At 34.3% G+C, this 57,795-nt stretch overlaps 9 protein-coding genes and 2 non-coding genes across 12 annotated transcripts; 4 read left to right on the top strand and 7 right to left on the bottom strand.

Moving 5' to 3' along the window:
- The first annotated feature begins 4,379 nt into the window (after positions 1–4,379).
- Positions 4,380–6,605, top strand: LOC105954412 (cytochrome b5). The gene is made up of 3 exons (XM_012978080.2): positions 4,380–4,653; positions 5,934–6,000; positions 6,114–6,605. The coding sequence occupies exons 1-3, from the start codon at positions 4,576–4,578 to the stop codon at positions 6,371–6,373; spliced, it is 405 nt and encodes a 134-aa protein (XP_012833534.1). The 5' UTR covers positions 4,380–4,575; the 3' UTR covers positions 6,374–6,605.
- A 543-nt stretch (positions 6,606–7,148) lies between these two features.
- Positions 7,149–11,525, bottom strand: LOC105954411 (BTB/POZ domain-containing protein At5g48800). 2 transcript variants are annotated; one of them, XM_088813819.1, is made up of 5 exons: positions 10,890–11,441; positions 10,533–10,599; positions 9,145–10,323; positions 8,493–9,029; positions 7,149–7,752 (listed from the first exon to the last, which is right to left on the bottom strand). In XM_088813819.1, the coding sequence occupies exons 1-4, from the start codon at positions 10,961–10,963 to the stop codon at positions 8,514–8,516; spliced, it is 1,836 nt and encodes a 611-aa protein (XP_088669945.1). In that variant the 5' UTR covers positions 10,964–11,441; the 3' UTR covers positions 7,149–7,752; positions 8,493–8,513. The 2 variants fall into 2 exon arrangements, with proteins under 2 accessions (XP_088669945.1, XP_012833533.2); XM_012978079.2 differs by lacking the exon at positions 7,149–7,752 and having other exon boundaries at positions 8,344–9,029; positions 10,890–11,525.
- A 3,228-nt stretch (positions 11,526–14,753) lies between these two features.
- LOC148764933 (small nucleolar RNA SNORD36) lies at positions 14,754–14,836 on the bottom strand. Its single transcript, XR_016029991.1, has one exon. It is a non-coding gene; the product is annotated as a small nucleolar RNA SNORD36 (small nucleolar RNA).
- Positions 14,837–15,392: 556 nt separating this feature from the next.
- LOC148764932 (small nucleolar RNA SNORD36) lies at positions 15,393–15,473 on the bottom strand. The gene has a single exon (XR_016029963.1). It is a non-coding gene; the product is annotated as a small nucleolar RNA SNORD36 (small nucleolar RNA).
- A 12,111-nt stretch (positions 15,474–27,584) lies between these two features.
- Positions 27,585–31,465, top strand: LOC105954410 (E3 ubiquitin-protein ligase SINAT2). Its single transcript, XM_012978078.2, has 4 exons — positions 27,585–27,824; positions 29,394–29,617; positions 29,786–30,169; positions 30,917–31,465. The coding sequence occupies exons 2-4, from the start codon at positions 29,420–29,422 to the stop codon at positions 31,238–31,240; spliced, it is 906 nt and encodes a 301-aa protein (XP_012833532.2). The 5' UTR covers positions 27,585–27,824; positions 29,394–29,419; the 3' UTR covers positions 31,241–31,465.
- A 1,983-nt stretch (positions 31,466–33,448) lies between these two features.
- Positions 33,449–37,922, bottom strand: LOC105954397 (metal tolerance protein 4). The gene is given in 7 exon segments (XM_012978066.2): positions 33,449–33,889; positions 34,010–34,140; positions 34,626–34,776; positions 34,898–35,076; positions 35,155–35,353; positions 35,483–35,652; positions 36,046–37,922. Coding segments are annotated over 7 exon segments (1,245 nt in total). The 5' UTR covers positions 36,281–37,922; the 3' UTR covers positions 33,449–33,709.
- A 474-nt stretch (positions 37,923–38,396) lies between these two features.
- LOC105954409 (P-loop containing nucleoside triphosphate hydrolases superfamily protein) lies at positions 38,397–41,382 on the bottom strand. Its single transcript, XM_012978077.2, has 3 exons — positions 40,023–41,382; positions 39,462–39,629; positions 38,397–38,961 (listed from the first exon to the last, which is right to left on the bottom strand). Exons 1-3 carry the CDS (start codon positions 41,310–41,312, stop codon positions 38,557–38,559), a joined length of 1,863 nt encoding a protein of 620 aa, XP_012833531.2. The 5' UTR covers positions 41,313–41,382; the 3' UTR covers positions 38,397–38,556.
- A 3,051-nt stretch (positions 41,383–44,433) lies between these two features.
- LOC148764931 (uncharacterized) lies at positions 44,434–45,519 on the top strand. The gene is made up of 2 exons (XM_088813980.1): positions 44,434–44,663; positions 44,881–45,519. The coding sequence occupies exons 1-2, from the start codon at positions 44,497–44,499 to the stop codon at positions 45,269–45,271; spliced, it is 558 nt and encodes a 185-aa protein (XP_088670106.1). The 5' UTR covers positions 44,434–44,496; the 3' UTR covers positions 45,272–45,519.
- A 2,107-nt stretch (positions 45,520–47,626) lies between these two features.
- Positions 47,627–48,706, top strand: LOC105954382 (F-box/kelch-repeat protein At3g23880). Its single transcript, XM_012978051.2, has one exon. The coding sequence runs from the start codon at positions 47,627–47,629 to the stop codon at positions 48,704–48,706; it is 1,080 nt and encodes a 359-aa protein (XP_012833505.2).
- A 1,207-nt stretch (positions 48,707–49,913) lies between these two features.
- LOC105954357 (F-box/kelch-repeat protein At3g06240-like) lies at positions 49,914–51,023 on the bottom strand. Its single transcript, XM_012978026.2, has one exon. The coding sequence runs from the start codon at positions 51,021–51,023 to the stop codon at positions 49,914–49,916; it is 1,110 nt and encodes a 369-aa protein (XP_012833480.2).
- A 1,858-nt stretch (positions 51,024–52,881) lies between these two features.
- LOC105954380 (F-box protein CPR1) lies at positions 52,882–54,006 on the bottom strand. Its single transcript, XM_012978049.1, has one exon. The coding sequence runs from the start codon at positions 54,004–54,006 to the stop codon at positions 52,882–52,884; it is 1,125 nt and encodes a 374-aa protein (XP_012833503.1).
- Between the last annotated feature and the right edge of the window lie 3,789 nt (positions 54,007–57,795).

Raw genomic sequence — 57,795 nt, 5'->3', positions numbered from 1 at the left:
TTGGTTATAATCTTTTTCTAGGGTAAATATTATAAACTTTTGCAGATGATCTTCATGTGCTCGTAATATTGGCACATAATTCCCTTGTGGTTGATAGATGTAGCGTTCGTTAGTTTTTCGGTCAAATTTAATCGCGCATGTCACATTTCAAGTGCATAAATTAAATAAAATATGTAAGCACAAGGGAGTCATTTGCAAAATTTAGTATTTTGACGTTTGTCACGCGCAGTTAATTTTGATGCAAACACTAATAGAAGCTGCCCCTAACCACAAGTGTGTTATGTGTCGATATTACGAGCACAAGGAGGTCATTTGCAAAAGCTAACCATAAAGAGTCAGATGCTACATCTAGGCCTTCAAAACGGCGTTATTTTTTCACGCTTCCGTTCTGGAATATACACGAGACTTATTTTAGTCGTGTAAGGCTTTTGATGGTACTTTTGTCAATTCCGTTAAGAAAAAAAAATGTTTAATACACAAAAACTTTAAGACTTGGAAGAACTTATAAGTTCTTAAATATCTTAAAAGCTCTTTTTAATATCTTATAGGTTTAGGCAAACACTCTCTTAATTTTTATTTAAGTTCATAAAAATGTTTAATACACATTCAGATTTAATACAAAATAAATCAAATTTTAGAATACGGTGAAGAGTACAAATATAAAATTCTTAAGAGTACAAATTTAATTTTTAAAAGAAGTTTTTTATTTCAATTACTTGAATTAATTTTTAAATGTAAATAATTTCTTCGATTCTTTCTTGAATCTCTTAATTTCCTTTGTGTTTGAAAATACATGAAAGATTGAATTCTCTCTCCCCAAGGCACTTCATGAAGTATAATTAAGATATAATTTAATTAAGCAAATATAAATAACTCTTGTTTAATAGAATAGAATTCTAACAAATACCGACTGCAATTCACTCAATTTGAAACCCTAAACTTAACAAAGACAACCTAAACCCCAGTTTGCCGACATGTACATTAATTTTATAAAATACATATTACACATTACAAGGCTCGAGCTTCGATGTCGCAACGGCAAATCGGGCAAAATGGAGTAATCGGCCGCCAAGATCGAGTACGCGCCCTAGACTTCAGCCACTCGTTGATGCAATGTCGATGGAACTTATGCCCGCACGGCGTGTAAACAGATTTAAACCCTCCTCGGCCGTCGTCGTTGGAGAAATCAATCAAACAAATAGTGCACGTCTCCGCAACTACGGCAACAACTGCATGCTTCGCGAATTTCCCGCAAAGCACATCGTCGAAAATAGGCATCATCGTCTCGTCGAAATCGAACACCAGACCGACGCGCATGCACAGATCAACCGACACGTAGTTGTGGTCGGGGGGCCTCGACTTAACGAGCCAGGTGGCTTCTTCCATTGCCCTCTCGATCATCTCGTGGCGCAAACGAGGAGGCACAATCAATCTCTCGAGTTTCCCGGCGATGAGTCTTCGTACGTATTCGTTGCTGGTGGAGAGCGCGTTGACGATCACCGCAGAAGCCTCTTGCTTCGGCAGAGGAGCTTTTGACACAATGTGCCGTTTTCCGAGATCGTCTCGTTCGACGAAGTGGAAGGAGATATCTGATAAGTAAGATAGAAGGAATTCGACGGTCAATCCAGGGCGGGACGAGGTGGAGAAGGTCGTCTTCGTCGTCGATTTTCTGTCGATTGTATGGACGTGGCAAATCACAAGTTTGTCGTGATATTGTTCTACAGCTGTACGATAAAACTTGTCCATGTGGAGAAGAAGAGACCAGAGTTTGGGAGGAGAACCAGAAACAGGGCTTGGGGGTGTTCACGACAAATTAAATACCCCCTTGGATTTATATTGGTTGATTTTGAAGATTGAATTGCTTAGTTTTAAAGCAAGGGTTTGTTTATTTATTATTATTATTATTATTATTATTATTATTATTATTATTATTATTATTATTATTATTATTATTATTATTATTATTATTATTATTATTATTATTATTATTATTATTATTATTATTATTATTATTATTATTATTATTATTATTATTATTATTATTATTATTATTATTATTATTATTATTATTATTATTATTATTATTATTATTATTATTATTATTATTATTATTATTATTATTATTATTATTATTATTATTATTATTATTATTATTATTATTAAACTATTCAACTATTCACACATGGGAAAGTTAAAGTAATAAATATTCAACACATAATAAAATATAATAGAATGGTATATTATACATGATATGATTGGAGTGAATGGTAGAAAATGAGTTGTTAAAACACTATTTGTTAGTTAAAATAGATATAGCATCCCATTTTTTTACCACTCAAGCTTGGAGATGCCCTAAGTATGTTGAAGTCATACCACGAGGACAATGAAAACCCAAGCCGAGGGCAATCTCACTGAGCACTCCCCGTGATGACCAAGTTCTTTAACAAAGTTATCGAGGAACTGCAAGGCAACAACAAGAAAAGTGATCAAGTTCTTTAACAAAGTTATCGAGGAACTGCAAGGCAACAACAAGAAAAGTGATGATGGTGATGACCAAGTTCTTTAACAAAGTTATCGAGAAACTGCAAGGCAACAACAAGAAAAGTGATGATGGGGTGTTTCACCAAGCACCCAATATCTCATCAAATATAGAAGGAATTAATCGAGTTTGAGGCGACGTGGAAAATTAAGAAAGACTTGTGCCAAATTTCAAAATTGTTTCCACTTATTCGAGACAATTTCGAACGTCGTCGAATTTGGTGGCAGGATGTTACAGTCCACCGATTTAGGAACGGAATTAATAATTTTCAAGAGGCTAAGAATGATTCAACAAAGCAAAATCAAGTACTAAGCCCAAGAAATGGCACAATATGCCCCATTGTACATAAAACTTGTATATATTCTTAAGAGAATTCTAAATAATTACTAGAACCCTCTACATTGTAATTATGTTTTAGGAATTGAAAAGTTCTAGAGAACATCTCTCAACCATACGATCAAGTTGACCACCATCATTCGAGGATGTGGAATTGTATAAATAGGCGTACGGGCCTCATTTATAAACCATCCAAATATTGGAAAGTATTCTAGTAATACAAGCACTTTCCTACAAGCCGACTTGTGCTCTTAACATTCCTTGTAGTTTCCATCAGTTAGCACACAATACTCTTAGGAGTGAAGTTGACTTAGCTATCACGAGAAGCGAAAATGAGCTAAGATCCCACGGTTCGTATTAAGGAAACTAGTTCGTTACATGCTACTCTTATATACAATGAAAGCCTAAAATCCCTCGTATTAAGTAAACAAGTTCGTTACATACTACTCTTATATACAATGAAAGCCCAAAGCGAGTTAGTTGATTTTAAAAAATAAAAAAATAAACAGTAAATAAAAAATAACAAATAACATTGACCATAACAACGAGTTAGTTGATTTTAAAAAATAAAAAAATAAACAGTAAATAAAAAATAACAAATATCATTGACCATAACAAATAACATTGACTCATTGATGAAATTGTCAAATAGTTCACGGATCATCATCAATACATTCATAAAAAAATTTATGATTTTATTTTCTTTTTATTTTCCTTTAAATCAAGGGACAATTCAGATAATTCACAATGTTACCCTTCACCTTAAAAGCTATGCTTGCTATGACTTATACATAACAAGTCAACTTAACTAGACGGCTGAGCTGTCGAATCTCTTAGAAGGTTATGTTCTCTCTTGTCTTTTGAGGAACTATAGCGACTCTTGGATCCAATGCTGCATAGGTTGACGCGGCTGGCGAATGAAAACGTGGATCAAACGCCTTGAATTATGTTGTTACTAACGACAATAGTGAATCGTTCTCTGTTCCTTTGTAAGATCGAATACTTGTGATGTCTTCTGAGTCAGAAGCCGAACATAGTGACCTTTCAAAGTCTCTTCAACAACTTCTACCACTTTATCAATTTTCTGAACTCCAACTATACTTACTCGTTCGAGCTCTTTCAGATTATCAAAATCCTCTGTCTTTCATTTGCTATGAGTCCGTAGAGAGAGGCAGAGAAAAGTTACTAGTGAAGAATTTTCCAGACATACAGTGAAGAACATATGGGTATTCGATGCTGAGAATAATTAGTTTGGTGAAAATTTTCTCAATCATATCTAATTATGATTCTTATTCTAAATCTAAAAATTCTAATCCAAAAAACACATTTAAAAAAGAGTTTTAAGTTTATAAGCCAAAAAAAAAAAAATCAAAATTTGTAGGGGAATGTTTTTATATTTAGAAAGATTAGAGGGGCACAATCACAAAGTAGTGAAAAGTTGTTTGGCACTTTTGATACTTAGACAGCCAAACTTTTTCCATAAAATCTCACCTACCCCTACCCCCTACCCCAGCTCCCAAATTAAATCTTCCCCCACCAATCAGGATCCACCGCACACCATCACCACACTCCTTCATCACTACGCACTTGGATCCCTTTTCCTTCCTTTTGCAGAAATTCTGAATCTTGATTCCCAATTCAATTTGGGATTAATTTTTTTTTTTGGTCGATTTACCTTTTTCCGATTAAACCTCAAAAAAATGTCTAAAGTTTTTACTTTGGCCGAGGTTTCTCAGCACAACACCAACAAGGACTGCTGGCTCATCATTGATGGCAAGGTAAATTCAATTAATCACTGTTCATGTTCATATTTTTTCATCTTTTTTTTTTCTTCTTATTTAATTTGCTGATATGTTTGTACGTAGTAGATCTTTGGAAGATCCAGTTACGATCAGTTCTTAATTGTCAATTTTGGTATCTGATGTGTGTAATTAGAGTCTTATTTTCCTTTTTCTCGATTTTTTTTTTGTTTTTGAATTATCGTGTCTGGTTGTGATTCGATCTTTGCGAGGAAGTGTGTGTGTGTGTGTGATTTTTGTGAGAATCAATATTTAGTTTGGTTGGATTAGAACAGATCTTATTATTAATTAAATATTAAAATATACGTTGAGATGTTTATGTGTTTGAATGTTATTCGAATTGGGACAATGGATTTGATTCTTGTAGGAATAAGTGTTAATGTGATTTGGTCATAATTCAAACACATATCATCAGATCTCGGCGGTACGCATCTTAGTGCGTTAAGTTACGTTCCGGAAAAAAAATAAAAATGAAGTGTTGAATGTGATGTTAGTGTGTATGATTATTTGCTTGTATTTTCGTTATTCAGTTTTCGGATGTTTGAATGTGTGCAATTTTTAATTTTTTTCGAGAAAATAAATGTTATTCTTGTGTGCATTTTTTTCGTACAAATCACGATTCTTGATGTGTTTTGTATCTCAAGAGTCTCGAGTTTTTAGTCCATTATTTGGATTACAGTGAATTTCTGACTTAATGATTTTCGTGCTATACTTTTTTCTTTCGCAAAGATACTGAAAAGTTTCCGGATTGTGATTTAATTTTTTTCCATGACTCAAATCATTGAGCATTTAACTTATAACATAATTTTGTTGTTGTCTCCGACTCTCCGGTTTCTCTTTAGTCCCACCTCTATATGTGACTATGGAACCTCGTTGAATTTTTACTTGAGTTTTTTTTATGGTAAAATGATCAAAACCAACTTTATGAAAGCTTTATAGACTTGCTTTTACATGGGCTTTGCTACTCCTACGGTTTCTTTATTAGAGAATCGGTACGGGTTTACATGCCGGCTCAAAAATTATGGGAAGAAGTGGTGAAAGAGCACTTTTAGGGTCTACGATAAACATATGTATATATGGTTAATGAATTTAATTATCGAAAGAGAAAAAAATATTTTTATGTATCGTTTCTACTTGTTGGTTCAAAAATCGAGAGATGAACTAATGGGCTTGTGAAATGTAGACTAACCTAGCTAACATTAAATCGGTAAAACGAGATTATTAAGGAATAGACATTGATGCTTCCATTTTCGCTGTAGGTCTATGATGTGACGAAGTTCTTGGACGACCATCCAGGTGGCGATGAAGTATTGGTTACTGCAACAGGTACTCGCTATTTTCGAAAAATTGTCTGAATAATATAATTCAATTTACATCAATCTTTTGTTCGTTTTATATCGTTTTTTTATTTTTATTTTTTTATTTCGTTTCATTTGCAGGGAAAGATGCAACTGATGATTTCGAGGATGTTGGCCACAGTACGACTGCAAAGGCAATGCTCGACGAATACTATGTTGGAGACATAGATTCGTCGACCATTACCACGAAGACGAGTTACGTTCCTCCGAAGCAGGTCCAGCAAAACCAGGATGCACCTTCGGGATTCATCATTAAGCTCCTCCAGTTCTTAGTTCCCCTCATTATCTTGGGTTTGGCCGTTGGCTCGCGTTTCTATACCAAATCATCCGATGAAAAGTAAAACATATAATAATTTTTAAAAAATATGAAAAAAGAAAGAGCAGTTTCTTAGTGTCGAAAAACTGCCTTCGTTACCATATAATCGACAGATGTGAGGTGTTTGAGGATGGAGTTTTTTCTTCTTTCTTGTTTTATTTATTGTACTCTTGAAGAAACCTTGTGTTGTTTTCTATTTCTTTATTTTGCATGACTAATTATTAATTATTAATTATTTAATGGATTTGGTTTTACTAGGTCTTGAAATGATCTTACTCTTCTTGTCTTCTAGTCTATAGTTTATGATTATCCTTATATGTGATGTTAATTAATGTAATTATGTCATGGTCACATGTTATAATCTCAGCCAGCCATGGATGTTTTCAAAAGCTTGAGCTTAGGACTAGATTGAACCTTAAATAAAATCATCTAATGGAGTTGTAATATTTTCGAAATAATATTTTTGACATTTATATACAAAATTCAATATTGTTTGAATCAATGGCAAATTTCGGCCGACCCTGAGGTAATGTAAAATTACGAAAACATTCAGTTAAATTACAACCACCCCTCAACTATGTATTTTCTTACGAAAAAACCCCCTTTTTAGTATGTAAATTTGACACCGTAAAGATGAACATGTAAAACAATACATAGTTTCGCGATGACGGTAATTATCCAAATAGAAAGGGTCTTTTCTGTAATTTGATCTTACCTTAGGGGCTGACCGTAATTTTCCACTTGAATCAACTAAAAGTTGGAGAGATGGAACAAATAAAGTACAAATCACCCCTTCCCCCTTCAAGTGATCCAAAGATCAAATCTCCACATTAAACAATTATTTCAAAGAGTAGCAAACGAAGATACAAACATTAGTTAACCTATAAACACTTGACACGTGTCCACATGCAAACGCCATGAGACAAAACAAAACCTAACATATTTCCCTCTCTTTCAACTTCAATTAAACGAACTTCCCAAAGAAAATGCCCTCAATTATCACGCAAATATTTTGTCACATTTTGATCAAAACTAACCTATAAAAAGAACTCTTAAAAGAGTCTCATTCTCCCTCCCTTTCGCTTCTCCTTCTTCTCTCTCTTACTATCAATATTCCGAAAAACGAGAAGGAAAAAAAATGGCGATTCTGTTAAGAACTCGAAAACAAGAAAAGGGGGTTCCTACAAAGCAGAGTAGTGTAGATGTACTAAAAGTTGTGCATCCACGAGGATACATTGAAGTATTCCGCGAGCCAATCACAGCGAGCCACATCATCGAGAGGTACCCGAGGTACTGCATAACCAGGCCCGATTTCTTTGAGTTTCCGTGGATAGTTGTACATCCCGAGTCGATTCTTTTCCCGGGAAAGTCTTCTATCTCGTACCCCACCGTACGATCCACAATCTTCTCAAATCCAAACAACAGCAGATCGTACAAAACCAATTAGATAATAATAATAAATATAATAACCATTATCAGAAATACGACAAACGAATTTCTTCTTCACCTATAAAATCATTGGCTGGAATCACTCCTAAACATAATCAACACCGAGAAAAAAACGACCGCGAATATTCTTATTGTAATAATGACTCACAGTCACAGGGACAAGATTCGGACAGTGGGAGTTTATACAAACCGTCTTTTTACAAGTTGTGGAATAAGATGCAAAGAAATCTCAACTACGAGACGAGTTACGATCAGCTGTACGATGATTCACCGCCTTATGGTGGGCGGCCCCACGTGACAAGTGGCGAACTCGTGGAGTTTCAAAGGCGTCGTAGTTCTTGTCTGAAGAGTGCTGACAGTGATCGGAATAACCTCGACTTGAAGGTGGCTTTTGCATCTCCGGTTATTACCACTTTTTGGTTGTGAGTGTCCTTCGCTCGAGAGGCCATTTTCACTTCGTTTTTTTTTCCAGGGGGTTGGAGTGACATATTTTTAGCAGGGGTTTGTTGTCGAATGCATAGTATGGTTACGGTTTTCGATACTCAGTTTTGTTTTTTGGGAATTTATTGTTAAATATATATATTATATGTACATAGTAATCGAGACCGAAAAACAAGGAGAATAAATAATAATTAAAAAAAGAACACTCATCGCTAGCAACAAAATGTACGAAAAAAACACATCGAAAAAAGTACCTATATAGATATCCTCCTCGATCATATTCTTTGCGACAGCTTCGATGGAGAAACCGACCCCCTCGAATAGCTCCGCGCAAAAACATTCAATCGAACAATCTTCTTCGAAAAAGAACTCATAAACTTCCTCGAACCAGATCTCTCCAAATTCCTCTTCATGCAAACGTGATCCTTCTCCAAATCGTTCAATCTCATCCTCATTCTCGCCAGCTCAAGCTTTAGATCTCTATTCTCTCGTCTTAGAGAAGCGTAGTTGTCTCGCGGTGACATGGCGGCACTTCTCACTCCGCCGCTGTTGATCCGCCACGACTGGTGGTGGTGCATAGGCGGCTTTTTAGGGTCTTCGTCGTCTTCTGGGTATGAAGAGAAAAGGGAGTTTTTGAGACGTAGTTGCTCGTTGTACAGGACTTGTACTATTGATTGGAGTGGGAGGCGTTCGTTTTGCGCTGCGTGCGCGCCGGCTTCTTGCGATAGTTTCTGGAAATCGATTAGTTTGCAGAGCTTTCTCTTTTCGGGTTCGGATAGTGCTTGATGTGCCTGTCAATATATGATATAATTGTCCAAATTAGTTGGTGTGTGTATATATATATATAGATGTATATAGGGGTGAAAGTCGGATGGATCGATTTTTGCCCGGGTGTTGGGTACTTACTTTGAGGTAAACATCGATAGCTCGATAAAGTCCATCGTGCACAGTGCGCGCATGCGCAGGCAAACTCTCCGCAATAGCGACAAACAAGTCGAGCTCCAAATTCGCATCGGGTGCAATTTCCGCCATGTAACTGTCCACAAGCTTACACACCTTAAACAGCGCGCTCTGCGAAGGCAAAGAAGAATCAGAATAATCACGACTACCACACTCGAAACCCCCCGAGTCTCCATCCACGTCGTCACCATCCACATCATCGCCGTCACTATCACCACCGCCATCCCTCCTGCAAAAATTCAGCAAAATCCTACAAACAGTCTCCACATCGAACAATGTGTCGCCAGCCTGGCAAAACGAGGGTATTAAAAGATCGTCTAGCGTGGCTATATCCAATACCGACCCTATCCTCATCTCGAGATCGTGCCTACAAGAAACAGAGCAGTCGAGCGCAACTGCACTTCTTAACATACCGAAGAGAAAAGTTATCGGAACGGCGTTTTTTTCGATAGGGAGTAGACTAACAATCGCCTCGATAATAATAACCGCGCTCTGATCGCCCGATAATAAATTACGGGCGATCAATTTTTTCTCCGCGTAATTCACGAGCGAAGCACCGATGCTCTCGGGGCGAACACCTCTGCATTTAATTGCGGTTATGACCCTTTCGTATAAATCGATTCTAAGTATCGAAAGATCTTCGATCCACCAATCGCCTTCGGTTTTGATTTGTTTGCTCATGTGAAGTCTACCCGAGCTGCTGTACTCCAATCTTGAAAAACTCGAAGCGATTTGCTCCACGCAGGCTTTTGAGGCGATTCCATCTATGCATCGAGTGACGATTTTAAGGTTGTCCGAAAGTGGGAGTAGGGTTTGGCAGTGGTGGAGGACTTGGACGCACATTTCGAGGTTTTTGCAGACGATTGTGTTTAGGTATTCTTCGGCCCTCGAAGAGAGATTATTGTTCGAGTACTCTTCGGTCATTTCTAGATAGTCGGACACACAGCAGAGGTGTGCGACGTTTGAAGTGCTGATTTCGAAGTTGATTCCGTAGCAGAACTGGGCGGCGAGCTCGAACGATGCGGCGCCACCTGGCAGACTGAGGAGCTCGATTCTTGATATGTCGGATTCGCGGTGTTCTGCTACCAGCTTTCTCATTCGTCCACTTCGAGAGACGAGTGGGAACTGCAAAAATTAAGTGCTGATATACTAAGGATTCTTGTATTAAACACCCTCTTAACGAGAAGTATAAATAATGTTAATTTTGTCGAAAAAAGTTCGAGAATTGCATTTACGATTCGAATTATCTTTGCCGTTTTTTCATGATTTTGTACAAAATTCGAAATGGGGAAAAAATCGAACTTAAGTAGAAGCATAGAGATGCAGAAACTGACCTTATGCAGTGAGAAAGTTGCTCCGTCTACTTCGATAATTATATCACTCGGAACATCTCGGAATACCCTATCAAAGATATCAAAACAGCAGTTAGAGAAGTCTATCATTGCGAGTTTGCAACACGAAATTCCGCTTTATTTCCGAGATTATGTGCGCGTGTGTGTGTGTGTGTGTGTGTGTGTGTGTGTGTGTGTGCATCAATAAAACTACTAGATAAGTATATTAGATTGGCCACGAAACCGGATAATAATCAACAACATTAAAAAAAAAATCTCCTTCACCACTTTTTCAACACCCAATTACTAACAACTAAAACTCATAACAAGAAACGCGTATAGAATCGGCAAACGACAAACCATTCACTGCACTTCTGACGACCGCTCTTGGCCAGAGGAGGCTGCTGCTGCTGCTGATGCTGGTGTTTGTCCATCGAAAAGAAACCGAAGAATTTCCAGAGAGAAGAATCGGAAGTGTCTTTGTAAGAGAAAACACGAACGTTGAGGTAATGAAACAAATTGAAGAGAGATGTTTCTGTTGGCAGAGTTCTTTGCGCATTTTTGTCGAACAGTAGGTGCGCGCAAAATCATATACTGCAAAATTGTGTAAAAGCACTGGGTCCTCAATTTGTGGGGTCATATGTTAGAAAAACAAGATCAAATTTATTACAGTACATAATAATTCTTAATCGCGGAGTATAATTTGCCAAGATTTGTGCCCATAAAGCGGCCTCAAGAAAAAAAGAAAGGGGACTCTGTTTGTATGTGGGTTTTGATTCTTCTTTCGTGAAATTTAATTTAAAAAAATAATAAAAATAAAAAAAAGTAGTGGGAAATAGGAAAAAATGAAGATCCCGTAATGGAAAAGGATAAGAGCAGAAAAAGCGCGCGAGGGAAAGGTGGTTTGTTTCTGTTGACATTTAATATTTTATTACTCTTATGTCCCCCTAAGCTAGTAAAACAAATTCCCTTTTGACCCTTCAGCTTTTCTTTTATTGTAATCCAACCCATGAAATCTTACATATGGTTTCTTTTGTCATCTAAAAAAAAAAACTTTATGATTTATTAAGTTTGAAATAAAAGAAAAGGGAGACTTATTTTTTATTTTGTTTTTTTGGACTAAAACTTAAGCAATTGTTCAAGTAATAAAAATTTAATAAATTTCCCAAAAACATAATCTCCCTGAAAAATAGAACTTAATCGGAAATTCTAATTTTTTTTTAATATGTTAGTCATAGAAAATCATCGTCACAGATTAGTGTCATTTTGGAAATAAGAACAAAATGCTCACATTACGTATAAGTCAAAGTGTTGACTCTGATACCAATTAAAATATATATTTTTTTAATACATAATAGATTGCTTCATTTGCTTGTAATCAGGCACAAAACATGAAAAGAGTCAAAACAAAAATGTCAAAAACAAGCAAACTCAATTGGGAAAATCTTGAAAATGTGGGCCAATTTTGAATTGTAATAATTATTGACCAATTAGACCTTAAGAGCAATTAAGCCATGTCTCCAACACCCAATCATTATAAAAGTAAGGGTAAATAACACTTAAAATCATCTTTGATTTGTCGTTTTTGCGCATGACTCCCTTGTACTTTTAATATCAGCATATAAACTCCCTTATAGTATTACACTTGGCAAATAATCATGCTCATTCGGAAGAGGGAAATTGTAAGGAGGTTACGTGTTTATATTAAAGTACAAGAAGGTTACACAATTGTATTGAAATTACAAGGGGGTAAATGCAAAAATGTCAATCCACAGGGAGTGGAGTGCTATTTACCCTAAAAGTAATTAATGGAAATGATGTTATCCTCCACTACCACCCCCTTTCCCACCCCCTTTGTCTCCTTTCATCTAAGTGAAAACAAAAAATTATCATGCTTTTGGACAATTTGGAAGACAATATTCTAGACATACATGAATGTAGGACCATATTTGATCATACTATAACAAGAATTATAATAATGTAATAAAAATTGAAAAATATTGCTATTTTTTATATCTATTTTATGGGGTGTTTTATGGATTACTAACTAGATGTTGCACTCACTAAATCATGTTTTATGTATTTTACTCAGATTTTAATATTACAAATGAGTTTGTGCTAGTTTTTTTGTTTAAATATTAAAATCTATCACAAACTTGTTCTTATTAATTTCTTATATATTTTATTTCAACAAATTTCAGAATTTATTGCATAGGTATTGAAAAAAAAATTGAAAATTTTATATGTAATTCCTCTTCAAATTTTTGTTTTTTTGGACAAAATCGGAAATCATAATAAAAAATATGGTTCTAAAATAAAAAAAAAATGTTCGGATATAATCGGCGGAATTAAAAAAAATTATTTTGATTTTCATTTGTTAACTTATGATATCAATTTTATAAGAAAAGTCAAATAACAACAAAATAGTATTACTATTTTTTTTTTAATTATAAAAGAAGTCAAATAGATGTAATAAGTTCAACCACTTGAAAACTCAGTTGTATTGTTGAACCGAAGAAAGTCTAATAATTAATCCTTCAATTAGTGGAATCATTTTTCCACAATTATGGATCGACCCATAAACTTATTGCGCTAACTAGTCATTCAATAAGGTCTAATTATTTAATTAATCACGATTTATTTCAGCAACCAAACAAAACCTTAGAATATTACAATAATGGCAAATGAGACCTAACCTAGGAGATAGCATAGCATAGGAATGAATATGACAACTATGCCATAATTGATTTATCTCATGCGGATGAAGGCATGATTATTTTTATTCACCATGGTTTAAAGTTGTATTCTTTTCATCTTCATTTTACAAAATAACTTAGAAAGATTTATTTTCGAAATATATATATTGTGAATTGTATGCGGCAAGTTCAACCTAAAAAGTATTGACAAAGAGATTCAAATTCAGGTCATTTAACTTCTTTCTTAATCTACCAACTAAACAACGCGTGCAACAACTATTGAACCAAACTTAATTATGTTGACTATCACTTCAATCATAATTTCAATCAAGGCCAAAAGAACAATTTGACAATTTAGCAAATTGTAATTGTAATTGTTAATATATGGAGACTACATTAATTTCTCTATACTTCAATCTCTCTCTCTCTCTCTCTCTCTCTCTCTCTCTCTCTCTCTCTCTCTCTCTCTCTCTCTCTCTCTCTCATATGTGTGTGTAGAGAGAGAGGCTGTCTCAATCAATCTATAGCACGCCGAGGTATGTTGGAGTGTAAAGGCATGCCATGTTGTGGCTCTATCGACTATCTTTTGATGATAAAGTGAATTTTCTTTAACTTTTTTTTTTTCCCTTTCTTATTTTATTGTTCTCTTTCATTTTGTTTTAATTCTTGATTATCTCTTACAAATGGTAAGCATTTTGGAGCTTATTTCTATTTTATAATAGGAAAATGACTTTTGGAGCATAATTTGACAATAAAAATAATAATTTGATTATATTTGGAGGAGATGTAAAAATACTGTAGTAGTCAAATTATGTCTAAAAATACTGAAAATAAAGTATTTCATAACAAGTTTTTGAAAAATAAAATGATTTGCCGGTTTAGCGGTTGAATCATGTTATAAAGGGTGAAAATAATTGAATTATTTGAGGATTTATTTATAAATAAATAAAATTTAACAATTATAAATTAATCTTGGAGCCTATGAGGAAATTTTTCTCTTTTTTGTCTTTGAATATACTCATTGGACATGATTGTAGTTCTTGGTGGACCTACCCAAATTATTCCTTGTGTCCTAATTTGAGTGAAATGTTACCGGTGTAATTCCGGTGGGATCGGATTTAGGTGTTTCGAAAAAAATTCTATTTTCTTTTCCGGAAGTCTATTCCAATTCCAATTCCGGAAATTTCAGAATCTAAAAACTCATTCCGATTCAAAAAAAATCAGAATTTTCGGAAATAATTTGGGAAATTTCAGAACGAAAAAAAAAAAAAAGATTATAAAGCCAAACTTGCAAAACACAGATTCAAAGAAAACATTTTCGAAGTTCTCCGTTAATTTTCAAATATCAAACAATCGAATGAGAACCCACCCCAATGCAGCGAAAAGCAGCACAAACAAGAACACAAACAAGAAAAATCGCAGTTTCTGTAGAGAAGAGGTCGACAGAAGAAACGAAAAACAGCCGAGAAATATGAAGCAGCGGAAATTAATATCGAAATTCAGTAAACAGAAAATAGTAATAAATTCAAGGGCATCAGTTTTAAAAAGCTCGAATTTTATAGCTTCATGGTTTTGATAAGCACAAATTCAGAAAAATATCGTCACCTGCCCCGAAAAACAATACAACAAGTAAAAAATCAACATCAATATTTATTTGAATTTGAAATTGCATAAATCAGCAACCTGAAACCTAAAACCCGAAAACCTGAATGCACATTTAATGTACAACCTATTCAGTTATTCAGATGCAATGCTTAAATTTAATAACCATAAAGAACAAAAATTTAATTATTTGATAAATATAAGTAATGAAATTGAGATATGAAATGTTTAAGGCTATTTTGGAGGAGAGTTGACAAAGCACAAAACAATCCAATAAAAAAAGACCTTGAATTTCAGCTACTAAAGAACTGAAATTTTATACTTTAGGCCTCCTAACTAACCCATATTTGAATTAGATCCTCATATGGCTACTCAAAGAGGCACTAACAAAATAATTGATTCATCAAATCTTGGAAAATACACTATATGAAATAATCAAATATATTTATAAATATATATATATATATATATATATATATATATATATATATATATATATATACATCAACTCTCATGTTAATCAGAATAAAAATTATTAAAAAAATGATAATTGTGAGAAAATTCGAGGGCATCAGTTTTAAAAAGCTCGAATTTTGAAGCTTCATGGTTTAAATTAGCACAAATTCTGAAATATCATCATTTGCCCTAAAAAAAATTGTAAAATAAATCAGAGAGTAAAAAATCCGAAATTTATACATATATAGAGCAAACAAACAGATGAATCTTCAACAAATTAATAAGAATTAACACGAAACAATTAGAGAGTAGAGCAATCATCATACTGAAAGAACGATTAGCTCTGAAAAAACTGTGAGATTTGTAGAGGAAAATGGTGATGAGAATGAGGCGGAATTAAAGAGATTAGGGATTTCAAGAAAATCTTTTACTAAGAGAATTAGGGTTCGATTAGTGTGGCAGAAGCCCAGTTTATCATAACCCAATGATTAATTAGTGTTTATGGGCTTTCATTAAGGCGATTATTTCACAAAACTCACTCGTCACAAAAGTTCAATTACAATGAAACCCAATTTATTTCTTATTTTTAAAATAAATCCAAAACATCTTTTAGGCTGGCCAGAGCGGGCAATTATGTAATTTTGTGAAAGTGTAATTAAGTTTAATTACTATCCTACCCTTCAATATTTAAAACTGATTTCAATCAATTTGAATTTGATCTTATTTGATTTCTCTCTCTACGTTATTATTAGGATTTCAAGTTTCAATTCATATTAATAAAATATTGGGTTTATTATGCTCTCTTTTTGTGAGTTTATTAAGTATTAAAACCTTAACCACACAAATGGCTAGTTGCTGTACCGCCCACCAACTTTTTTTTTTTTTAAAAAGAAAAGAAAAAAAAAAGAGTTCAAGACTTAAATACATAATAGAGTGCACAGCAAATTATGATATCAGACCATACAAACTGAATATTATACCTTAATCTTATACTACAAATTTACAATGTTCTACTACAATACCCAATCTTAATTTTGATATATAATAATAATAATAATAATAATAATAATAATAATAATAATAATAATAATAATAATAATAATAATAATAATAATAATAATAATAATCGAAATCAAAATATTAAATCAAAATAGATGTTTGAAACCAGCCGTTAGGAAAAAGAAGAATTTTGAGAACTATTATTTTGATAATGAAAACGACGATTTATTAATATTTTACCAGAAATTTATTAACAAATATCTATATTAGATAATTATAATGATGTAAATTATTATCTTTTTATCATAATCTATAAATGAAAAGTAACATAAATAATTTTTAACATAATCTACAAGTAAGAATTATATTATATAACATGATCTACTTTACTCAATAGTAATCTAATATAGGGTTGGGCATGTATCGGTTTTATCGGCCAATCGATTCACTTTCGACCCGCTTTTTTCGGCCGTTTTAACCGCCCCATATACAAATGGGTCGGTCGGTGGTTTTCAATTTACTTAACAGTTGGTTGGTCGAATAATATCGGCCAACCGACTTTTTTAATATTTTTTATATAAATATTTAATTTTGTAATTCTTATTTTCTTTTAATGTTAAAATAATATATAAAAGAGGTAAAAACTCAAAAACACAAATTTATAAACGTCTCCATACTATTTCTATTTTTTTTTTGGAAACATACTATTTCTATTTTATAATTCCTATTTCATATTCTTCTTTATATTTTTACTTATTGTAGAAGTTTAATAAATAAAAAAACTCTTAATTCTAAAGTTAAGAATTTTAGTAACATAAGTTTTTCCAAATTATTGAATACCTATTGAAAAAACTTTAAAAAATATATTATTATTGTAAAATAAAAATAAATATAAAGAAAAAAATAAATAAATAGATGGTCGATAATGCCAACCAACCACCCATTGTTTATTCGTCAAAATCGGTTGCCAACTATTACCCGACCCATAATGGTCGGGCCGGTAATAATTTTCAATTTTCAACAAAATCGGGTGGTCGGATCGAGTTGATCATTGGCCAATAATTATCCAACCCGACCCATGTCCTGCTCTAATCCAATATTATATGATATGATGTACTTTCTCGAATCATACAACATTACACGTATTGTAGTCATCCAGCATAATATATCAAAAGTAGATTGATATATACTAATAATATATAACTACTATATTATTTATATAGATTGATATATACTATTGTTGGTATTGATATATACTGATTATATATAGATTTATATAAGGGGTTATTTTACATACCCCTAGCCACCAAATAAACTAGGGATAAACTTAAGCCCAAATCATCATTTGACATAACCCTGGGGAAGCGAAAGTACTAAACTACCCTTATGTGCAATTTTCGGCCAAACTGCATTCAGCATTTATGGTCCTGCATTTATCATATTCGCTGATTTATTTATTATTATTTTCTTTTTTTTTTTTATTTTATAAACCTGTTTGTTAAATATATATATATATATATATATATATATATATATATATATATATATATATATTTTTTTTTTATTTAAATTTAATTTTTTTTTTTTTTTTTTTTTTCAAAACAATATGTTTACAATACTGAAAACAACTACATGTAACTATAGTACCTATAGTAATTAATAGTTATTTTCGTTTTTTCTTCATATTTTTAGTCGATCAATTGTATACACACACGAATACTGACTTATGCAAAATAAATTCATAAAACCCCAACAAAAATTTACAAATTTAAATATTTTTATTATAAATCATATCAGAACCAATAAAATACAAATCGAAAATACATAAATATACTCATATGTAACTACATGTTACTATAGTAATGTATACAGTCTGTTGAACAGATCTGATGTAACTTAAAAAAACAAAAACTTGACACCTTCAAGGAAAGGATTAATGACCTTCATTAAGCTGCAGTTGCAAAATCAAAAACAAAAAGAAATTACTTTAGTGCAAATCAACAAATTTGAAGAAAAACATCAAAACACTCAAAAATCACCAAACATTAAGAGATCGAGAGATAGAGAGTAACCACCAATGGTTCCGCGCGGCCACAAATGCAAAAAATATAGAAATAAATCTGAAAACATAAAAATAAACGAAATTACCATCAAAATATAGATCCCGACGAGAGGAATCCAACGGTAAGTGACCCGTCAAATTTCGACGGGTGGAACACAAAATAAAACTCCGGCAAGACCACCGTTCTCGAATGAAAAAAAATTGCAGAAACAGATCAGCGTTCGAAACTAAATGAAATCACTACCAAAAGAAAGAGCTCGGCGAGAGGAATCCAACGGTAGTTAAACCATCGAATTCCGACCACCGGAGAGAGAGTTATGGCTCCGGGAAGCCGGTGGGAGGTTTGTGGAGGCGGGATTTTGAATTTGGGAGAGAAGAAGAGAGAGACCGTGAGTGGGTAGGGTTTAAAACTGATTTTAGAAGTGTATTATATGAAGTTCAGGGTTGCCCTGGGGGTATGTCAAAATATTTTCAAAATGAGGGATATGCGTCATGTAAGATGATATGATTTGAGATATACAGGGATGACAATTGATTAGATGATTGGTATAATAATAATAATAATAATAATAATAATAATAATAATAATAATAATAATAATAATAATAATAATAATAATAATAATAATAATAATAATAATAATAATAATAATAATAATAATAATAATAAAATAAAAAATAAATTATTAAAAAAAAGGCAAGAGAAATGACAGGTCAGCCCTTCACATTTATTATTATCCCACCATCGACTATCCCACTCTCCATTAGGGCTGGCAATCGGGCCATGTGAGCCGAGCCTGGGTCGGCTCAAGCTCATATACCATCGGGCCTCATTATTATAGGCTCAAGCTCAAATACCATCGGGCCTCATACCTATAGGCTCAAACTCGACTCACGCATTTTTTCGGGCTTCGGGTTTATATCGGGCTTATATCGAGCAATAAACAAATTACATATTTTACAACTTTGCAGTCGACATATTAAAGAACAACAAAAAAAAAAACTTCGCAGTCTAAGCGAAAAATCTAGACTATTCATTGAAAATCAAAATAAGCTTAAAAAATAAATAAATAAATAAAAAATCATAGTCCGTTCATTAAAACAAATAAAACTTAATATTGCAAATATTTAATCCTTAATTAATTATACAAAAAATGCATCCGAGGCCAAAATGAAAAAAAAATCATAAAAAAAATAACTAGAAGCAATTCTAAATGTCCTTAACTCTTTTCGAAAATCTTGAGACCTAAAATAAAATAAAGGACAACAAATATATATATATATATATATATATATATATATATATATATATATATATATATATATATATATATATATATATATATGTGTGTGTGTGTGTGTGTATAGTCGGGCTTTATTCGGGTCGAGCCATGGTAAGCTCAGACTCGGCTCATAGTTTAATCGGGTTTAATAAAACGGCTCAAACTCGGCCCGACTCACAATTAATGGGGCTCGGCTCAAATAAAATCGGGCCGAGCTATCGGGCTTCGGGTAGGCCCAGCTCAATTGCCGGTCCTACTCTCCATTATCCATTCCTACTTTCTTAATGACAAATTAGGAGGGAAATTAAGGAGGTAAATTAAGTGCTAAACTTGGAGCATGAAGGATATAAATGGTATAATGTATAAATAAAAAATGAAAAAAATGAAATATAAATAAGAAAAACATAATTTAAAATAAAAAAACCGAAAATAAAAAATTACAAAATAAAAGAAAACCATTAAAAAGAAAAGAAAAGAAAAGAAAAGAAAAAATAGAATTTGAAATGGCGTAATATGGGAGATATTAAGGGGATTAGTATATTTAAAAAAAATAATTATTTCCTTAATAATAAATGGGGGTATTTTGGATAATTCACGTTAATTGGATTTATAACAAATATCAATTAATAAAATTGGATTTATCATTAAGTAGAAATTGAATTAGGGGTGTTTGCTATATAACCCCTTCATTAAGTGATAGTGATAAATGCAGGACGAGTTTTAGTAAACGTATGACGGTTTATTTTAAAATTTTAAAAGTTAATATATCCCATTTAATTTTGTCAAATCGCTTTCGATGATATTATTTTGGGAGAATATCGCACAAGAGTTTTAGTTAACATACGCAATTTATTTAAAAATTCATCACATCGTTAATCATTATATTAATCACCAAGAATATGGATTTATCGGTTTTGGAAGATGATACGGTTGAAACTGAGATAAAAGTTTAGTTATACTCAATATCGAATATGAAAGACAAATAACTCTAGAGTTTTATTCATTCGTGTTTGAGGCTGGAAATTGGAAAGAATAAACCATGTAGGCAGGCAGTTAAGGATAAGTAGATGACGATAATTATTTTTTATATTAAGATGTCTATAGCTACTAAAATACGTCAAAAAATAGAAATAATTAAAAAAATGTCTTACATTTACTGAAACTCGTTATCATTTTCCTTTGCTAAAAATCATCAATAAAATATCATATATGAATAGAGTTTTAATTTATTGAGTATTATCAGCTATTAGTAATATTATCAGAATCGGTCCGATTATGGAACCGGACGACTATTTGGGTCATGGTTCTATACTATTGAACCGGTTCAATCGTTTTTTTTTTTCTTTTTTTTTTCTTTATATTTTTTAGGGATAATTAGTAAAAACCCCCAAATTCATTTACTTATATTAAGGTGGATATAGCCTCATTTTCATTATTAGTGAGAACCCCTTAATTATTTAATTAAATTAATATTAATACAATTATTAAGTGTTATACCTATATTATCCTTAATTTTCCTACTCTTATATTTACAAACCCTAGCCATATTTGCTGCAACAAACTGCCGTTCTCAAATCCCACAAACCGCCGTTCTCAAATCTCCATCATCTTTTCTCTTCTTTTCTGGAACCGAAACTCACTCGGCTCGATGGCGGCAGCGGTGAAGATGACGAAGGCGGCGCTACATCTCAACTACGACAAGGAAGACCCCTTTCTCTTCTTTCTCGAATTGGGAATCCGACGGATGTGGGGCAAGGAGAGGACGAAGCCGGCTCCAGATCTCGACAACGACAAGGCAACGCCACCGAATTTAGGACGGACGGCGGCCTTCCGGTCTCCCCCCCTTCCGTTCTGAGGGATGAGCAGATCTGCTGGTATTTTTTTTTTATTCTTTCGATTTTTGGAAGCATCCTGGAATCCTTGTCCGAAGACCACCTCCACCACCGCTGTAATGGAATAGATTGACCTCGAGGAGCAGGTATTGTTTGGGAGGCTGGTTTGTTGAAATTATGTTCGTGTTACTCAAAAAGATATAGTTGTTTTCGTTACGGTTGTAGTTGGTTTCAATAATAGTCGTTTTTGTTGGAATTTTGGTGTGTTTTTTTGCTTTTGCTTTTGCTTTTGCTATTGTGGATTTCAATAATTTGTAGTTGATTCAATATAGTTGTTTTCGTATAACAATATAGTTGTTTTTGCGCAACAATATTATTGTTTTCATTACTTTTTAGTTTGTTTGAATAAATAGTTCATTTAACAAATAGTTGTTTTGGAGATGTTTTAATTAAATAATTAGTTAATCTTACAATGAAAATAATATAATATATAATTAATTTAATAAATTGTGAAACTGATGTATCATTATTTTAATACCAATTGTTTTAATAATAGTCGTTTTATAATAGTCGTTTTAATAATAGTCGTTTTATTGGCATATAGTTGCTTTAACTGAAAACTAAAATAATATAGAAAAAGAATATTTAAAGAAAAATATTAAAAAAATATAAAAAAAGTTTTTTTTAAAAAAATATTATTTTTTAAAGAAGAAATAAATAAAAAAATGAAAATTAAAATTAAAATATAAAAAATAAAAAAATATATCAAACTAGTGGATAATGAGTAGTGAATAGTGGGAGGGTAAATTTGAGAATACAAAAAGAATGGGTTTCTCACTAATAAAGGAAAATGAGCTGGACCCATCCTTATTAAAATAATGTTAGAGGGAGTTCTCACTAATAGTCCCTATTTTTTAATCGCTTACTTATTATTTCCACTTTTAACAAGCTCACCCTATTTTTTGCTATATTTAGTTTGCTTACATTTTATATATTTTCATTATTTATTCTCCAAATTTGGCAATCTGCCACCCCTATTCAACCATTCATGACCATATTCGACAATCCGCCATCCTTATTAGACCATCTATGACTAGATCTGGCCAACCACAACTAAGTCCGTGAGGGATTCGCTCAAATTCAAACCACAATTAAACGGTGGTTTGAGTTGTTTTGTTCGAAAATTAGGTTCCTTGGCAGGTTCGTCGGTTCCTTTTACCTAGTCGAACCGGATTTTAGCCATCCGACTCTGATTTTCAAATGTTCCGATTCTAGAAGTCATATCGAACTGCATCATCGCCGGATCACGGTCCAACCGGTCCGGTCCAGTTCTAACAATATTGGCTATTACTGACCGATCCTTAACTCAAAGATAATTTATCTTATATATAAAAGAAAGAAACGTTAGGGCAACCTAAGAAACCCTAATGGCGTATTCGTAAAAAATTTTTTTTTTTTGATATATATATATATATATATATATATATATATTCTATTTTGCAGTTACTTTTTTTTCTAATTACTTCACACCAAATCTCGACTAGTACAGTCCTGATCCACAACACTATATTTTTTAAGGGATAATTTGACAAACACCCCTCATTAGACTCCTCCAATTACAATGGGTCCAAATTTTTTTCTCATTTTTAAGTTAAATCCAAAACACATTTAATTAATAAAAAATAATATAGTTTCACAATTATACCCTTCTTTTTATTTGACTTTTATTTAATATTAATTTATAATAATTGTATTATAATTCACGATCCAAGTCCTCATTAGGAGAGTTGGTACCTAGCCTTACCAATAGGGTAAAAGGTCTAGGGTTCGAGTCCCCCCTCCCCTACTTTCCCTTGTAATGACTTGAATTACTCAAAAAAAAAAAAAAAATCCATCGCCTATTACTTTTTTCTTATTTCGATTTCTCCCAAACCTCTCATTTATGACCGCCGTCGTCCCCCTTTCTTCACCCTCCATCGCCGCCTCCTCCTCTCCTCTCTCCACCGCTGATAAGTGTTCATTTTGCTCGATTTTTGCTTATCGAATCTTCGAGTTTTGGTCTTCATTCGTCCGAGTTTCGGCGTTATTTGTATATATTATTGCGTTTCTTGTTTTATTTCTATTTTTAGGTTTTGTTAGATATTGTTACCGATTCGAAACGATTTTGAAAGCGAAGCCGAGAATCAAGTCAAACAAGAGCAAAAATTGCAATCAAGTGGATGGTGGCAGCCTTCGGTATTTTACGCATAACTTCTTCATACGACCTCCGATTTAGCTGATTCAAGTGGATTTAGAAAGCCAACTGCAAGGGCTACAATTTTTGTGAAATGCAAAATTGTCAAATTCGGGCTACAAAAGGGTCAAAACAGAGTTTGAAGTTACTGCAGAGACCATATCGCGATATTACCTTCCATATCGCGATATGGGAGAAAACGAAACAGAGAGCTTGCATTTTTGCCATATCGCGCGATATGCCACCCCATATCGCGATATGGGGGAAAACGAAACAGAGAGCTTGTAATTTTACCATATCGCCCGATATTGCCTCTCATATCGCGATATGGGCCTCGGGATGTGTAATAAATATCTAAAAAGGCAAAGCTTCCTCAAGAAGCTTTGCCTTACTATAAATAGAAGCAAGCCTCATTCTTCTGCTTCTTCTTCGACTTTCTTCGGTTTTCTTCGGTCTTCGACAGTTCTTCGCGGGAATCTTCAACGAGGGTTTCGACTTGGGTTTTTCTTACGATATTTCTTTACGTTTTGTTCTTCTTTTCTTGTGTACATTCTTTTGACTCTATGTTTGTTATGAACTAAGAACATTTTCTTCTAGGGCAATGAAGCCTTGTATATATTGATTTCGATCGTCATTTCTGTTATCTATTTGTCGTGTTTTGATTTCGTTTATGTTTTCCTGTATTAAATGCTTCTGATTGTGTTGATCAGCTCTCAGATTGATATTAAATAGGAATGAACTCGAGAGAGGATTTCTTGTTTGAAGTTAGGAAAACATAGCTCGGGGTGTGGAAACGGAGACGTGATGCACTTCGGGTAGCCCTTAAGGACTTGGCCTAAATGCTCTCTTAATAGCAGGTTCTGAACGGAGACGTCGGACCTGTGGGTAGACTCTAACTACACTGGAGACGGGGGTTAGAGTACTTTAGCGTCTGGGTTAACGAATAGGAATGTGGCGTTAGATAACGGATGTGTAGATCGTTGTTGATTATACATAGGTGGATTTGGCCCTAGAAGTCCCCTTTAAATCAAAGTCCCCCCGCGTTGAGTTGTCGTACTTTATTTACGTACATTCCATATTTGCATGTTTACGATCTTGCATGCTTTTAAGTTAGGGTTTATCACCAATCCACTTATTTACGATCGGCTAGATAATATAACGATAATATAATTACACTACTCAGCATTTGAATCTACAAGGTCCCTGTGGATCGATATCCGGAACCACTGTTCTGCAAAATGCGATACCGTATACTTGCGGTAATTTATACGTGAGGAAAACGCGTATCAACCGCTCACAGCGGGATCTTGGTGGTAAAAAAAATCAAGCGCCAGATATTCTTGAATTCTTCCCCTTTTCTATTCACCGCCGCCGCTAAAATCTAAGGGGTTTTCGGTTGAACCTTGCCTTTTTCTCATCTTGCCTTTTCTTTAATGTTGCTGCCCTACTCTCAATCTTTTTCATCGCCGCCGTCGACCCTCGGAGGACCCGTGAGGCGGATATAACAGCAACCTGCGGTGGCTCCAGTGATGAGCCCGAACAATCGGGAGAACGAAGATTGGTTCACCGCATATTACCTAAATGTATGATTTTGTCCTCTTAATTATGAGGTAAGAAATTGTTCTCATCGATGTGCCATTTTTTTACTGGCTAACTTTGTGAATCGTGCAAATCTGTAAATGACATATGCAAATTAAGTTTTATTTATATTTGATCGTTTATTTCATCTCCTCTCTTTTTTCTTCCTTTGCATCGCCTTTGTAGAAGATGCTGGTTTAATTTTGAATTCTTTCTTTCTTTCTTTTTTTTTTTATAATTTTTTTGTATATTTTTATTAGCTAAAATGAGTTTTTGTCCATTTTTTGTTTTCTTGCGACGTGCAATGGATAATTTCATCAATTAATTGAATGAGTGGAATTGATTCATTTTTGTACTGAATTTCGATAAGTTATAGTGGATTTAATTTTGGTTGATCTTGTGCACTTATGAATTGCATTTGTTTTTCTAGTGGATTTCGATAAGTCATAGTGGTTTTCTATAAATTACAGTGGATTTTAAGTTTTTGCCATTGAAAAAGGAAAATTTTGAATAAATTTGATTGATTCGTTGTCTTTCATTTCACGAGCAGGGAAATCATGGCTGCAAAAGTGGATTAGCTTAATTCTGTAGTGGTTTACATCAATTTTCTAGTGTTTTTAATAATTCTGTATAGTGGATTAGGTTAATTCCGTACTGGTCTATATTATATAGTTGTGTATACACAATGATTTTCATGTTGATATAGTTGTTTATACATAGTGGTTTTCACGCTTATATAGTTTGTGTATACATAGTGGTTTTCATGTTTATATAGTTGTTTTTATACATAGTGGTTTTCATGTTTATATAGCTGTTTATACAGAGTGGTTTTCATGTTTATATAGAGTGGTTTTTATTTCAAAAAACTGGAAAGAAAAAAAAAACACTTGTTAATTGATAGGTTTTTAGTGAATTTTTGTAATGAAATTTGTTAATTACATAGTGGTTTTCACTAATTACATAGTGGGATTATGTTAATATTAATGTGGATTATGCTTATTTTATAGTAATTTTTATTTTAATTTCGTAGTGGTAAATTTAGTGGTTTTCGATGTGTATGTAGTAAATTTTAATTTTTTTAAATATGAACCATTTAGAAAAGTAAAATAAAAAAAAAACTTACGTTTTAAATTAATATAAAAAAAATATTTAAAAAAAAAAGACTGCATATTATAAGGATATGTTTTCTACCGTGATTTGGAGGAAGAGGGGTGAATTATACGGTAATGTGATTTGGGATTGATTTGGAATTGATTTATTTTTGGGAGGGATTTGGTATTAATGGCATATTCCCCCATTTTTTAATTGTTATTATTATTTTATCTCCTATTTTCAGTTTGTTTTCTCTAATTCTTCTTTGCTTCATTTATTTAATGATCAATTTCATTTTATGACAATTAAGTTTATATATTTATTTCGGAATGAGTTTGTATTATTAAATTTGTATAAAAATATTAATATTATACCGAAATCACTAATAAATATTATTATAATTCCTATCGTAATGTATTAAACTAATCATTATTTTTACTTTTGAAATGATATCCCGTGCATCGCATGGGGAAGAAATGCTAGTAAATACAATAGAACGAACATCAGTAATTTAATACTCGATCATTTAAATTTATTAACAAAATGAAGAAAAAGTAAGAGGAACGACCTAAAAATTTCGGTAAAAGTAAAACTCAACCCGGTAATTATCTAATTATTTATTTATTTTTGTTATATATAAAAATATATATTTAGCTACCTTAATATTAGGGCCTTAAAATGATACAATGTTTATGCCCGAACACCCTAGGGCCCTAGGCCCAATTTATGTTCAATAAATCATTTCTTCAATTTCTTTTAATTTATTTATTTTTAATTAATTTACTTTTTTGGATAAAAAATCATTTCATTAGTAGCCGCACTGCACTGTTTTAATGTTTTCCTACAATTTAAAAAAAGTAGTAATTAGTGAAATCAACGTAAAGTATTCATTTTAGGAAAATGATTTTAAATAAGGTAAATTAATAAATAAAAAAATAAAAGAAATTGGATACAACAAAGCACAACCTGACTCAACATTAAAACAGTCAAATATAAATCCCACCATCCATAATGGATTATTAGATTGCGACAACCTAAAACATTTTGACTCGGAAAAAAAAAAAAAATCAGATTTTGCACAATACACACAGTAACTGTAAAATTTCACACACACACACGCGCGCGCGCGTGCGCACACGCGCGGACACACACACACACACGAACAGTGTGACTGTGATGTATTTTGAAGTCGTAAATAAGTCCAAATTAGACACGTAAATATAGGAAAAAGAAACGGGCTTTAAGGATTGAGCTCCACCTCCACCCCCCGCCCCCTCGCCCCCCGCCCCCAACCCCCCATTGTGCTTTGTCTCGTGGGAGTAAATGTAGAGAGTTGTATTCACAGAATTCCAATAATTGATTACTCGAGCATGGTTTGATTGCATTTCAAAAACCCATTTCTGGGGTTTCCATTTTCTTTGCCCTTTCTTGCTTCCTTTCTTTTCTGCCGCTCCCTCTTCAAGGTGCAAAAGCTTTCATTTTTTTTTTTTTTTACTGTTCAAGAAATCAAGAAACCAAACAGAAATCCGATCTTGCCTTTGATTTTCGGTTTTTCATTTTGTGGGTTGTGTTTTTTATCCGATGAAATAGTTGAAAGAATGTCGTTTGAGTGTTTTTTTTTTTTTATCTGTCTGTGATTTTTGTTTCTAATTTGTTTGTTGATATCAGAATGTTGGTCTGAATTTGTTGTTAAAAATCAATTTTCAGATGTAAAAAGAAAAAAAACATAAAAAAATCGATTAGTCGAAAAGTTGTACCTTTTATAGGTTCACCAAATGTGGAATCAATTCCTACATATGGGGAGAGCCTATGATTTGCACTCTTTGCCCGTGTTAATTTTACTTCCTAAGTTAGCAGATTCGACTTCGATGTAACTGTTCTCGTTTTACCCCTATTAGATATGCGTATATGCGTCAATGAAACTTTCGACAGTGTGGTTTTTGAGTCGTCGACATGTAGTTTTCTTCTGTTTGAAGAAATTGGTTATGTTAACGAATATTTCTACAATGCATGTGTGTGTATATATAGATATATCTATAAGAGTGAGAATAAAATTTGATCTTCTTGTCAGAATTAGAAACATGTTTGTATAGTTGTGTGCATGTACCGTTTGTTCGGTAACTTTTAGGATGTAGCTAGACTAAGTTAAAGCAAAAATCTATCAACTAGTAGTTTTTGTCTACTTATAAGTGTGGATTTAGATCAATTAGCTCGTCTTCGATACTTGGATTTATTGAACGTGTCGCTCTCGTTGATTGTGGGGCCTACTTTGTCTTGGGCTATTAGGTTATGCGTCCTAAAACAGAAACATTTATAAACAAGTTCGGTTCGTTTCGATGCACCGCGTATCTTTGAAATAGAATTTAGCTGCCCCTATTTAATGGTTTATTTTGGTTCGATTAACTTTATTCAATTGTCCAATCGGAGCTTCGATGCTTTTCTTTTGTGTTTTTTTTTTCATGCATTGTCTAGTCGTAAAAGTTATGCACGTCCATAATGTAATTGAGTCGAGGAGCCGAATTAGGTTTAAAATATTTATTTTGGTGATTCCCGTAAAATGACTACCTTCTTTGCCACGTGTAAAAACTCCTATTTGACGAGCTATTGTGCAGGTCCGATTTATCCCAGCTATTTCTAGATTGTCCTTTTATAGTCGTTTATCGTAAAGAAAATCAAAATATACGTATGAAGATCTTATGCTGACCTATAACCCTTTTCATGCAACTTATATTTCCTTTATATAGCACAAAATAACGGTCTATTAAACGAGTATCGCACGTGTCTGAAACGAGTGCAAAAACTAGAGTATGACAATTATGTACTTGCAGTTATAGGTATTTACGATAATGGCCGATAAGTTATCTATGGGGAACAAATAATGCTTTGAATATTAGAGAATTAGCTACGTGAATTTATTTAAAATTTCGGTTTATTTTTGTTTCACAATTTTCGTTGTTACGGTTATGGATTTTTGAATAATGAGCCCCCCTAAAATGACTTTTATCTCAATTTTTTTTTCCGTATTTTTACAGAAACGTTCGCCGTTTAAGGAAGAATCATGAAGCCTGGACGTAGCTCGCACGAGGGTGTGATGAAGCCCCGCAACGTGGATTACGAAATTGCCCCTGAAAGCGTTGAATTAAGAAGGTCTTCGACTCTTAATGGTGAAAAACGTGCAGTCGCATCACATACTGCCGTGCATGAACTGCTCGAATGCCCTGTTTGTATGGACGTAATGTACCCTCCAATTAACCAGGTATATTCTTTATTATTTATTTATCGTCTGCTTGTATATTTGCTATTAAACGAGGTTATTAATTTATCGATGTTCTACTGTACTTTTTCGTTGGAATTATTTTGCTAATAGAAAAGTAACCACTTTTCGTGTGATCCATTTGTTTTAATAATTATTTTCCTATCTTAGTGTCCAAACGGCCACACTTTATGCTCCAAGTGCCAGTCGAAATTACGTAGCTGCCCGATTTGCCGTCAAGCGCTCGGAAACATAAGGTGCTTGGCGCTCGAGCGAGTTGCTGAGTCACTTGAAATGCCGTGCAAGTATCAGATTATGGGCTGTCAAGATATATTCCCCTATCACAGCAGACTGAGGCACGAGAGGAATTGTCTATTTCGCCCTTACAATTGCCCTTACGCTGGAGCTGAATGCCCCGTCACTGGAGAAATCCCGTTTCTTTTGGCGCATCTCAAGAGTCACCACAAAGTTGATGTACATGATGGCTCTACTTTTAACCACCGATATGTGAAGACTAATCCGCAAGATGTTGATAATGCCACCTGGATGCTGACTGTAAGTTTTTTTTTTTTTAGTCCTCATTTATAATTTTTAGAGTTATTTTCATTCGGCACCCCCGTATTTTATCTAATTGTGAAGGAATTCCTATGTTGTTTTTTTATAGAGTTTATTGCATTTAGTACCCCTGTGTTATATCAAATTGCTAAAAAAACTCCCCTTGTTACAAATATTAGCAAAACCCCTCTTATAATGAATTTTTTTTAGCACTCAACCCCCTAAAATAGTGACTTTTTTGGGGCGTAGTTTGCAAAAAAAAATTGAATGATAGGGGGGTTTTTTGCTAATAAAATAACATGGGGGATTTTTTAACAATTAGAAAAAATATAGGGGTGTGGAATGCAATAAACCCTATTTTTATTAGCACTGATTGAAAATCAAAAGGCAATATTGTCACTCTTTGGAGGATCGTGAGCGGAAAAAGATGTACCGTAGGGGGGTTTATGCTAATTAAAATATTAGAAGGTTCTTTTTGTAACAAGGCGCAACGGTTTTCTTTTTTTGCAATTCACTCCTTATTTTCTCCTTATTAACGTTTAACACCAGTTCGAAAAGTTAAATTTCTATAATGTCACTCAGCCACTTACATACTCGTGCCTATTCATTTTGGCCTTTGAGTCCCTACTTAGTTATATAACGGTTTTATTTTATTTTATTTTATTTTTTATTTTATTATTATTTTATATATATAATTATAAATTTAAATCAATTAAAGAAAAAAGTAATTTAAATTTGTGTTTTCAGGTATTCAATTGTTACGGCTACCAGTTCTGCTTGCACTTTGAGGCATTCAACATAGGTTCCGCGCCGGTCTACATGGCGTTCATCCGTTTCATGGGGGACGACCGCGATTGTAGAAAGTTCCGTTACAGCCTGGAAGTCGGTGGAAGCGGGAGAAAGCTGACGTGGCAAGGAATTCCTAGGAGCATTCGAGACACTCATGTAAAAGTCCGCGAGAGTATGGATGGGCTGATTATACAGAGGAGCATGGCTCTGTTTTTCTCCGGAGGCAACGGGCAAGAACTGAGGTTGAGAATCGGAGGGCGTATTTGGAAAGAACAAGCGTAAAACGACGAGGAACATAAGCCAGAAAACGAGAAAAAAAAAAACAAACTATTTTGTTATAATTGACGGATCGAAATTGATGATATACATACATGTGAATAGAACATTTCTCATGGGGTTTGGTTTTTAAGGCTCTCTGCTCTTTTGTTTTTACTGTAAAGAAAAATTGAACTACAGAATTTGATGTTCCATTGACTGATTAATTAACCTTAAAAGTTGTCTGAAGAATTACTTTTGGGCAAAATGGTACTTTTGGTGAAGCTATAGTGAAAAAGAAATAGTGTTTTCTGATGGAATTTTTATTTTTATTTTTGATTTTATCTTTTTGTGGTGGAGTTTTGGAATTTTTTGATGTAAGAAGATATACTTTAGGGTTACTAGCACTTATCCCTGTGGTTTGAAATTTTTGAACTTTTTGCAGATGATCCTCTTGTACTTTTAATATATCATATGACCCCCTTTTATTTTAATATAAGTACATAATCAATCTGTATTCTTCGAAAAAAAATTCTTCTCAATGAGCATATGATTATTTACCAAGTGAAATACTATAGGGGGTTGTGTGCTTATATTGAAAGTGAGGGTCGTGTGCACAAAGTTCAAATTACAGAGATGTCATGTGCTTATATTGATAGTACAAGGAGGTCATGTGAACAAAACTCAAACCACAGGGCTTAAATGTTATTTACCCTATATAATCTTATTTTACCTCATTGTGGTTAAATGTTATTTACCCTATATTGAGAGTTGTTCTTATTTTACCTCATTGTGTGCAAAGCTGCTCGACCTTTCCATCTGTTATCTTTGGTCTACCTTGAAATATACGAATACTCCACCAGATACATCGGCTACTATGATGCCGCACCACTAATAGCTACATGGAAAAAAAAAAATTCCCCGAGGAAAACCGGCATCAAAATTGATTTTGATGATTTTAGCCGGCAGCGGCGACCACTTGGAAGCGGCAACTTTAGATGTACATGTATGAGCCTCACATGTAGATGCCCTACGATATTTGTCAAGAAAATTCGTACTCCATCTAACAATATCATTCTTCGCACATTTTATATCCTCTAGTAATTTCAACATTACGATATACCATATTCTCCAACATAATTCAAAAGCCTCTCGACGTAGGTTTACATGAAGATAGCACAACCATGCACTAAAATTGGGAAATTAATGCTCGGATCTTGCAAACAGAATAGGAGATCTCTCCAGATTTCTCTTAGTTCACAATATTGCATAATGTGAAGCGTGGACTCATAATCAACCCCGCATCGGTTGCACAAAGGGTTTGGAGCATTTTTTCTTCGAAACAATTCTATGTTCGTCGGTAGAATATCAAAGCAGGCTCGCCAGAAAAAAAAACTCAAACTTTTGGGGGCACTTTTGTATTCCGAATAAATTTCCATTTTTTGCTTCTGAATTTCGACCCATGTAGCCGCTTGTAGTAATAATGTTGTGATAGCATGATCGCACACTAAAATTCTCATTTTTGGAATAATGCCATACGTATTTTATCCTCCGCTTCCAAACATCCCAGCGAAATTTCCATATTTCGTTCTCTATCAACCTCCCACATCAAATTATCGATAATTTGTGCATTCCAAGCATTGTTCGTATTATCCATAACAGTTTGTATCGATCGCTTTGTGATAATATGGAATGCACCATCACTTCGAAGCCAAGGTTTTCCCCATACTGCAGTATTTCCCCATTACCAATCCTTTTCCGTACTCCCGCAAACAAATGAGGTTTCGCACTTATGCTACTCCTCCATGTAGCCACATGGCGATTTCCGAGAGTTGCTTTCATAAAATCCGTAGTTGGAAAGTACCTTGCTTTGAATATTTTTTAGCACAGTGAATCCGGTTGAGTTAGCAAACACCATCCTTGCTTTGCAAGCAAGGCTAAGTTGAAACTGTGAAGATCCCTTAAACCAATCCCCCCCTCATTTTTCGAGTAACAGACTTTTCCAAGACATCCACGCGAGTTTTCTTTTCGAACCATCTACGCCCCACCAAAATCTCGTAGTAGCAGATTCAATATCTCGGTAAGTTAAATAGTTATGGGTCGGGTAATTGGTTTAAGTTTCTAGAACTGGATGGTTCTATGTCGGGTTACGAATCTTATTGGAATCATAAAAGGAAAGTAAACTGAATTGAAAGAATTGAGAAAAAAGTGGATTACGGGTCTTATTTTGTCGAATTTCGAGTATGCATTGCCACCTTCTCGGTAGACATATTTTTTTATTAAAAACAAATACTCTTATAGATGACCAATACAACACGTGCCAAAAAAGATTCGACATTTTCACCGACCAAGTATGTAAAATTCAACAATGATCTACAAACACGCTTACACAAAAATCATTTCGAAACCGATATTTGAACGAACCCTTTTATTTATTATGAAAACAAAGATGATTTCAGCTCATATATACAAACTTTGAGTAAAATTAGTTAAAACTCAAGGCTCAGTGTTGGGCAGCCTGCTGAGAACAGAGTGCTCTGGTTTGTGTTCACATTCATAATCAATATGAACAAACGCCCTTTCGACTTCCGTTAGTTTTTCGATCTTTATCTGCAGAGTCTCTCCAATTGTGTGAGCTTCTTTTAAGTGCATTTCTTCCGGCAGTTCAATATCAACCTAATGCCACACAAGTAAGCTTTTACTCTATGAAATGGGAAATTAAAAGACGACCAAAAAATCATCGAATCCTATATTATTTTTTCGAAATGCGGATTAATTTAATAATTAATTACTAACCTCAACAAAATATAGTACACCAAAAGTATATGCACGGACTGTGTCGATACGCTTGATTTGAGGGTGCCTTATAACGAGATATGTCAATTTACGCAATATTTCAGGCGGTGCTGATTGTCCCACTAGCGATGCTGGATCACAAGAAACGAGCTTAAGTATGAAAAAAACAATTTAAAAAAAAAAGGGAAAATTACGGCTACCCCCCCTAGGTATGGCCATATTACAAAAAAACCCCTCTTGTTTGTGTAATTACAACCACCCCCTCCTTTTAAATATTTTTACATAAAAATTATGTAATTCGGTTATTTACCGAACCAAATCGTATATTCAGTTTGGTAAACGGTATGAAATGTTGGCGTACCGAAATTTCGGTTCAGTTTAACCAATTTAAGATCCCTAAATTTACCTCTGGAGGGGTATTTTCGTAAGATAATACATAGTTGAAAGGGTGGATGTAATTACCCAAACAGGAGGGGAGTTTCGTAATTTGACCATAACTCAGGGGGTGACCGTAATTTGCCCAAAAAAATATTTTGTGCACGTAGTAGGGAACACTTAATACTAGATAAGATTTTTTGTAATAAATGAAAAAATGCGATGGAGGTAGATATAACACCTGCATTTTCAAGAACAGTTCAAGACCAATTCACAATCGTATAAATTGCAAGGACAAGGGCGCCAGCTGGATCAATCCACGAGAAGAATGTATCGCCTAGTACAGCTGCTACTAATCCTACTACATTCGTTACCACGTCAAAATAATGGTCCTGCCATTTAATGTCAGAGGAGTTACGTAAATACGAAGTTCTATGATTATATATATATATATATTATATATATATATATAAAAAAAAAAAAAAAAAAAAAAAAAAAAAACTGAAAAGATACCTTAGCGTAGGCACGAACAATTTCGTTTTTCGAACTTCTGCAGTAAAACCACAGAGCAAGTTTCACCACAGAAGCAGTTAACATAATTGAGTACAACCATACCAACTGATCTGAATTCATTTTTTCGGTATGTTGGTTTTCGACAAGTTGTTCTACGGCCTGGATCAACACCTGAAAGCCTGAACGAAAACGAAGGTTCAATTTGATATTATTATTATTATTATTTTTTTTTACGTTATCTTAAAAGATTCACGTACCGAGAGTAGCCATTATGGCAGCAAAGACGATAATTCCAACTGGCTGCACCCTCAGTTTCCCGATTGGATATTTGTATATGTTGACATTTTTCATCGATAAATGCGTAAACCATAGTATAGCCCCAGCCATGAGATCGAGTAAAGAATCCAAAGTCGATGCAGCAATTGCTAGCGATCCACTCTTTATCGTGGCATACACCTAAAACCAGCAAAAAATAATTATTTCGCAAAAGATAATTATTTCTAAATTAGAGAAATAAAATGACGGATCATTCGATGCACGAGAAACTCGATACAAAATCTCGTTCATATAAAACCGAGATCTCACCTTCAATGCCAGCAGTAAAATATTAGCATAGTTGGAAATCATCATAGCTCTCTCTTGTTGCTTTTGCTCTTCGAGATCTTCCTCGTCTAATCCATCAGACGAAACCGCGGAATCGACCTCTTCGAATGATTTTAGTGTAGCGAATTGCGTTTCGTAATAGTCCTTTTCTCCTATATATATGGGGAAACGAAAATCAATTAAACATACAGTAGAACCTCAATAAATTAATACTCGATAAATTCATAACATTAAATAATTGTTTCTTCTGATCCGGACTCGGTAAAAATCCACTAAATTATTAGTTCGATAATTTAATATTTTGCTCAATTGATAGAATTTTACTGGTCCCCAGTGTATTAATTATAGAGGTTTAACTGTAATTCAATTCCCAATCAAAAAGCCTAATGAACCTTTAACCTTTTCTCTTTTAAGAATAAGAATCAAACTTTTACCCAAAAAAGAAAAATTAAAAAATAAAAATAATAAGAATCAGACTAGAAGTATATACACACCTACATACAGATAGAGTCAGAAAAAAATAATATATGTATATATATATATACCTGGGCTCAAACCCTGAGCTCTGGATAGATCAACTGGAGAAGAAGACTCAAGGTCAATTGATGACCGGACGTTATCGGGAAGCCTGGAAATGAAATCGGTACGGAGTGAATTGAAGGAGTTCCGGCGACTGAGGCCACGGCCGCGCCGCCCACTGCCGCCGCGCTTCCACTGCTCCAATAGAGGTGATTTTGCATCATTGCCGTTATTATGACTTGTTTTAGTTTCTGCTTCCATTCTGTACTTCAAAAAAACTTCATTATTTAGCAGCTTTTATCTTTGTATGTATCACATCAAAAAAATAATAATTAATTAATTAGTTATTATTTTTTCTAGGACAATAATTTATTTACGATATATTATTATCTGCTTGACATTTTTGTTTATTTTATAGGCTTTTAGAATAATAAATAAATCAATTTATTTTTACATAAGTTCAAATTCGTGAATGTTTCTTATAAAAAAAAAAAATCGTGAATCTTAAATTGTTGTAATTACAATATTATTTGATCGACAATAAAATGTATTTTCGTCTTGATAATATTTATAAATAATAATTGGAAAAGCTCATACTAATAAAAAATTATAAAAAGTTTGTATAGTTAGGATGAATTCAAATTAGGGTGAATAATACTTAAACCTCATCTGTTACATGCTTTTGCAGATGATCCATTCCTCGAGATTGATGGGGTAGATTATGTTAGTTTTTCCGTCAAATTTAACAGCTAATGTCAAACGTCAAAGTATTTTTTTTTGCAGATGAATTCCTTGTGCTTTCATTTTTGCAGATGACCCCCTTGAAGTTTGAAACACGCAGTTAAGTTTGACGGAAAAAAGTAACAAAAGATACCCCATAAATCACAAGAGAATTATGTGTTGATATTACAAGCACATGAGGTCATCTGCAAAAACTTGTAACCGTAGTGAGTTAAGTGCTATTTACCCTTCAAATTATGTTTATTTGCTTTCAACTATTTGAGCTTCTTCTAATTAAATCTCATTATTGATTAATCATTTTTCCGATATATATGGGACAGCGTGTAAATGGATATTGCGTTCGTTACTTGTCGTTCCAAATTTGTAGCACATATACAATTTTTATAAATAATACAGTCGAGATCAATTAAATTTTATTGATTTAACAAAAATATTTTTTATTTCATTATCTGTGTAAGAATTGAGAGAAACTATTATTTAAACGAGTTTGTTTATTAATTTATTGATGTTATACTGTACATTCGAAATGATCATATTCTTATTCATCTTATTTTTTCATTTTTTTTTTCTAGGAGATTACTTTATGTAATATCTATACTATATATATACAATAGAAAAAGTCAATGGAACAAAGCTTTTAATAAAGATTCATTAATAGAACTATCTATTCCCACCACAAAAATAAAATAAACTTGAAAAGTCAACTAATACATGTATTTGCAGCCATAACCATGCCTCTTTGATTCGTTCTACACAAAATGCACCCAATATAAGGGATTGTGGTTTGTACGTCTTCAATATCCCGCTTCACAATATATATATATTCGTAAGTAAATCTTAATATTCTTTAGCTGTATAATTTTTGGGGCAAAATAGCACTTAATCCACTGTGATTACAAGCTTTTCCAGATAACCCTCTCGTGTTCGTGAAGGTAGCTTCCGTTAGTTTTTACATCAAACTTAACCGCATGTGTCAAACGTTAAATTAATTTCTGTGCAGATGACCCACTTGCTTACATTTTTCCTTTTATTTTTGCAGATGACACTTGAAGTTTGACACACGCGGTTGAATTTAACGGAAACAGTGTTATTTATCTAAATTTTTGACTTGGTGAATCACGGAAATTATATTATAATCTGGTCCCACAATACAGGCAAAAAAAAAAAATTATAATCACACTGTCCAAAAGTCTCCAATAACATGTATAAGAATACAAGTTATATTTTGGGAAAATTGTCCTGAAAGTCCTTAAGAATATTTTGTATAGCTAATAGTTGGTTCGGATATTTTAAATTTATTAAAAGTCCCTTGGACAGTTTAGTTGGATAACTTAGATTAAAAATAGACAACTTAGGTAGAGAGTTTGGACTGAAAATACACAAAGACTGAAAATTGACAGCTTAGTTGGAGATTTTGAACTGAAAATAGACTAAAAATTGACGGCTCAGATGAAAATAACTTTTTTCCAATGATACTATAGCAAAAATTAGACGGTCAACGACATGAGACTAGTAGAGAGACGGAATAGTGGAAGAAATGTCATTTTTTCAGAGTTGATGTGGTTTTGAAAACGAATAAATTGGAAGATATAAGGTATTTTATGTCCAAGCTTTCCAACTAAACTACTCGAGAGACTTCTAGCATATAAAATTAGCTCCATAAATAAATCTCAACATTTCAACCCAATTCATCAAAATATCAAAACAACAATCTAATTTCATGACACCAAAACATGCTTGTGTTTATGTGTGTGTGTGAAATTTCCAATAAAACACCAAAAAGATCCTTTTCTAGTTTAGTTCACTTGGAGCCCACTTTCCTTCTTTTCTAAAGGTAATAACACTTCTAAATCATGCTCGTTCGAGGCTTTTGTGGAGTCGTTTTTTGTCGTCTTCTTTAAATCTTTGGTGGGCTTCTTATTTCTCGCTCGATCGGCTTTCGAGACAATCTCAGAAACCGTAAAACCTGCAACTTCAAAATTGTTCGATTTTTGAGGGAGCAAAGCGTTTCGAGTAATTACATCAATGCCATCGTAAGTCCAAACTCCCAATAGAGCTTCTCCCTTGAGTCCAATGGCAAACCAACCAAGACCAGAGGCAGCAATATCCACAGAACTCGAGTCCCATAATTTGCCACTTACACGAAATTCCCTTTTCACCCATTCGCCGAGCTCCTTAACTCTCCTATCACCAATTGGAGGCTGAAAAATAAAATAAACAAATTAATAGGCAATCAATAATTTCTGCAATTAAAAAAAAAGGTTGAAGCATTGAAATTTGAATTCCTCATAGAATGATGCAAGTCAAAATATGATAAATAATAGGGCAAATTACGGCCACCCTTGAGGTATGGCCAAATTACGAAAAAACCCTTCTTGTTTGGGTAATTAGAGCCACCTCTCCTTTGAAATATTTTTACATAAAATTTATGTAATTCGGTTATTTACCGAACCAAATCGTATATTCAGTTCGGTAAACGGTACGAAATCTTGGGGTACCGAAATATCGGTTCGGTTTTTACCGATTTAACATCCCTAAATTTACCTTTCGAGGGGTATTTCCGTAAGATAATACATAGTTGAGGGGTGACTGTAATTACCCAAACAGGAGGGGGGTTTTCGAAATTTGATCATAACTCAGGGGTGGCCGTAATTTGCGATTATATATAAATATATTACTGGCTATAGCATTATTGTTATACTTGCAACTGACGACCGAAGTGCTCTTCCAACATTGTGCAAGCGTTCTCTGTTTTTCCCATATGCAACGGAAGCAGAGAGGAAGCCCATACTGTAACATAGATAGAATCTACCGAAGATTCTTCGACATCCAATCTCAAGAGCCCACCAATATGAACCGAATGCCCCGCCTGTCAATAATACATAATCGAAGATCATTTAAAAAGACTAAAAAATGTGACTAGCTATTTATATTATATAACCAGATAATGAATGAAAACGAAGCTTCTAGCCCCTCGAGTAAAAGAACAAACTTTCACTTAGTCATGGTTTAATTCATTAAAGACCACAAATTTCAGATTCATAATAGCGCAAACGGCGATACTAAAAAAATATTACGCTTCTCTTTGAAGCTCCAATGTAAGCTTCCAGAATCAATTAGAGCCAGAACAAGTGACAACACAAGCTACTATCTCAAGAAAAAAAAAAAAAAAGAACGCACCTTTAAAAAATCGGCAAATTTACATCAATTAACACAGAGCATTAAAATCAACGGGAACCTCTCGCCCAGAAGAAAGACTAACCTTGATTCTATACGTCCTCGGCTTCAACTCCTTCTCAATACGAACGAGCTTCTGTTCCTCTGCAGTCAACCTCGTCGAAATCTGGTGAGGATGCAGAAGCCCCGGAGTATCCAACAATTTCACTTTCCCGTTAAACATTCCTTCAATCCTCACAATTCCCAACGTAGTACCAGGAACAGGTGCCTCCGTTAAATGAGTCACCGCGTTTCCAACACACTTCCCGATCGCGTTAATCAGTGTGCTCTTTCCAGCATTTTGAGCACCCACAGTCCACACATTCCCTCTTTGCCCTGCAAATTTAACCACATCATCAACCAAAGTCTTCACCCCCCAATCTCTCAAAGAGCTAACCAAGTGGACCCCACTCAGCCTCCCAGCCCCACCTACCCTCGCCCGTACGCGGACCCAATGCTCGAGCCTAGTCGGTGAAATGCTGCTAGGCAAAAGATCGATCTTGGTCACCACCAATAACATTCTTGGTATATTCCCTGATTTTCCTTCCTTCCACGACAGTTCATTCTCGTCGATCGTCTTGGTCACCATATTCGCCACCTTTCTAGGGAAGGAACCGTCGAAATCCGAGGCATCCACGACTAACAAAACCACTGTTCTGGCCCCACCTATTGAAGTCAGCCTTCTCCCAACAGTGTGATCGAAGTCGAAATCGGGCAACAAGTTTTCAACCTTAGGGTCCTTCACCTTCCCGTAGTACCTCAAACTGTGACACCTGGAGCACACAATTGGCTTCTGGCCAGCCTTCCCCTGTTTTTCAGTTCTGTCGGACATTTTATCGAACACCTGGTCTGCTGTTTCGAACTTTTCAAGTTTATCAACATCCAAAATGTCGTTATCAAGTCCCAATTTGATGGACTCAGATATTTCGGACTCGTCCACGATGGGTGTCATTTTCTTGAATTTCTTGTAGTTAGGCCCCTTATTCGAGGGCTCCACAGAAAAACCAGGTTGTTTAGGGTCAAAATCTTGCATATGGATACCACATCCGGGGCAAATTGGGAAGGCTTGTTCGGTGGCTTCCTCGTAATTTCCATCCCGGGTCAGTGGTAAATTTGAAAGAGATCGGTTCTTTACATTTTGGGAAGAGAAGGGTTTCGCGAAGAAGATGAACGGTGGGGTTTTAGTAGGGTTTTGGGAAAAGGGGGAAGTGGGTGAAGGCTCGATGATCAGTGAATAGAGGGAGTTAGATACAGGTCTTGTGTATGTATAGGTGGTGAGAGAAAATGGAGTGAGAAGCTTCTTTAGCCTCGATGGAGAGAGATTTCTCGCCATCATATTTTCCTCGGCGTGTTTTCAAACTTTCGGCTATGGAGATTTTCAACTATACTACTACAACTTCGGTTCAAGAATGTCTTAATCCCACTTCGCACCCAAAAAATATACTATTTTGTACTTTGCACCCTCAGAATAAATTAATAGCATTTTGTACATCTAGACACAATAAATTACAAATAAATTAATGCACGTCAAATGAATTTTTAAAGCTAATAAATATAATTTAATATTTTTTTGTGATAATATTTTAGAATACCAAATGTATATTCAATTTTTTTTATTCATCAATCATTTTGAACTATAAAAATGTAAAAATGAAAAAAAACATCTTTATCAACATATCTAAAAATTATATTTTTCATCACAAAATAATATTATACGGAAAAAAAATCCTTCAACTATTTCGTTATCAAGTTATCTGTAAATTATATTTTCTTCTGAATATTTCTACCTAATATTTTCACCAATTACAATAAAAAATCTATCAATCGAATAATTTAGTGATAAAAGTTTAATTTATTTTATTTTGTAAGAAAATATATTTTTTAAATAATTCGGTGTGATTTTTATTTTTTTCACACCCTGCGCTCGAAATAGGTTGGAAATTGAAGAAAATAGCAATTTAATCTATTATATTGCACCACGGAAAGAAAAAATTCCAATAAAAATGAAATTGCCTTTATTATTCAATACATGATGCATTAATAAAAAAAAAAAATTCAAAAGCGTTAAATTTAATTTGATTCATTCCACTTTCATCATTAGTTAATATTGATTGGTGCTATTTCCACCTCCAAAGTATCTTAATTTACAACAAAAAATATATAAATTATCATAAATATCCATCGAGTTTATAATCAACTACCCTTCCTTATAGTCGCTTAATCCTCATGTGTTCTAATTTATGTCTATTTTTTTTTTCTTGCAATGAAATATTATTACAATATATTTAAACTTCCATATAAAATGACGTGCATATTATGGATTTTTTTTAGGAAACGAAATTAAATTAAGCCAAACTCGTCAATTCTTGAGAAGTTGAGGACCTTCGAGACAATCATAAAGTTCAGGACCTTCCTTACAAGCACTTTTAATTTATTTATTCAAGAACGCGATTTCTTGCTCTTTTTTACCATCGGAGATGATTTTATCTCACGAATGTACTGTTCGCTTAAGGCGGAGAGGGTGAGATTTTGTATTCCAGTGAAAATGGGAGATTATTTTTTTAAATAAATATTTTAATTAGTTCAGTGGACGGTTTTAAATGTGTACATAATACAGTTGAAAGAAAAAGGGATAAAATAGGAAATGTATTAAATTTGGTGGTGAAATAAGATATTTTGAGGGTGGATATAACACCTCTCTTAATATTTACTATGATTGAATGTATTATTACCGAAAATAGTATTTTATCATCATCTTTATATCCAACGCTCCGGCTTTTAAAAATAATTCTACAATTTCACTCATGATAAATCTAAACTTGTTAGAAATATGTGTTGTTGAAATTCAAATTTTAAATTAGGATTTCTAGCTGTTAGAATTAAATTAATTATACAAAAATCGTCTAAACTCAAAAAGATTCTGTAGATTTATCATAAAATTGGGTGAAGATTGAACAAGGAGAAAGATGAAGTGGGGGAGGGAGGGGTGCTTAGTTGTCATTTTATATTTAGAAAAAATGCAGTTTTCATCTCTAAAGTTTGCACTAATTTCACATCTGGTCTTTCATGTTTCAGTTTTTTGTTACAATTAACACAATCAAGAGTGTGCGCCCATCACTGGCTTAACTGACGGACTGACGATAAATTGACAAAAAAACCAAAAGTGTTAAATTATTGAAAGATAAGGAATCAAATGTATTTTTTGAACATGAGGGACCAAATACGAGATCAATGCAAACTTAATGGATGAAAACTATAATTTTTCCTTTTATATATATATTTTATTAAGGGTAAAATTCATTTTGTACCCCTGTACTACGCGAAATGTATCATTTACCCCCTGAAGTATATAAAACATCAAACGCCCCCCTTTTTTTGATGGTCAATGGTCGAACTTTTAACGGTGTTAAATTTGAGCGAGAAATGACTCTTTTACCCTGTTTTATGTCAGATATAATCCGTAACTTATTTAAAATTTATTTTTGTGGATTGTTAACGATTTTTAGCGTTCATTTAAATTGTGATTTTTTTGTCGATTTTAGGGGTTTTCAAAGGGTTGAAAATAGCGAAAAAAATCTGGTGGATGATGGCCAAAATAAGCAACCTATATATAGAAAAATTTTGGGGTATATTCGTAAAAAAAAAAAAAACTCATAGTAACAGCCGGTCAAAAGGTTTGACTAACGGAATTAGGAAAAAAACTAACGCCAGGGGGTGTTTGATGTTTTCAATACATCAGGGGGTAAATGATACATTTTGCATAGTACAGGGGTGTAAAATGAATTTTACCCTTTTATTAATGATGGGGTCATTAGCAACAGGGAAAATTACACTTTTCATCCCTCAAGTTTGCACCAATTTCACATTCGGTCTCTTATGTTCACGAAAAACACATTTGGTCCGTCATGTTTCAATAATGTAACACTTATGGTCATTTTCGTCATTTTACCGTTAACAGCTCACAGAGATGGGCACACGCTTGATTCCGTTAGTAATAACCGAAAATTGACAGAAATGGCTAAAATTGCAAGTGTTGAATTTTTGAACATGAGGGACCAAATGTGTTTTTCTACACTTAAGGGGCCAAATGTGAAATAAGAGCAAACTTGAGGGATGAAAAGTGTATTTTTCCCATTTATCTGCCGATGCCAAATCAGTTGCACCCCGGCCTGTAAATAAGTAAAATCGGCTAAAACATATTAAGGGTAGGATAGTAAATTTCTCTGCACTGTTATATTTCTAACGGTCGACTATTAAGAACAGGGGGTGTTTTGTATTTTTCGTTAGTGTAGGGGCCGGGGGTAAATTAAAATAAAAAGTAGGTGGGTGTATATATACATATAGTTACGAACAGAACGCAGAAGAGAAGACTCCGAGCGGTTACATTCAATATATATATATATATATATATATATATATGATATATCAGCATAATTACAACTGTGTCTCTTCTCCATCAGATTAAATAACCACAACTCTCCCAGAAATCAACAACTAATTAATTAATTAATTTCAAGAAAATGGCTGAAAAGGGTCGAGGTGGTGCTCATAATCCAGGCTCGTCGAGGAAGAAGGATACAGCTGGCAAAGCAAAGATTGACGAACGCAGAAAGATAGACGACTCTGATTATTATGTATATGCTCAATTCAAGGTTCCCAGGAGTAATCCAAGAATCCCATGTTCCAGGTTCTCTCTCTCTCTCTCTCTCTCTCTCTCTCTCTCTCTCTCTCTCTCTCTCTCTCTCTCTCTCTCTCTCTCTCTCTCTCTCTCTCTCTCTCTCTCTCTCTCTCTCTCTCAAGAACATTGCAGCATGTAGGCGGTTTAATATATATGTTCAAGAATTTAATTTAATTTAATTATTTTTTTTCTTTCTGAAAAAAAAATCAAAAAATATGATTTGCAGTGAGGGAGTGAAGGAGGAACTGTTTACAGTGGAGCTAACTGCAGCTGACGTGGATAAGATGCTAAACCTGACTCAATTACAGGCAGACATGCTTATGGATGAATATTCGAGACCCGTACTCGACTCTTTAATCACCTTTGCGATGGGTATCGATTTGTTCGATGAACACGACCAGAAATATCCTATGATATTAGGAAAGCAACCGAATCCCGTCGGAGGTGCATTCCACTACCTTTGTCTAGGCTGGTTTATCGTCGGTAAGAAACGCAAACTGAAAGCCGGAGACGTAGTCAAGTTTTACAAACTTGCATCAGTGGGACGTACTTTTGTTAAAGGCCGTGCGTCGTTCTTTATTAATATCAACAAACCTGATGCAGAAGAAGCTCGATAAAGAACCGAGAGACGACGATCAAGATAATTTCGAGAGAAACCGATATGCAGATTTGAAGAAAAAGGAACAATAAAAAAAAAATAATTAGATCAGATTATTTTTCATGCAGTACTAGTTATTAGATATTTCTTTACTTTGTTGTGCTCCATAGAAAATCGAGATTGTCGATTTTCTTATCTTTAAAATACGTATGATCGATATATGGACTTGACTTGAGAAGACCGAATGCAATTATTTAGTTCGATGTATGTAGGTCCGATCCAATATAATACGACATCTTTAAACGCGTAACTAATTGATCGATGATCTATACATTTGCATGACATGTATGTATATTAATTACAACTGGTTTTTATTATCCAATTTGTGAACTATTGAACTGATCAAGGGCAAATGATTTCTACTAGCTAGGTCAGGCAAAGGCCGATGAGAGATTGTGCGCGACAAGTTTTAGGAATATTTTATGTATTTAATATATTTTTACGAAAAATCGGATTGCAAATATAATTCCACGAATTAGGTTGTTTCCATAATCAAGAATTCTAATATCAATGTCTTCCACATAGATTAAACTTCGATGACACGTAATTAATGAAACATAAATGAAGGGCGAGTCATTTGCCATTTTTTTCCTTTCATTTTTGGACGGCACTTTCGTCGGCCCCCACCTCATGCTTCGTCGCCTTTTCAATTCCTCGTTTGTTTCAGACGGGCCTATTTCTTTGGGATTTGTGGCCGTGTTGTGGAGACGGGAAGAAGATGAAGATGATCCCCTTTTCCTTTTTTAATTTTGTATTTTTGCAAACAACGCCGTCCAAGGGTATTTAATTTATGAGGTATTTATGTCTTTTCAAGACCGATCAACAGGTAAATCGCAAATGAGTTGAGTATGTTATTTGAAATAGGGTAAATTATGGGACCCCTGAGTTGTGGCCAAATAACTTATGTGATTATAAATATCCCCTTAATTATTGCGTCGTCTAACGAGTATACCCTTCAGAAGTTATGACTAAGGGAATCTTGAAGATTCCATGAACTATTCGATATGAATTTCCAGATGTACCCAAAGGAGGTAAATCTAATAAATCCACAGGAGGGTAAATGTAATATTTGAACTTACCCGAGGGGTACCCGTAATTTACCCAAAATTTGTTTGTTTAATAAAAGGGAGGGCAAATTATAAGAAACCTCTTGATGTAAGCTCTAAATACAAAACCCCTTCATATTTGCGTGATTACGAAACCCCCATAAGGTATGTTGTCGTCTTACACAGTCCCCATGCGGTGTTACTTTTGACGGAATATTTTTAATCCCATGGAATATTCCTCTAAAATCTGAATATATCACTGGAAATATCATTTTCCCTTTGGGGTAATTGTAAGTATATCAATTATGTCGAGGGTAAATTGTAATACATTAAAAAACCATAGTTATTTTTAACTTAAAACTACAATACATTTCTTCATTTTATAATTATTTAAAATAGAAAATATATATTAAAAATAATTAAACATGAATTGTAGCATCATAAGTTTTTATTTGTGCTGTATTTTTTATTCAATAAAATCGATTTTATATATTTTGGAAATATTCTCATATTTCTTATTTAGGTTATACATATTTTCATTAATTTTTTTTAAGTTTTTAATAATATTTCAATTTTAAACGGATGAAATGTAAAATGTATATATTAAATATAATTAAGTCATAAAAACAAAAACAAAAAAAACTTGCGACCCCTTGCGAGCAGAGAAGTCATCACTCTTACTTTTTTGCTCCGAGGCATGTTATGGTGATTGGATATATTATTGTTTTTGTCCAAAGTAACATCGGGGGCCTCAGTAAGATGGCAACATACCTCGAGGGTTTGTTAATTAGACCTTACCTTACGGGGTTTCTCATAATTTACTATTTATTATTTTTCATATGACAGAAGGGTGTAATGGACAAAACAAAGTTTTTTGTGAATTTAAACGATAAAACACTCGTTAGAGGGGGATTTTCCTAACTACGCAAACATGATGAAGAATTTCATAATTAGCTAGGCCTTACCTCAGGGGATTTTTAGTAATTTGCCATAAAATGTAATTTAGACAATTTATTCATTCACATGGGCTGTCAATTTTAGGGGAGTATTTGTAATTACTAATATAGGGGTTTGCAAGTTATTTAGTCTTACCCTAGCGGGTTACCCGTAATTTACCCTTTAAAAAAAAATTGTTAAAAAAATTAAGATATTATTATGTGCAAAATAGTATTAAATTTTCTTGAGAATTTGAAAGCAATACAAAACTCCAAAACGCTGCCGCCGCCGTCACCACCACCACCACTACCACCACCACCGCCACCACCGCCATGGCTAGGATGAAACTAGATAGATGGTTTATTCCACTAGAAATCATAGAAATTATCCTGTCAAAATCATCGGTCAAATCTCTTCTTCGATTCAAAACAGTTTGTAAGTCATGGAATATTCTGATTTCAGATTCTGTATTCATCAAAAATCATCTCCATCAATCTAAAACTTCAAACCTGCATCAAAATCTTTTTCTTCTACGTAACTCGTCAAAGAGTTCCGTTTCCGAAGAATTATCTTTGGTTAGATTCGAAGATCCAAAATTCCAAACTGTGCAATTACTGAAAACCCCCCTTGGCTTGGACATTGTCTTAAGCCATTGCGACGGCGTGCTACTTTTAACCGACTCTTCGTACCGGCAATTCGGGTTGTGGAATCCATCCACTCGAACCCAGACAACTTTTCGGGTCCCACGCAAATTCGGTGGTTGTTCGAAGAGTTACGGGCTTTATCATGATCCAATTACCGGCGATTTTAACGTGTTCGTTATATGCACTAATTACTACCGAGTTTTTTCATGCAAGAACAATGCATGGACGTTGAAACATGAATTCGCCGACGACAGACATAGTTGTGAACCGGAGGTTTTCGTTGACGGTGTTTTCTATTGGGTTAAAATAACTCGACATATAACAATATATTATTACGAGATAACATATTTTGATCCGAGAGATGACAAGCTCAAGACGTTGCCGGAGCCGGAGAATACAGACGGCACCGGATCGATTTACTTGGTCGAATTGAAAGGCCGTTTGTGCATGTATTGCAACGTCGGGAGAAACAACGACCACACGAAGGTTCGATTTTGGATGAAAGAAAAGGGCCCGGAAAATAATCATTGGGAGGAGTTTATAACCGTTGAGAATGTGCCGACCATAATTGTTTTTTTAGAGCCACAATATTGTTTTATGGAAAATAAGATTCTAATTGAATTACGTGATCCAACGAGGAGGAGATTCGTGGTCTACAACCCCGGTGAGAAGATAGTCAAAGATGTTGAGGACAGTGTGTTTAAACAAATTGAAGAGAGTATGCATTTTGGCCTCAGGTTGCTTCCATTTATTGATAGCCTTTTCTGAGTACGTACATGTTTCTGCTTAGAGATCATTTATCGACTTGTCGTCGTAATAATTAACATTTTTCGTTCCTATAAAATATAGTATATCATTATTATCACTTATTTGATTTTTTGTTCGTATACAATTTTCGACTGGCGATTGTACTTATGGTCTGCTTAAGCCTAGAATTGGCCTCTTTCCTTTTCGTTTGATGCTTTAACTACGTTGTTCCGTTAGTTTTGTAAATTCTTTCGTTCCTCGTTTATTATAATCAAATTTTCTGAACCCTAATTCTACAAATTTTTGAATGTTTGTGAAGTTGAAACATCGCAATCGCGCAATAATCTTTTCGGTTCGTTAAGTTTTTCCAAATGTTGTTATCTATCAACTTGAGTTTTGGTAATTTGGTAAGTTTGCAGTTTTGATTTCATCTAAAGTTGTTTGATGTAGCATAAAATTTGGGATTACTTTTGTTGGGGCTTACGGGATTGAGAGGCTGCAAGAAAATCCCTGAATTTAGGTTTGCCGGGGTTTACGGGATTGAGAGAGTGAAAAACTAAATTGAGAAGTTGGGATAGAGAAATTAGGGAAGAGTGTGAGGTGGATTATTGTTGTTGTGTTCCAGCTAGACTTGACTGCCAAATGGACATCACGTGCAGCGCACGTTACAATTTCATCCAGGATAAACCTGAAAACTTGACTGCGGAACCAAATGTGCAAAAAAGAGGTGAATTTGGGAGCTAATTTCGTTCGTACGAAGGTTTGAAGACAAAAATCATTTCAGTGGTAAAGTATAGGAACGAAAAATTGCAGTTATCCCTTATTATCCATACTAAATTCTCATAGTTGGTGATGATCCTAAACTCGACCCTCTTTTTTCGATCTTGAATTTGAAAATTCAAAAATATTATATTCGACACCGGCCTCCTCAGTTACATGACCAACATCTCGCAATTTTATGTGTTCATCTGTATCGACCTTAATAGTTAGAGAGTGAAGAGAGACTTAAAAGACATAGAACTTCGTGTTCGATAAATGCTTACACTAGCTAGCACGCACGGTGTTCTACAGAGTTGTGCAGTACGACTATTTTCGGTGAATTATTAGTCCAATGGATCATAGACTTAAGTAGTCTAATCACGAAAGAAAGCGTAAACTAATTTACAAGCATTCAAAGAAGTGAAGCACGCAGCCGATCGACATGAAATAAATCGAGACTTAAAATCTATTACAAACAATTCCTCTTCCTCTTAGGCCTAAAAAATGTATTAGGGGATATTAGACTTTCCACGTATGGAACAGATAGAAAGTCGAAATAATGTTTGATGTCTTCAAATTCTTCAAAAGTCTTCTCAGAAGGGTTGTACGCCACAATTGTTGTCCCATCCAATCGAATGACAATCTTATTTTCTACGAAACACATTGGTACAAAATACGAAGCGAACCTCTCGACATTCTCAACGGTTATCAACTCCTTCCAGGAATTATTGTCCAAGCCCTTTCCCTTTATCCAAATATGAACAACCTTGTCTCTTTGTTCGTAAATATACACGCACAAACGGCCTCCGAAATCAATCATGTAAGTAGGTCTTTGGACCTCGAAAATTCCCTGCTCGTCGTTTGGCATCTTGAACTCGTCATCTCTGGGGTCGAAATATGTTAGTTTAAATCGACGTTCGTCCTTTTCCATCATTAACCAATAGACAACCCCGTCGACAAAAACTCCCGGATGATAAGCTACTCGAAAAGTGTCTCCGAATTCTTTTTTCCTCGTCCAGGCTTTGTTCTTGCACGAATAAACCGCGTAGTGATTCGAACATATCACAACAACCTTAAAATCACCGATTCCCGGATCATGACAAAGCCCGTAACACTTAAAATCGGTACTTAATTCGAATGGGAGCCGAAAAATTGTCTGCGTTCGAGTAGATGGATTCCACAACACAAATTCCACGCCGCTCCGTCTCTCGTCGGCACTTGTTAATAGTAGAACGCCGTCACAATAGCATAAGACCAGCCTGTAGAAGCCACAAGGGATTTCCACGACTTGTAAAGTTCGTAATCTTCGATCTTGGTCGACTCTAGCCAAAGAAAACTTCTTACTATCATAGCAACTGAATATCGACTTGCATTTGCATAGAAAAAGATTCCGCGAGTTTGAAGCTTTCGATTGGTGGAGATGATTTTGGACGAATACAGGATCGGAGATCGTCGTATTCCATGATTTCGAGACGGCTTTGAATCGAAGAAGAGATTTGGCGGGTAAATTTAATAGGATTATTTCTATGACGTGTAGTGGAAGGTATGTTGAAACTTGTTCCGAGTGATTTGCAGCCATGGTTGGTTGTGGAGTTTCTAGGGTTGTTGTTTTACAGGATTATCACTTGTACATTTGTTTTGTTAATCATCGTATATGTAAGGAAACGTATATATAAATATCACGAAATTCAAATCGATTATAATAAGGGATACGCACACGCAACTCATGATGAAGGTATTGGTTTATGATTGTGACTCAATTAATTCGTTCCCAAATAAGAGATAAAAACTAGGGTAAAATTTATTTTGCACCCCTGTACTATGCGAAATGTATTATTTATTTCATGAAGTATAGAAAATATCAAACGCCTTCTTATTTTTAATGGTCAGTGGTCAAACTTTTGACGATGTTAAATTTGAGTGTGAAATGACCTTTTTACCCCGGTTTATATCTGATAGAATAAGAGTTGAAGATAGTAAAAATGATTGAATAAAATGAAAAAAGGGCTGAAAATAGTGAAATTTTTTAATGAAACATGGCCAAAACCTAGCACAGAGATTTTTCCCGGTATTTTTGTAAAAAAAGCCAACAACTCTTTGCAATATTTGTTTAGAGGGTTTGACTAATGGAATCAGAAAGGAAGAAGACCAACAACAGGGAGATGTTTGATGTTTTCTTTACATTAGGGGTAACTTATTCATTTCACATATTAAAAAGGTGCAAAATTAATTTTACCCTAAAATCTGTCACTATAGACACAAAATATTGTTCTAAAATGAAACTGCAAAAGAAACTATGACTATAGACTCAAACTTCAAGGTGGTTCTCTGCGAAAATTAATTAAAGAGAAAATGTATGCACAATAGGGTCATATGTAAAATATAATATTTTGATGTTTGACAAGCGCAATTAATTTTGACAGAAAAACTAACAGAAGGCTGAAGCTATTAATATTACGAGCACAAGATAGTCGTCTGCAAAAGCTTGTAACTACAACTCTCTCTTTGTAATACACGCACAAACGACCTCCCAAATTAAGTAAGTTTTCGTAAATCGAAAATCTCCGGCCCCTCATTCGAGATCTTGAACTCGTCGTCTCTAGGGTCGAAATATGCTAATATATATCCATCATTCTTTTCTTGCTTTAACCAATAGACAACCCCATCGACAAAAACTCCCGGTTCGTAAGCTAACTGAAAATTGTGTCCGAATTTGTGATATAAAGGACATTTAGTTTTTGTTTTCTGCAAATAAACCCACCACTTACACGTTCATTACTAATAAAGACAACTCTAAAATTTTATGATAAAATTGTCCCTAGCCCCTTAAATTCATTCAATTCAAATTTGAAACTCTAATTTAATCTCAATTTCATCAATTCACCAATTTTTACCATTGACTGCAACCAACCGTTTCATTTTACAGATTTGTTTTCGGCAATGTTGCGACAACTCCAATTCAATTATTCCATTCGATACCATTGAAGTTGTTATGTATAAATTATCTGCTAAGTCTCTCGATCTCGTGTTAGATTCAAAATAGTTTCCAAGTCACGGAATACTATCATCCGTTACTTAATAATTCACGGGTTTTTTCACAATGGTTTCCTTTGGTTAAATTCGAACATCGAACATTTCAAACTGAAAGACGACACCAAAACTTCGCACCAGTTATTAAAGTTTGTTGCTATATTTATAAAATACTACCTTGTTTTGTCCATCAGGGGTCGTATATTTCAATCCGAGAGACGCACATTCAAGATTTTGCACAAGCCGGAAAACACTACTAATGTGGCGATTTACGAGCAAGCGAATTCAACAGATAGATATTTGTTTGACCTAATCATAAAATAAACCCTCCAATTAATTCAAACAAGTAAAGCAACCAACATAAAATTAATATTGCTGAATATATTTCTTCTGCCTAAGACTATGACTTACGAACAACTGATTAATTTTTCTATTACAACTTCCTCTTTCTCTTGTGCCGGAAAAAACGCGCCGGGGTCGATCAGACTATCCAGATACGGAAAATACTCACAGTAGACACTAGAACGTTCGATGTCAAATTTTTCAAACGTCTTCTCAGAAGGGTTGTAGAGCACAAGTCTGAGCCCGTATAGTTGGATTAGAATCTTATTTTTGACGAAACACAATGGTTTAAAAAACCAAATGTCCGTCGGCACATTCGCCATCGTTATCAACTCCTCCCAGTGATTATTTCCGACGCCCTCTCCCTTTATCAAAATTCGAATAGCGTTACCGCGGTCGCCGTTCCCATTGCAATACACGCACAGACGCCCTTTCAAATCAGCCATGTAAATCCATAGGCGGTCCGCTAAAATCTCCGGCTTCCGCAATATCTTGATCTCGTCGTCTACCGGATCAAAGTATGTTATAAGATATCTACCGGGATCCATCGAGAGCAGATAGAAAACTCCGTCAACAAAAACATGTGGATCGTAAACTACTAGAAAACTAGTGTCACCGAATTCTTTTTTCCTCGTCCAGGATTTGTTCTTGCACGAATAAACCGTGTAGTAATTCGAACACACAACAACAACAACCTTAAGACCACCGGTTCTCGGATCGTGACAAAGCCCGTAAATTTTCTGGGAAACGGTGTTTACTTCGTACGGGAACCGAAACGTTGCACGCGTTCCAGTGGATGGATTCCACAACACGAAATCCATGCAAGTAGTTCTGTCGTTGGTTAAGAGCAGAACGCCGTCGCAATAGGATAAGACAACGTTGAAGCCGCGAGGGCCTTCCGATAATTGTAAAGTTCGGAGTTTACGATCTTTGTCGATTTTAACTAAAGAGTAATCTTCACTGTTATCATGACTGAATCCCAACTTACCTAGAAGAAGGTTACGTGAGCTTGAAGTTTTCGATCGGTGGAGATGATTTTCGACGAATGCAGGATCGGAGATCATCGTATTCCATGATTTCGAGACTGTTTTGAATCGAAGAAGAGATTTGGCGGGTAAATTTAATAGGATAGTTTCTATGATTTCTAGTGGAAGAAATGATGTACCTCGTTTTGAGTGCTTCGCAGCCATGGTTGGTTGTGGAGTTTCTAGGGTTTTTGTTGGCGGCGTGTTATTTTGCAGATCAATCATCAATGTGCCGCAGCTGTGTGTGTTTATATTACTCTCACAGTCTCACGTGTGTTAATTAGGTATAGCTAATTAATTAATTAGGGAATTGATTTTGTTTTCTTGAATATCTTCGCAAAATATAGAAAAATAACCAACTCAGAATTCGTATGAAATTCCTATATGTAATGCTTATTGGTAAATTTCGGCCACTTTTGAAGTAATGAAATAGATGAATTGTCGGTCCCACATCTAAATTGTTAAAACTTGAGTGTATCTAGTCTCGATTTCAATGCCCAGATCGTGATCTGGGTTTCTTGGATCGCGATCTGACAGGCTCGAAAACTATGCACCGCCTTCCCAGATCGTAATCCAGGAGGTGCGGATCGCGATCTGCCCCAATTTTTCGTTGCTACTGGAATTTGCCACGAGATCGCGATCCAGTAGTTCTGGATAGCGATCTGGCCTCTGCATCAACTTCGAACGCTGTTTTAACCTTTTTCCAGCCCGAATTTGACAAATATGCATTTTACAAAAGTTGAAGCCCTTGAAGTTAGCTTTCTAACTAAACTTTAATCAGCCAAATCGGAGGTTGTATGCAAAAGTTATGCTTGAAATACCAAACACTGCCACAATCCGCGAGAATGCACATTTACACGTGTTTGGTTTGATTTTCGGCTTCGCTTCCAAAATCGTTTCGAACCGGCAAAAATAGCTTCTCTTTACCTAAAATAGAAATAAAACAAGAAACGCATAATATATACAAATAAAGCCGAAAACTCGGACGAACGAAGACCAAAACTCGAAGAATTGATAAGTGAAAATCATGCAAAATGAACACTTATCAACACTCAAACCCTAGATCTGTTGTTCATCCTTTTCTAGACAGACCACACCTATGCTGCCCCGCCGCCACCACCACCACCACCACCACGACAAACAATGGTCGTTGAAGCAAGTGACGAAATCCAACTTCTCGGAGGCTTTGCCGAAAATCCATTTTGGTAGCGTTTTTGTTGTAGAAAACCGAATTTTGTTCGGCAAAGTATCGATTTTGCAGAGAAAGGCTTCGGAATATATATATCGAGTTTGCGAATGCCTTAAAGAAGTTGGGAATCGAGTGCATGAAAGGTGGCGGTGGAGGTTTTTTTTGTTGGGCGGATATGGGTGGATTAATTAGTTCGTACAGTGAAAAGGGAGAGATCGAGCTTTGGCAAAAGCTGTTGACCACGGTCAAGATTAACGTTCTTCCGGGATTTTCTTGTCGGTGTGTGGAGCCTGGATGGTTCGGTTTATGTTTCAACACTTTATCGGAAAAGGATATTCCTGTGGTTATGAGACGTATTCAGAAAGTTTTGGGAACATGTAAATCTTCTTTTTAGTTGAAATTTGTTTATTTGATTTGATTATGTGTGTAAACGTATTCTTTATATTTTATATTTTACACTCAGTTATTCTCTATTTGTCCAAGCACAATCGTGTCTGTGGGATTACAATTTTTTCCCCAAAGGTTTGCGTTGGATCGATTGAGCTATACGAGCTTTCAAATATGCGTTAGCCTCTGAGCATAAACTAATCACTAGAAATGTGGAGTGATTTTCAATAATTATTTACAGAAATTTTATAGTGGTTTTCAATAATTATGTACATATTTTTATAGTGGTTTTCAATATTTTACATAAACATCTGTACAAAAATTATAGTGGTTTTCAATAATTTTTGTACAGATTTTTGTATAACTGTATATACAGAGTAGTGTTTATATTGACATATTTGTTATACAGAGTGGTTTCATGTTTATATAGAGTGGTTTTTATTTAAAAAAACTGGAAAGAAAAAAAAACATTTAAAAAAAAATCGAAATTAAGAAAACAGAAAAACCATGAAAAAACAAAAATAAAAATAAAATCATTCTTTTAAATTAAAATAAAAAAATATGAAAAATATAAATAGATAACAAATAATTTAAAATAGAAAACCAAAAAAAAAAAAAATAATAATTACAAAAATTTCTTTTAAATCGAATAAAGAAAACCATAAAACAAAATAAAAAAGAAAAGGCAAAAAAAATCTGAATTGGCGTGGTGAGGGGAATAATTTTTGGAGAAGATTTTGGTGTAGATTATGGATATAACTTTTTTAAATTAAATAATTATACTAATTAATAATTACTGGGTCATATATGGTTTTCAGGCTTAGTGGACTTATCTCAAATATCATTTATAAATAAATGATTTATCAGAATTAAAATCCTAATAATGGGTGTTTGGCATATAACCCCTTATATTTAATGATTTATTTATTTATATTTAATGTATTTTTTTGCAAAATAAATTTATTTATGGTTGGTTATTTTTCTATATTTTATATTCATAAGCATTCGCATCATAAATATTACAACAGTTGTGTTTATATATAGTATGAGTAAGTTACGATATTTCTTGATACAAGGTTAAATTACGAAAAAAAATACTAATGTTTGGAAAAATTGCAATCACCCTTCAACTATGAATCTTTTTACATATCTATTTTTGCGGTGTTAAATTTAGTGAAATCTTCTAGATTGTGTGGAATATTCTCTAAGTTGTATCCGTTGTACGGTTGTACCACATTCGAGTTCCACATTTTGAAACAAGATTATCATAAGATGTGGATATTGGCTTGTATATATATCAGATTGTGGTGCATCAAAAATTGCATTTTTGCACAAAATGAATACAAACTAGAGAATATTCAACGAAATTTAGAAGATTCTGTTAAATTTGACATCATAAAACAAACGAGTACAAACTCCACATTGGTATGATATTGTCCGCGCCGAGAGTGTACGTTAACGGGGCTATCTATTGGGTTTGGAAGCGCTCGTATAATAAGGTTAAATAAATAATGTATTTTGATCCGAGAGATGATAAGTTGAAGAGGCTGCGGATGCCGGAAGATATCGTTGTCGATGACGTTAGCAAATCGATTCGCTTGGTTAATTTGAGAGGGTGTTTGGGCCTTTACTATTGCATTGGGGGAGACGACGAGAAGAAGACGAATACGGTTCGAATTTGGACAAAGGAAAACGGCATTGACAAGAATTGTCGGAACGAGTCGGTGACGTTTGACAATGTTCTTGACCGAATCTGGTTGTTCAAGTCGGGGTGTTTTGTGGAAAATAAGATTGTGATTCGATTCCGAGATTCGACGAGAACTGTGAATTATGACCCTTTTAAGAACACATTTGAAGAATTTGAAGGCGACGCTAGTTGTTACGAGTATGAATTTGTTCCGTATGTAGATGGTATGTTCTTCCCCATGCAAAAAACTAGGCCTATGAGGAAAACCATATGTTTGTAATAGATTTAAAGCGCTCGGTTCATGTTCGTTCAGTCTTCGAAAAATGTTTCATGTGCTTGATAGATTGTCTTTATTTCCATGCACACTTTAATTTTCATAACCATGTTTATAGTTTTCGTTTTTCGTTTTTACGAAGATATGCACAATAAACAAAGATATCTTCAAGCAACATCTTTTCATTTGTTATTACTCTATCTGTCCAAACGTCAAAGTTGTTCGATGCTCGAATCTTAATTTTTGTTCTTTGCTAGTTATTGTTCTAGTTTTTCATCATCGTCTATTTTAATTCAATGCTCTATTAGTGGTATATCTCGGAAGTCGGATCACATTTTCACATTCTTTACCATAAGCGGAGCTAGTAATTAGAATCTTTCATCGTTGGTCGACATCCTATTGAAACAAACGAGCCTT

This window comes from Erythranthe guttata, chromosome 14 (assembly GCF_056151865.1).
Source record: "Erythranthe guttata isolate IM_541 chromosome 14, IM_541, whole genome shotgun sequence".
NCBI lineage: Eukaryota > Viridiplantae > Streptophyta > Magnoliopsida > Lamiales > Phrymaceae > Erythranthe > Erythranthe guttata.
The sequence above is the reverse complement of the archived record's forward strand: the minus strand, read 5'-3'. Positions and strand labels throughout refer to the sequence as shown.

What these genes read in the sequence shown, in the direction of transcription:
- LOC105954380 (XM_012978049.1), bottom strand. Translation starts at nt 54,006, where the DNA reads ATGGCTGCGAAGCACTCAAAACGAGGTACATCATTTCTTCCACTAGAA.
- LOC105954382 (XM_012978051.2), top strand. Translation starts at nt 47,627, where the DNA reads ATGGCTAGGATGAAACTAGATAGATGGTTTATTCCACTAGAAATCATA.
- LOC105954412 (XM_012978080.2), top strand. Translation starts at nt 4,576, where the DNA reads ATGTCTAAAGTTTTTACTTTGGCCGAGGTTTCTCAGCACAACACCAAC. An exon ending in GGCTCATCATTGATGGCAAG is followed by an intron (nt 4,654 to 5,933) that starts GTAAATTCAATT and finishes TTTTCGCTGTAG; the next exon opens with GTCTATGATGTGACGAAGTT. An exon ending in AGTATTGGTTACTGCAACAG is followed by an intron (nt 6,001 to 6,113) that starts GTACTCGCTATT and finishes TTTCATTTGCAG; the next exon opens with GGAAAGATGCAACTGATGAT.
- LOC148764931 (XM_088813980.1), top strand. Translation starts at nt 44,497, where the DNA reads ATGGCTGAAAAGGGTCGAGGTGGTGCTCATAATCCAGGCTCGTCGAGG. An exon ending in CCAAGAATCCCATGTTCCAG is followed by an intron (nt 44,664 to 44,880) that starts GTTCTCTCTCTC and finishes TATGATTTGCAG; the next exon opens with TGAGGGAGTGAAGGAGGAAC.
- LOC105954409 (XM_012978077.2), bottom strand. Translation starts at nt 41,312, where the DNA reads ATGATGGCGAGAAATCTCTCTCCATCGAGGCTAAAGAAGCTTCTCACT. An exon ending in CGAGGACGTATAGAATCAAG is followed by an intron (nt 39,630 to 40,022) that starts GTTAGTCTTTCT and finishes TATTATTGACAG; the next exon opens with GCGGGGCATTCGGTTCATAT. An exon ending in ACTTCGGTCGTCAGTTGCAA is followed by an intron (nt 38,962 to 39,461) that starts GTATAACAATAA and finishes TTTATTTTTCAG; the next exon opens with CCTCCAATTGGTGATAGGAG.
- LOC105954410 (XM_012978078.2), top strand. Translation starts at nt 29,420, where the DNA reads ATGAAGCCTGGACGTAGCTCGCACGAGGGTGTGATGAAGCCCCGCAAC. An exon ending in TGTACCCTCCAATTAACCAG is followed by an intron (nt 29,618 to 29,785) that starts GTATATTCTTTA and finishes TTCCTATCTTAG; the next exon opens with TGTCCAAACGGCCACACTTT. An exon ending in ATGCCACCTGGATGCTGACT is followed by an intron (nt 30,170 to 30,916) that starts GTAAGTTTTTTT and finishes TTGTGTTTTCAG; the next exon opens with GTATTCAATTGTTACGGCTA.
- LOC105954411 (XM_012978079.2), bottom strand. Translation starts at nt 10,963, where the DNA reads ATGGACAAACACCAGCATCAGCAGCAGCAGCAGCCTCCTCTGGCCAAG. An exon ending in CAACTTTCTCACTGCATAAG is followed by an intron (nt 10,324 to 10,532) that starts GTCAGTTTCTGC and finishes TAATTTTTGCAG; the next exon opens with TTCCCACTCGTCTCTCGAAG. An exon ending in CTATCGATGTTTACCTCAAA is followed by an intron (nt 9,030 to 9,144) that starts GTAAGTACCCAA and finishes ATATATTGACAG; the next exon opens with GCACATCAAGCACTATCCGA.
- LOC105954357 (XM_012978026.2), bottom strand. Translation starts at nt 51,023, where the DNA reads ATGGCTGCAAATCACTCGGAACAAGTTTCAACATACCTTCCACTACAC.